Source organism: Mustela putorius, unplaced genomic scaffold, assembly GCF_011764305.1.
Source record: "Mustela putorius furo isolate JIRA1106 unplaced genomic scaffold, ASM1176430v1.1 tig00003858_pilon_pilon_pilon, whole genome shotgun sequence".
NCBI classification, from domain to species: Eukaryota; Metazoa; Chordata; class Mammalia; order Carnivora; family Mustelidae; genus Mustela; species Mustela putorius.
The window spans coordinates 41,870,071-41,931,018 of NW_025422010.1; the positions used below are offsets into that span (position 1 = coordinate 41,870,071).

The 60,948-nt window shown below is 53.5% G+C and overlaps 1 protein-coding gene across 1 annotated transcript; it reads right to left on the minus strand.

Moving 5' to 3' along the window:
- Nucleotides 1-28,470: 28,470 nt before the first annotated feature.
- SMAD7 (SMAD family member 7) lies at nucleotides 28,471-60,054 on the minus strand. The gene is made up of 4 exons (XM_004752186.2): nucleotides 57,825-60,054; nucleotides 56,466-56,519; nucleotides 50,482-50,556; nucleotides 28,471-30,560 (listed from the first exon to the last, which is right to left on the minus strand). The coding sequence occupies exons 1-4, from the start codon at nucleotides 58,435-58,437 to the stop codon at nucleotides 30,022-30,024; spliced, it is 1,281 nt and encodes a 426-aa protein (XP_004752243.2). The 5' UTR covers nucleotides 58,438-60,054; the 3' UTR covers nucleotides 28,471-30,021.
- Nucleotides 60,055-60,948: the final 894 nt, after the last annotated feature.

Here is a 60,948-nt window from a genome sequence, read left to right on the forward strand (position 1 = left end):
ACGGGAGGGAGGACCTGGGACCAGAGGAGTCGAGAACCCTCACCCCTGTCTTCCCAACCCTGTGGGAATAAGACGAGCGTCCATGAACAGCGCTCCTGGGGCAGGAGAGGCCGGAGGAGCCCTCGCCCTTGGCCCTGACCGGACGAGGAGCAGCAGGCCCAGGCTGCAGGGAGAGCATGTGCCGCAGAGAGTGCCTCGACACTCCTGAGAGCAAGACGGGGACAACGCAACGGTCCTCAGAGGACTGATGAGGAAACTGAGCCCAGCGATGTGAAATGTTTTGCCCCAAGTCGCAGCATTACAGACAGATCTCCACAAAACACTGTGACTCTGCCTTACCCCATCCCCCACAGGCTGAGAGATACCCCCAGAGAGGCAGCCCTGCCCCAACCCATCCCTGAGACCTGCTGTGTGTGACTGGTCTCAAAGTTTGTTTCCTCCCCTGCAAAGCTCTGGAGGGGCTTCCCCACCACTGCCTGTCTGGCCCCCGCAGGGTGCCTCGCTCTGTGCTAGGCCTCAGGCTGGAGGCTGGGAAGTGTAGGAGGCCTTCTGGCAACTCCAAGCTTAGGAAACCAGCTGAACACACGGAACCGCCGCTTTCAGGGACACGGCCATGGCCATGGTCCAGGATTTGCCATGTTCTGAGGAGAATCGGGTTTACACGGCCACCCCAGCCTACCCTTGGTTCCTGCTCCACTCCCAAGGACACCGGGAATCCCTCCCTGCTCGGGTGGTCCTCCTAACCAGTGAGGCTACGCCAGCTGGACTGGGAGACCTCCTGCAAGGCCTCTGAGGCAGCCCCGGGCTTCCCTGTGAAAACAGAAGTCTGTTCAGGAGGGTACCTGCCCCTGGAGCACAGCCAAGTCTCTGCTCTGCCTCTCCCAGGCTGTGTGACCTTGGGCAGGTCCTTTCCCTCTCCCGGCACAGATTCCGGTCTCTAAAGTCCCTGCCTCTGTAAGCGAGGGTAAGGGGCATTGGTTTGGGAGGCCTGGTGGAGGCTGGGAGGAGTTTCTTTCTCCTGTAGAAGGCAGATGTGAGCCTCCTCTGAGGCCCAGTGCAGGCTTTCCAGGCCCCCATGGAAGCCCAAAGGTCCTGTGCACCAGAGGTCCAGGGGCTCTGAAGGCCAGACAGGGAGGGGGATGGAAGGAAAGCCAGGACCACACCAGCCTGGGCCTGCACTGGCCTGAGAAAGAACTGGCTCCCTGCGTTCCCCCTGCGCGAGCCTGCACTCCCCAGGGAGGGCCAGCCCTCTGACCCCCTGGCTCCCTTTGGCTGGCTCAGACACCAGATGTCTCCTTGAACCTCCAGCGACTTGCTTCCCAGGCCAGCCTGGGCATAGAGCACCCCTGCTCACGCTCTCCCTCTACCCAGCAGAGGTGGTAGGCCCCCATCTACCTGCCCTCTCCCACCCCCACCAGGCTCAGCACCCTCCCTCTTACCCAACGAATGTCTTAGGCCTTAGCCCGTGTCTTGTTCCCAGACCACCAGAGCCATGCCCAGCCCAGCCCAGCCCACCCAGACCTGGCAGATTTGAGCCTCAGACAGCCACAATGGTTGCACTCGGGGACCCTCCTTGGCTCTACATGTTGTAAATAATGTCCAGAGAGAACTGTTCACTGCGAAACATCTCCCTAGCCTGGCTGGCTTCTCTGCCTTGTTCACGACCACTCCCGCAGCCTCACTGTGGGATCGATTAAACCTTAAACCGAACCGGGTGGTGTCAGGGCAGCCCCTCCCTCCTTCTTGCCTCTCTTCTCCAAATGCTTCTTATGCCTGCGTGATTCCGGGCACCCTTAGCTGCCTGGCCTCCCCCCTGCACCCCAGGATCAGCTCCTGCTCCCACAGAGCCCGCCTGGAGCCCTGCCTTCTCTTTTTCCCTGCGTCTGCGCAGTCACCGCCTGTTGAACGAATGAATGAGTCAACAAATGAACAGGCACATTTCTATCGAAACCATGTTGGCAAGCTGCCTAGGCCCCAAAAGAAAGGGGTTGCATTAAGCCTTAAGTCAAATAATGAAACAGCAGGGCTTTGGGTGGGTCAAGCCAGGCAGGGGATTGAGATGCTCAGGAGGCATGATGTGAGGAACAGTGGCCTTCTGGGGAAGGAGGAGTCCTAGCGGGGAGGGACTGTGTTTCCAGACTGAAATCCACCTTGCGGTGGGCGACTGGGTCAGGCCACAGAAATTTCGAGCCTGCATGGAATGTGGTTTACGGAGCAATCCAGGCAGCACACCTGTCCTCCCTGGATGTATAGGATCTGTCCCATCCTAGGGACGCTTCTTTGTATCCCACCAGAACCTGTGGGGCAGGCCTTACTATCGCCGTTTGGCAGATAAAGAAATTGAGGCTCAGAAAACTTACTCTACCCAAGAACACTTAGTTAGAACGTGAGGCAGCATTTGAACCCAGCTCCCATCTTACTCCGAAGCCCTTTCTCTTTCCTCTGTAATTCTTCGCCCCAAATGTAGTCCTCCTACCCATTGTTCCTTCCTACGACCCTGGAGGCTGGCAAGAGGAGGATGAATGGGGGCGCCTGCGTGGCTCCGTCGTTAAGCATCGGTCTTCTGCTCAGGTCATGGTCCCAGGGTGCTGGGATCAAGCCCCACTTCAGGCTCCTTGCTTGGGGGGTGGGAGGACAGGGAGCCTGCTTCTCCCTCTCCTTATATTCCCTGCTTATATTCCTTCTCTCACTGTGTCTCTCTCTCTGTCAAATAAATAAAATCTTAAAAAAAAAAAAAAAAGAGGTGAATGCATGTAGTCACAGGGTCTGTGGTCTCCCTCCAGATGGATATAAAACAGCCGAGTGCTCTGACCAGCCCACCAGAGTTGCCCCTACCCTGACTGGCCACAGGGCCTGGCATCCACCCTGTCTGATACAGGCGTAGAAGAGGTTAGGAACTCTGGATTCTTACCTCAGCACGGCTGCTAGCGAGCTCCGCGACCTTCTCTGCTGCCTCTAGAAATCATACCCACAAGTTTGAGGATATGTCTCTCTCTCTCTCTCTCTCTCTCTCTCTCTCTCTCTCTCACACACACACACACACACACACGCACGCACGCACACACAGCCCTTGCCCTCCAGGCCACTGGGGTTCATTTCTTCAGCTGCTCAGAGCAGGGCCCACTATGCACCAAAGAAGTGGTCTTCGGCACCAAAGGAGCCCTCCCAGACCCAGAAGCACCTGCAGGTAGAGTGTCTCTAGGAAGAGCCAAGACCTGAGTCTATAGGTCACCACAGATTCTGGAAAGTTCCTGTCTTTCAGGCCAGTCCTAAACGGCCAATACCAAACTTTTGACCTTCACCTCATTCCTTTATTCGTTGACAATCTCCTGAGCAGCTCCAATACACAAGGCCGTAGACAGCCAGGCAGAGCGGCGCCAGCCAGGGCACTCCAACCCCCAGGCCTGCCAGAGGGGTGTGAGCTGGGACGGGGGGGTCTGGCAGTCAGAGCATTTGGCTTTAAACCCCAGTTCTGCAGGACCTGGGCAGACCACCTAACTCCACTGAGCTACCCTTGCCTCATCTGTGAAGCTTATATTAATATTTACTTTAGGGTGCCTGGGTGGCTCAGTGGGTTAAGCCGCTGCCTTCGGCTCAGGTCATGATCTCAGGGTCCTGGGATCGAGTCCCGCATCGGGCTCTCTGCTCAGCAGGGAGCCTGCTTCCTCCTCTCTCTCTCTGCCTGCCTCTCTGCCTACTTGTGATCTCTCTCTGTCAAATAAATAAATAAAATCTTTAAAAAAAATATTTACTTTATTTGGAACTGATACAGTTTCAAAAAATTAAATGAGAGGGGCACCTGGGTGACTCAGTGGGTTAAGCTTCTGCCTTCGGCTTAGGTTGTGATCTCAGGGTCCTGGGATCGAGCTCTGCATTGGGCTCTCTGCTCAGCAGGGAGCCTGCTTCCTCCTCTCTATCTGCCTGCCTCTCAGCCTACTTGTGATCTCTATCAAATAAATAAATAAAAATCTTAAAAAAAAAATTAAATGAGATCACGAACGCAAATTATTTTCACCAGATTTGGTCTGTAGTAAGTGGTCAATAAAAGTTAGCCATTAAGAGCTGAATGCAGCTTAGGAGCGGGACTTTGCCCAGCCACACCTCAAGGCCCACCAGGGGCAGGAACAGGGCTGGAAGGCCAGGCCCTGGGTCTGGGCAGTGTGCTGAGGGCAGGCCCACCATGCTGAGAAAGGAAGAGCCTGGGGGATCTGGCCTGTCAGCCCGAATGCTCTGAAGCACATTCTGACGTTTGACTCCCCCTCCTGGAGCCACGGGCTGGGGCCCTGCAGCTCCTGGGGTCCCCTGAAGGCTGCTCTCCTCTCAGAAGCACACAGGGACCGCACCTCCCCTCGCCAGACACGCACGCACGCGCCGGGCACCCAGGCAGGATGTGGGCCCCAAGTCTGGCAGGTGTGTGCGTGGCCCCTTCCGTGGGACGGGGAAGATGCCAGCATGGTCGTGGCGGAGGGTAAGAGCCCATTTCCAGACGGCGCTGCCAGGCCTCACCATGTTGCAGCTTGTTGACACGGTGATGGCATAATTATAGTTTCAATCACAGATTAATAATAAGTCATTTTTGCAAACAAGGAGGCAGGTCTGCACTGGAAAGGGCCCCAAAGGGCCTGTCGCCTCTGCTATCTGAAGCTGCTGGCCGCTGTTTGATGTTTTCTGCCTAGTCGAGACTTTTCGAAGGTCGATCATAACCACCACCACCACCACCCAGGTAATAATATCCCTGCCTGCCCCATGGGCCTCCAGATGGAAGGAGATGACAATGGAATTTGCTTTGGAGAAGGTCTGTAAGAGATATGTGTGTTGATCAAGATCTAGGGGGGAATGCCCACAGGTGCTGGTTTATGTGCCTGGGATGTGTCCATGTGTGAACATGTGTGTGTATTTGGGAGTATGTGGGTTCCCGTGTGACATTAGCAGCGCCCAGAGGGAACCCACCCCAGAGAGGCCCAGGCCCTTCTCCTCTTCCTCCTCTACCCCTAGGGGCCTGTGCTGGAAGACTGGGAGCAGCTGAGGCTCTGGACCTCCAAGGAGCCCCTGAAGAGAGCTTTGGGGTCCAGCAAGGGTCCTGGCAGGGTGCAGGCAGCCTGGCACCCCCTGGGGCTCCCAGCTAGGGCTGAGACGCTGCTGGGAGGGCTCTGTTCGGAGAGGGGTTGGCCAGAAGCTAATAATAACAGCCTTGACAATAGCAACCACTTACGTGTGTGCTGAGCTTTTTTCTTTCCTATTCTCTATTATCTCCGTGATCTCATTTGATCCCACAACTGCCCTGAAGGAAAAGAGCACAAAACTTGTGACTCCCACTGGCCCCGGTGGAAATGGGGGTTCGAGGAGGCAGGGGACCTGCTCAAGGTGACCCCCCCTGGCTGGGCTCCGAGCCCCGGATGATCCTGCAGCATAGACTGGAATCCTGGCCCTCTGCTGGGGCCCCATATGGGCCTCGGCTGGACCACCCACCCTCTCCGTGACGGGTGGCCCAGGGGCCAAGGAGCAGGCAGCGCCCAGAAAGCCAGATCACATTTGCCAACTTCTCTCTGGCGCCATGGGGATGACAGCTTGAATCTGGAGACTGAGGTTCCGAGAGCTGGACAGCCTTGGCCGACCTCTCCATGCCAGGCTCCACACCGGTGGCTGAACCTGGCCTCTCAGACGGGAGTGACTTTGTGAGCTCATTCCCCCATGGCCCAGCCTGGCCCAGGTGGTTTTAACAACCCCGTGGGTGAGGCCCTGCCCAGGCACTGTCCTCCTGGTGCCCCAGGCAAGAGCGCAGAGCCCCAGCCGAGGGGAGTGGCCAAGATGGAGGTGAGGAGGAGATGCCCACACAGGCTTGGCTTCTTGCTGACTGGCCCTGCTCCAGGCCCAGGGGGTCCCCGGCTCTTCCTTGGGGAACCTAATTAACGTGCATGCCTGAAGGTCAGGCCTGGTGTTTGTTCCAAGAGCAAAGGGGCCACCATGCTGCTTCTCCTGCTCAGCTGTCTGACCGCCATGCAGTTCAAAGCAATCCAAGGCGAGTTCAATGACGCCCAAGTGGAGGAAGGGCTGTGGGAGGTGGGCGGATCATCCCATTTCTCTGCTGGGGAGACTGAGGTGGAGCATCACACAGAGGTGAGAGATGAGTCAGGCCAGGGCGTTGCCTGGGCAGCCCCATAGGGCCTCATGGGCAGAAAGAGGAGCCCAAGCATGGATCCTGCCTAAAGGGCTCACCTGGAGCCCTGACAGGGCAGGCCTGTGGAGCCCAGACAGACCCAAGCCCCTTGTCTTCCAGCGGCCAATCTGGGGCTCTCTGGACCTCTCTCAAAATGCTTCAAGAATGGAGAAGAGTGAGCTCCCAGGTCTCTAACCTGGAACTCGAAGGCTCTCCCAAGGGTCCCCAACCCACCCCTCTAACTCTCTAGCACATCCGGAAATTACCTTCTTTGGGCCTTTGCCTGATCAACCCCCCCCACCCTCGCCGCCCGCTCCCCGCTCGGGGCCAGTCCTCCTTCTCTCTCAGTCGGAAGCTCAGTCAAACCACTGCACATGCTCCTGCCTCCTTCTCCGGGTCTGTGCCCACAGCGTCTGCCGGACCACCAGACCTGCGGCTACTCGCTCTGGCCTCGGAGCCTGGAGAGTGAAGTATATGAGCTATTCGCTAAGTCCAGTCCAGGCCCCAGAAGCCAGGCAGAGCTGAGTTCCCCCTTCCCTGTGTCCCCAGGGGCTCCAGCATCCCTCCCCGTGCCCCCATGGTGGGGCTCCAGATCCATGCTCTGGTTAAAAGACCCAAGAACGGAGGCATTTCTCCAGCCAGTAAGTTTTAAAATACAGTTTCTGGGGGTGCCTGGGTGGCTCAGTGGATTAAAGCCTCTGCCTTCAGCTCAGGTCATGATCTCAGGGTCCTGGGATCGAGCCCCGCATCTGCTCTGCTGAACAGAGAGCCTGCTTCCTTCTCTCTCTCTCTCTCTCTCTCTCTCTCTCTCTCTCTCTGCCTGCCTCTCTGGCTACTTGTTATCTCTGTTTGTCAAATAAATAAATAAAATCTTTTTAAAAATAAATACATAAATGAATAAATAAAATACAGTTTCTGCTCTTCTCTACTCCAGAACTTACTCCCCAGCATAAGAATATTAGACACCTTCTTGTTTTGACTTTGTTTTTTTGTATTTTTGCCTCTGTCTCCTGCTTGCAGTGATAACATATAAGAATTCTTGAGTGCTGCTTGGGGGCTGGGCACGGTCCTCAGTACATGGACTATATTAATACCTCTGAGTCCTACCTAACCCTCTAAGCCATCACTTCTTGGTCAATTTTGTCATCAGGGGACTTCTGGCGATAACTGGAGACATTTTCAGGTGTCATGGCTTAGGGCAGGGCATGCTCCTGGGATCTGTGAGTAGAGGCCAGGATGTTGTTAAACATCCTATGGTGCAGAGGACAGCCCCTCACCAGGAAGAACTGTCCAGCCGCAATAGCCCATAGTGTTGAGCCTGAGAAACCCTGCTCTAAGACATAGCGCCTAAGGTAAGGTCTATAATTCTTATTCCATTTTACCACTGAATAAACTGAAGCCCAGAGAAGTTAAGTAACTTCCTGAAGGTCACACAGCTGATCAGCAGGTGGTTTTCACCCAAGCTGAGGCTGCAGTCCACACATTTGGCATCTCACTTCATCCCTATAGCCAGGACCCTCCTTGTGGGCAGCTCTGTCTGCCTATCCACAAAACTGAAGCCATCTCCCTCTCAGAGGGTCCCAAAGTACTTAGCCACATTCCACTAGCCCCAAGGACATGGGACATCCTGCACCAAGCCCTGCCCCCACCAGCCCTGAAACCCACATTGACCCCTTTTCTCCAATGGGGTCACAGCCCCATGCATGACATCCAGTCATCTCACATGCAGGGCCTTACATGGAAAGCAGAACAGCAATATCTTCATCCCCAGCCTACTCTAGGCCCAGGACCATTTACCCACAGTTGGGCCTCAGTCAGCCTTCTGTGGTTTGGCCTATGACATGGGGGAGTGGGTATGAAGGCTCTGGTATAGACAGATCTGTGGTGGACAGATGTTTGCCTCTGGGAACCATGGGGGCCTGAACTGGAGAGGAAAGAGCTTGACATGAGGAACCTGTTGGGGCCTTTCAGACTGCAGGCAGGAGGAAGAGGTCCTGTACAGACGGAGAGAGATGCTGGAACCAGCTCTGGCTGTCTCAGGGTGCAGGCTCCTGCCGGGCCAGGCCTCCAGCCACTCTTCCGCTTGGGAGGCAGTGGGTCAGGGAGAGGGGCCGGGCCTGAAAGCAGATGCAGAAAAAGCCAGCAGGTGCCGTGAGACATCTCCCCGCTGCTGGCTTGTTGCTTCTAGGGGGAGGCAGCAGAGAAAGAGGCACCTTTCCTTCTCTCCATCCAGTCTGATGGACAGGGTCTGGCACAATCCAAGGGTCCCCGACAGATCCTGCTAGAGAGGCATGAAGGGGTGGGAGGGAAATATGGCAGCAGGAGACATGCGTCAAAAACAAGAAGACAGGGGCGCCTGGGTGGCTCAGTGGTTTGGGCTGCTGCCTTCGGCTCGGGTCATGATCTCAGGGTCCTGGGATCGAGCCCCGCATCGGGCTCCCTGCTCCGCAGGAAGCCTGCTTCTCTCTCTCTCTCTCTCTGCTTGCCTCTCTGCCTACTTGTGATCTCTGTCTGTCAAATAGATAAATAAAATCTTTAAAAAAAAAAACAAACAAACAAACAAAAAAAAACAAGAAGACACTCCAAAGGGGTGTGAAATTGAGGAGAAGCCGCAAGACGAAAGATGAAAACCCAGGGAGGAAGAAGCCCAGCTCAAGGGTAAGATTAAGGCTGCTTCCTGCGGGAACCCTTTACAGGTAGAGCAGGCCTCCCTCGGGCTCCTCAGCTTGGCTCCTCCCAAGGATGCCCATTTCCCAGAAGCGCTCCCTCTGCTTCCCTGGAGTCCGCCCAGAGTAGGTGTGGCTGCCTCCCTTGTAAATGTTCAGCCCTCCCACGGCTTGAAGGTGCATCACCAACTCACAAGACTCCTCTTCTTGTATTAAAGAGCTCCCTCCTGTCTCTGCAGGAGGTCTTCATATGCTATGCTTAAAGAAAAGGGGAGGGGCACCTGGGTGGCTCAGTGGGTTAAGCCTCTGCCTTCGGCTCAGGTCATGATCCCAGGGTCCTGGGATCAAGCCCCGCATCAGGCTCTCTGCTCATCGGGGAGCCTGCTCCGCCCCCCCTGCCTGCCTCTCTGCCTACTTGTGATCTCTGTCTGTCAAATAAATAAATAAAATCTTAAAAAAAAAAGAAGAAAAGAAAAGGGGAGAGGCAGGAAAAGCAGTAATACAAAGTACATTATTGTGCTTTCGTGTATTGTCTCATTCATCCTCATAACACGCTTGCTGCTGTGTCCCCAGCACCTTGTGCAGTGCTGAACAGAATACACATTTGTTTGCAAATCCCTGGGCAATCCAAAAATGAAATTAAGAAAACAATTCTATTTCCTTTTTTTTTTTTTAAAGTTTTTCATTTATTTAAGTGATCTCTACACTCAACAGGGAGCTCGAACTCAGGACCCTGAGATCAAGAGTTGCATACTCTTCTGACTGAGTCAGCCGGGAGCCCTAAACAATTCTATTTCCAATAGCATTAAAAAAAAAAAAAAAGAAATACTTAGCAATCAATTTAATAAAAGAAGTGCAACACTTATACTCCAAAAACTACAAACCTTTGAAATAAATTTTAAAAGAACCAGAGAATTGGAAGAATATACCAAGTTTGGATGTGAGGGTGATCTGGCCACGACATTGTCACCCCATTGAGCGCCAGCATTGATTTGGCAGATCTGGCTGGGTAGCGGGTGTCCCCTTCCTCCCTCACGGCTCCATGTGCTTCCCTCCCAAAGCTGTGCACTCCAGTGAAGAGGACAACTGTCCCTGAGAGAGAAGAGGACTGTTCTTCGGTCAAGGGTATACGAGGAGCTGCACTCCCCAGGTAGGACCTCCAAACAAGCTCTCAAGACTATCTAAAGTTTATGGGTCAGGAGACTTAATGTTAGGATGGCAGTCCCCACTAAATGCATCTACAGGGTGCCTGGGTGGCTCAGTGGGTTAAAGTCTCTGCCTTCAGCTCAGGTCATGATCTCAGGGTCCTGGGATCGAGCCCCACATCAGGCTCTCCGCTTGGCGAGGAGCCTGATTCCCCCTCTTTCTCTGCCTACTTGTGATCTCTCTCTGTCAAGTAAATAAATAAAATCTTTAAAAAAAACTTTATAATAAACAAATAAATGCATCTACAGATTCAGGGCAATTCCTATTAGAACACCAGCTGAGCTCCTTGTAAAGATTGACAAGCTAATTCTCAAATTCAGATGGAATTACAACAGACCAAGAATAGCCAAAACAATCCTGAAAAGGACAAGGTAGGAGGACTCACACTTTCTGACTTCAAAATTTACTTCAAAACGACAGTAACCGAGACAGTGTGGTCCTGGCACAAGGCACATAGGTCAATGGGACAGAATTGAGAGTCCAGACATAAACTCACCCATCTATAGTCAACTGATTGCTGACAAGGGTGCCAAGACCATCCAATGGAGAAGGAAGAATGGTTTTTCGACAAATAGTGCCCAGACAACTGGACATCCACACACAGGAAGTTCGACCATTACCTCACACCATAGATATAAATTAACTCAAAATGGATGAAAGACCTGAATGGAAGCGTTAAAGTTATAAAATTTTTAGAAGAAACTTATAAGGTAAACCTTCATGACATTGAAATTTCAAAAGATTATTATATATGCCTAGATATCTAGGTACATATCTAGATACATTGAACTTCAACAGAAGTCCAATAGATGCATTGATCTTCAACAGAATTGAAAACTTTCATATTTCAAAAGACACCATCAATAATGTTAAAGAACAACACACAGAATCAGAGAAAGTATCTGAAAATCATATATCTAATAAGGGATTTGCATCCAGAACACATAGAGAACTCTTACAACTCAATAATAAAAGGACAAATAATTGAATTTAAAAATGGGTCAAGGATGGGGTGCCTGGGTGGCTCAGTGGGTTAAGCCTCTGCCTTCAGCTCAGGTCATGATCTCAGGGTCCTGGGATCAAGCCCCATATCGGGCTCTCTGCTCAGCAGGGAGACTGCTTCCTCCTCTCTCTCTCTCTCTGCCTGCTTCTCTGCCTACTTGTGACCACTGTCAAATAAATAAAATCTTAAAAAAAAAAAATGGGTCAAGGAGGGGGCGCCTTGATTAAACGTCCGTCTTCAGCTCAGGTCATGATCAGGTCAGGTCCTGGGATTGAGCCCGAGCCCTGCAGTGGGCTCCCTGCTTAGTAGGGAGCCTACTTCTCCCTTTGCTCCTCCCCCATGCTCATGTTCTCTCCCTCTCTCAAACAAATAAAAATCTTTTTAAAAAATAAATAAATAAAAATAGGCCAAGGAGATGAATAGATATTTTTCCAAGGAAAATGTACAAATGGCCAAAAGTACATGAAATGACGCTCAACATCATTAGTCATCAGAGAAATGCAAATCAAACCACAATGAGATACCATTTCATAGTTTCTTGGATGTCTAGATTCAAAAAGCTGGATAATGATGAGAATGTGGAGAAATCAGAGCTCTCATCCGTTGTTGTGGGAATGGAACATGGTGCAGCCACTTTGGAAACAAGTTTGGCAGCCCCTCAAAATATTAAACGTAGAGTTACCAGATGACCCTGAACTACTACTCCTGGGCATATATATATAAAGGGAAATGAAAACATATCGTCATAAAGAAACTCATACACAGATGTTTACGGCAGCATTATTCACTATATGAAGAAAATGCAAACAACCAAAATGCCCATCAACTGAGAAACAAATAAATGAAATGGGGTATATCTATACGATGACAGACTTTTAGCCAAAATCACTATACCTTAATATAAACTACGGACTTTAGTTGATAATGATGTGTCAATATTGGTTCATTGATTATAACAATCCAGTGCCACCCTGTACCGCACAGGTATGGATGTGTGGGATGGTAGGGGAGTCTGTCGGTGGGGCGGGTAGGGTGGGTGGCAGCTTTGGACCTTCCACTCAGTTTTGCTGTGAAATTAAAATTCCTCTTAAAAATATATTAATTTTTTAAAAGATTTTATGTATTTATTTGAGAGAGAGAGAGTGAGCCAAAGAACACAACCTGAAGGAGAGGCAGAGGGAGGGAGAGAAGCAGGCTCCCCACTGAGCAGGGAGCCTGATGTGGGGCTCGATCCCAGGACCCTGGGATCACAACCTGAGCTGAAGGCAGACGCTTAACCGACTGAGCCACCCAGGAGTTCCCAAAATATATTAATTTTTTTAAGAGCTAAAAAGAAAAGTTAAAGTGTTGATACAGGCTACTGCATGGATGAACCTTGAAAACATTATATTAAGTGAAAGAAATCAGTCACAAAAGACCACATACTGTATGATTCCATTTATAGGAAATAACCCAAACTGGGAAATCTGTAGAGACAGAAAGATTAGTGTTACCGAGGGCCAGTGGTGGGGAAGGGATTGGGAAAAGTGGGTAACAGCTAGAGAGTACAGAATTTCTTTGTAGGGTGATTGAAAGGTTCTAAAATTGATGGTGCTGGTTGCACACATATGAACATACTAAAAACCATTCAATTATACTTTTAAAAAAGATTTTATTTATTTATTTGACAGAGAAAAACACAGCAAGAGAGGGAACACAAGCAGGGGGAGTGGGAGAGGGAGAGGCAGGCTTTCCTCCAAGCAGGGAGCCTGGATGCGGGCCTCCATCACAGGATCCTGAGATCATGACCTGAGCTGAAGGCAGACGTTTAACGACTGAGCCACCCACGCGTCCCTAATTATACATTTTAAATGGGTGAATTCTATGGTATATGAACTATATCACTATAAAGCTGCTAAGAAAACGACATTATTGGGGCACCTGGGTGGCTCAAGCTGGTTAAGCGTCTGAGTCTTGGTTTCAGCTCAGGTCATGAACTCAGGGTCGTGGGATCAAACCCCGCATGGGGCTCTGCACTCTGCAGGGAGTCTGCTTGGAGACTCTCTCCCTTTGTCCCTCCCCTCACTGTCTCTCAAATAAATAAACAAATATAAATAAATAAAATCTTTTAAAAAAGAAACAAGTAGCTTTTAAAAAATAAAGAGTCCATGAAAATATCTAGTACAGATCCTGGCTCATCGTGGGTACTCAATAGATATTTGGAGTTTGGATGGAGGGTGGTGGGTAGGTAGACAGATGGGTGTGGATGGTTATCTGGAACGGTGGAGAGGTGGGTTCTGGACAAAGGCTGACTGGGCCTGTCTAGCCTTACCCTCCTCACCTCGCTGCCTTTCCTCTCCTACTACTCCCTCCTTCCCCTGTCCCTGGCTCCAGGCCCAACCCAGCCCGAGACCCTCCTCTCTTCCTCCATGAAGGCTATTCAAACTTTCCCCATCCTACAAGGCCCTACCAGGCCTCACTTCCCGCAAAGCCGACCTGGCCTGTGTGGTCTGTGCGGTCTGTACTCCTTCTAATGTGCAATATTTGGTGGACATCCCATACCACCAGTTACTTCCTGTAGATGATCCTGTCCTGAGATTCAGCTCTGGAGCTTGGGGAGGGCACGGGCCTTGGCTCCTTCCCCCTCTGCTATCCCAGGGGCGGCTGGTGGCAGGCACGGGGTGAAGACACTGCATTGGCCCCATGGGTAGAAAGTCATGGCTTCTCCCTTGGAGGACGCGGGAGGACTGAGGCACTGGTAGGAGGAAGGCCCTCTGTAGCACCAGTTCTTCGGGGAAGGGCTAGGCCCAACCCCAGTGGAGGCTGGGCCAAAACCTGACCCCTCAGCCAGCCTAGGGTTGGGCTGGCAGGGGGACGCAGGCATGCTGGCCGCAGCGGGGGCCAGGCGTGGGCGCCTCCCTCCCTCCCAAGCTGGGGCCGACCAGCCCCGGGCAGGCTGGAGGCCTGTTTGCCTTGGCCAAGGGCCAGGGCCGCCCCGCCAGTGAGTAATGCGTGAGGACCGTCTGGCTCCAGTTCAAGGGAAACGGGCTGGAGACGGGGCCTCCTCAGCCTGCACTGGGCTAGGTTCTGGGGGCGGCTTCCCAGAAAGTGCCTGCTTTAGCTGCCTCGGCCGCTGCCCAGCCTGCCGCGCCCCCTTCTCCTCCTTCCCCCTCTCCCCCTCCACCTTCTCTTCCTCTGTGGAGACCCAGGAGAGATAGATCTTGAGTTCCCAGAAAAAGATCCTCAGTCGTGGCCCAGTTCAGGGGTTAGGTAGGGTGGCAGGAGGGGCGGGGGAGACCTCAGAGGCTCTGGGAGCTCGTATTGGAAGCACTAGTGCTAGAAGAGGCCTCCCGCTTATCTGCCCACAGCCCAGGGTTCCAGATGAGGACACTGAGGCCCAGAGAAAAAAAAGTGACTTGCACAAGCCCCACAGTGAGGTAATTGCCGCAAGACATGAGCCCAGCCTCCTGCTCCAAAGGATGGCCTCCGTTTTAAAGCTGCATGGCTCTCTTCATGGAGGAACACCGCCTAGGACATTCCTGTCTCGAGACTGGGTCCTCTGAGAGCACTCCCAAGGGCTTTTGTAACTTTATGACCCTGCCCCTGCCGAGTGGCCTCTGGCTGCTTAGGACCCCAGTGACCACCAGGTGGGAAGGATGCCATGACCGTCCCCACCACTGACAGGGGCAGGGACTCCCGGCTCTCCTGCCTGCAGCCAGCCATGCCCCATACTTCTCCCTGCTTCCATCCACGGTCAAGCTTCAGAGCTGCAAACTGCAGCAGATTATCCTGGCCGAGTTAAACACAGAAGAAAAGTCATGCCGGGATCTGGGTAGGTCACAGAATCCACAGCAGGCAGAGAGCTTCTCCATAGCGGGGGTAGCTGCCAAAACCACACCATAAACCTGGCCTCTGGAGAACCCACTGGCCCCGCCACGGAGCGGCAGATGACTCTTCTCTCCCCACTGACATCAGCACTGGACACCCAACACTGGACCGCGCCGCTGGCCCTGCAGACACTGCTGTTCCCCCAGAAACAGGATGTGGCTACTTCCCACCCCTTGAATGACTCTGCTGCATCCTTGCTTCTCTGCTCCCAGATCCTGACGCCGGGGCCGGGGCAGGGACATCTGATTGGCTAATCCAGCTCACGTGCCTCTCCTTGGCCGCTAGGGAAGCCGGGAAAACAGGTGTTTTCGTCCTTTAGCCTCCCCCAAGCCAGGTGGAGAGCCCAGGTGACATAGAGCGAATCAACAACAGACATCCTCTTGATTGCGTTCCCTGCCCCGCAAGTCCTGGTTTCTGACGTCCCCGCCCACGCGATCAGAAGTGAACAGACACACAGAAGGCTGTTGTAGAAGGGCTTGGGGTTCGGTGCATAATTGTATTATGTAAGCAAGATTCTTAGTGTAGGACATGGCACACAACCGGTGTTGAATGCAGTCAGGTTCTTGTCCATGAAGAGTGTGTGCGGAGGGACGAGCAGAGGCTAGTTGGGGACAGGATCTGGCCTGGGTTTCGTGACTCCTCTTCCTGCCCTCCCACAGCAACAAAGAAGAAGGTTAGAAGAAAGTGTTGTATAAAGTGGTGTAGAGCGTGTTTTCACACTGGCAGGTGAGACTGGAAGGCTTCTTGGAGGACTAGATCTTCCGCTGAACTTTGAAAGAAGAAATGAATTTCATCAGATTTGTGGCGGGGGGGGGGGGGGGGGGTGCATGCCAGGTGAGGGGCCCGTGCAAAGCTGTGGAGGTGTGGAAGTGCATAGCTTTTACAAACAAAACCGCTAGGGATGCCTGGGTGGTTCAGTCGTTGAGCATCTGCCTTCTACTCAGGTCATGATCCCGGGGTCCTGAGATGGAGTCCCATGTTGGGCTTCTTATTCAGAAGAGAGCCTGCTTCTCCCTCTCCCTCTCTGCCTGCCTCTCCCTCTGCTTGTGCTGTGTGTGTGTGTGTGTGTGTGTGTGTGTGAAATAAATAAATAAATAAATAATACAAAGAAAGGGAAAAAGAGAGAGAAAGAAATTTCTAGTCCAGAATGGAAGAAAAGCACATGGCGGGCGAGAGTAGGGAACAGAGGGGAAAAAGAGGAAGATGACTCAGCTTTCCAGCAGATGGATCTGAGGTGCTGGATTCCATGTTCAAGGCCCCTTTATACGATGGGCACCAAAAATCACTGAGAAAGCAACAGGAGAGGTCATTTCTCTGCAGAGGGCTCTCGAGTGAATGGTTAGCTGTGTGCAGTAGGGGGGGACTCCCCATTAGGGAAGATCTGGTCACAAAAGGTGTCCCAGAACAAGCTTCTGGCTGGGGACAGTCTAGTTACCAACAGGGCTTTAGCACTGCTGAAGGGACTCTGCAAGTCCAGGGCCAGAGTGGAATTGCTGGAGACGGTGGAGCGGAGGCGGCTGATGGGTCCGTCCTTTCCCTTCCGCCACGCAGTCCTCAGGCAGGTTAAGGGAGGAGTGGGGAGGGGGGGGGGGAAGAAGGGCAACATGGTACATGCAGCATTTAAAGATGACTGGCACCCAAATGAGAGACTAAAACAGCATAGGTGAACTCATGAGCCCTAGGGAACAGATCCCAGAGAGGAGCAGGGGTGCCGTGCGCCAGGCCAACAAGGCAGCCTGTCCAGGTGAGAGCAGAAGGAGAGAGGCCTGGGGAGAGAATGGTGCTGTCTGACAGGATTGATCTGCAGCAAAACTGTGTAGAGAAGGGCCTGAGGAGTGTGAAAAGCAATGGCAGAAAGTGCAGTGAACTCTAAGAACATGAAAAGAAACTGGCAAGTCTCAACTCCAGGAATATCAAGGAGTTGTGCAAGAAAATAAATACAGGGGTGCCTCGGTGGCTCGGTCAGTTAAGCAGCGGGCTCTGGCTCAGGTCATGATCCTACTATCCCCATGAGGGGCTCCTGGCTCAGTGGAGAGCCTGTTTCCCCCTCTCTCTCTGCCGGCAGCACCCCCTGCTTGTGTTCTCTCTCTGTCAAATAAATACAATCTTTAGGGGTGTCTGGGTGGTTCAGTGGGTTGAGGCCTCTGCCTTCAACTCAGGTCATGATCCTAGGGTCCTGGGATCGAGCCCCACATCAGGCTCTCTGCTCAGCGGGGAGCCTGCTTCACCCCTCCCCCTCTGCTAGCCTCTCTGCCTACTTGTAATCTCTGTCTGTCAAATACATAAATAAAATCTTAAAAAAAAATAAAATAAATACAATCTTTTTTTTTTTTAAGATTTTATTTATGTATTTGACAGAGAGAGATTACAAGTAGGCAGAGGCAGGCAGAGAGAGAGGCGGGGAGCAGGCTCCCCGCTGAGCAGAGAGCCTGATGTGGGGCTTGATCCCAGGACCCTAGGATCATGACCTGACCTGAAGGCAGAGGCTCAACCAGGCGCCCCAAATACAATCTTTTAAAGGGAAGGAATGGGGGCACCTGGGTGGCTCAGTGGGTTAAGCCGCTGCCTTCGGCTCAGGTCATGATCTCAGGGTCCTGGGATCGAGCCCCGCATCGGGCTCTCTGCTCAGCAGGGAGCCTGCTTCCCCCTCTCTCTCTCTCTCTGCCTGCCTCTCCATCTACTTGTGATTTCTCTCTGTAAAATAAATAAATAAAATCTTTTAAAAAAAAAAATAAATAAATAAATAAATAAATAAAGGGAAGGAATGAGGAAGGGAAGGAAGGAAGGAAGGAAGGAAGGAAGGAAGGAAGGAAGGAAGGAAATGCAATCAGAGTCTACTCCAAGGCTCAAAAATGAAGAGTCCTGGCAGAAGTCAACTTAAGTATTGATGAGAAGGGACCCAGTGTGAAGATTCAAGAGAGCTAACCCCTAGCTAGAAACGGACTAGCAACTTAATAGATAATGTCTAAAATTGGTGCATCGAGAAATACTAGAATAAGGGAATTATTAAGAAATACAGTGATAGGGGCACCTGGCTGGCTTGGTCGGTGGAGCGTGTGACTCTTGATGTCAGGGCTATGGGTTCAAGCCCCACACTGGGCTCATAGATTACTAAAAAAAAATAAATAAGTAAACAAACTTTAAAAATTTTATTTAAGGGCGCCTGGGTGGCTCAGTGGGGTTAAGCCGCTGTCTTCGGCTCGGGTCATGATCTCAGGGTCCTGGGATCGAGTCCCGCATCGGGCTCTCTGCTCAGCAGGGAGCCTGCTTCCTCCTCTCTCTCTGCCTGCCTCTCTGCCTACTTGTGATCTCTCTCTGTCAAATAAATAAATAAAATCTTAAAAAAAAAATTTTATTTAAAAAAGAAACATTGTGATGTAATCACAGTTGTAATGTGGATTACCTCTGAAAGTGTCCTGAACACACTGAGAAGGGCTTTCACATTTTTCTCAGCACACCTCTGCACCTGTGGATGTTTGCTGATGAACATCTTTTTACATTTTAAAACAGTAAGATGGGGCGCCTGGGTGGCTCAGTGGGTTAAGCCTCTGCTTTCAGCTCAGGTCTTGATCTCAGGGTCCTGGGATCGAGCCCCACATTGAGCTCTCTGCTCAGCGGGGAGCCTGCTTCCCCCTCTTTCTCTGCCTGCCTCTCTGCCTACTTGTGATCTCTCTCTCTCTATGTCAAATAAATAAATAAAAATCTTAAAAAAAAAAAAATCAGTGGGGCACCTGGGTGGCTCAGTGGGTTAAGGCCTCTCTCTTCGGCTCATGTCATGATCTCAGGGTCCTGGGATCGAGTCCTACATCAGGCTCTCTGTTCAGCAGGGAGCCTGCTTCCTCCTCTCTCTCTGCCTTCCTCTCTGCCTACTTGTGATCTCTCTCTGTCAAATAAATAAATAAAATCTTTAAAAAAAAATCAGTAAGAAATTTTAAAATACTAAAAAAAAAAAAAAAAAAAAGAGGAAATATGGCCATAAATACCAAAAGAAACACTGGAAGAGTTGAAAGGGTTTTCTGGTAAACATAAGGGAGAGAAGGAAGGACAGTGAACTGCTGGTTCTCATTGTAAGGCTTTCGGTAGTCTTTGACTTTTTAAATTTTGTGTGTGAATTATTTTGAAAAAAATTAATTGAAAAATAAATGACCATAAAGAATAAGAAACCAAGAGGAAAAAATAGGCAAAGACATAAATAAGAAATTCATTTGGGGCGCCTGGGTGGTTCAGTGGGTTAAAGCCTCTGCCTTCGGCTCAGGTCATGATTCCAGGGTCCTGGGATTGAGCCCTGCATCAGGCTCTCTGCTCAGCGGGGAGCCTGCTTCCTCCTCTCTCTCTGCCTGCTGCTCTGCCTACTTGGGATCTCTCTGTCAAATAAATAAATAAAATCTTTTTAAATAAATAAATAAATAAATAAGAATTTCATAGAAAAAATGCAAATGTCCCTCAAACACATGAAAATAATTCACCCCTTCCCCGCTCGGTGAGGAGAGAAAATGTCAAAAGTGGCCAGGCATTCCCGGACCTGGAACATGTCCTCAGGATATCACAGAAAGGCTGGGGCTGAGGCTTCAAAACAATATGATAATGTGATTTTATAACAATTTAACAAATTTTCTTTGAGCATCTCCTACATGGTGGGCCCAATAGAATATACGTTTTAATAATCCAAAAGGGATATGCTCAGATGTTAGCAGGTGCTCTGTGACTGTGGGGCCAGAAGCAATTTTTTAAAATTATTTTTTCTTATTAATTTCGTCTCTGATCTTTAAATAGTGAACCTAGGTTGCTAAAGAGATCAAAATAACTAGCAAAAACAAATGGAACTTTACTTATACATTTACGCATTTTGAGCACCCCCAAAATAAGACCTAAAGCGAAGAGTATTGGCTTGGAAAAGCAGCGGCTTTGAACCTGCTCAGACACTGGGGATTGTAGGACACACCAGGTGTTCTGCCTCAGTGCCCAAAAGGGTCTAGAACCTATTAGGTCCTCAGAATGAACAAACTGAACAATCAAAATTAAGCAGGGTCTGGTGGGAGACTGTACGTATGTGAGCCTCCAGGATGCACACAAGATACTAAAAACTACCCACAGAGGTGTTAAAAAGAGTGTTGCATATAAAGCCCTTAGCACAGTGCCTGGCATTTTGTAAGTGCTCAAGAAATGTTAGCTCCTAGTAGTACTAACAATAGTGGAAGTCATAGATATTGTTGCCATAATAGTACCCAGGATCCCAGAAATTCCACCACTCGCGCAGCTGCCCATCCATGAGGCTCTTAGTCGGTCTGTCCCCTTCCAGTCGGGGCAACAGTTTCCTTTTCAGCGGCCTGCTGCTCTGCTCCTCCTCTCCCTCAGCTTCCTCCTCCCCAGGTGCCCACTGACCAACCCGAGAAGGGCTTCGAGGCAGGACAGCCTGAGTCTTCACCTGATACTGGCCACCAGGTCCCAGGGATGCCACCACCGGAATGTCCAACGCTCAGGCGCGGCGCTCCCGCGTGTCCGCGGACTGGGTCCTGAGAGAGAGGGAGAAAGAGACACCCCCAGGGGAGAAGGGACTGCATGCCATTGAGTCCCTCCTTAAAAAACAGACTCTAGGGATGCCTGGGCGGCTCAGTTGGTTGGAACGACTGCCTTCGGCTCAGGTCATGATCCCGGAGTCCCGGGATCAAGTCCCACATCGGGCTCCCAGCTCCACGGGGAGTCTGCTTCTCCCTCTGACCTTCTCCTCGCTCATGCTCTCTCACTGTCTCTCTCTCAAATAAATAAATAAATATCTTTAAAAAAAAAAAAAACAGACTCTAACAGCAGTACACATGCACAGAATGTGTGCCAGTCCTGGGGGTACAGCTCAGTGAACGTCACAAACTGAGCATTTCACCTAAACAGCCCCACTAGATTGAGCAGAACCTCATCCGCCGCAGGAGCTCCTCTCCTGCTCCCTTCCTGAAGTCTAACACCGAGACTCATTTTGCCTGACACTCAGCCTGATACACATGAACTTCACATTCATGAAGTCACAGATCGTGTGCTCTTGTCGGACACCTTCAGCTCCACGTTCTACCCATGAGGGTCACTCTGCTCTTATGTCTGGTTGTGGTCCTTCGTCCCCGCTGCTGCGTGATGCCCACTGTATAAATTAACCGCATTTAAAAAAAAAAAATCTGTTCTACCTTTGATGGGCATTGTCTCCATTTCGGGACTATTTGAAGAGCCCTGCTATGCCTATCCTTGGACACATCTTTTGTTGCATGTACGTGTATGCATTTCAGATACAGGTGTGGTTATCTTTAGAGGGTACTGCCAGTTTTCAAAAATCACTCAACCATTTCATACCTACACCATCTTCAGAAGGTTCGAGTCGTCCCGCTCCATCAGTCTCACCCAGCATCAAGGGGTGTATCTTTTAAATGAATACCAGCATCTTTTAAACTCAGCTCCAATACTAGACATGAAAATGAACAGTCTGCAGAAATGTCTGGGATGTATTATTAAGTGACATAAGCAGGTTGCAGGCCGATGTGTATACCACGGCTTCATTTATGAGACGTGTATATGTGTGTGTATGTAGGAGCTGAGGCCAAATTTAGAAAGGGGCTGTATTAAAGCCTCCGTAGGCTCTGGGAGTGGCTCTGGAAGGCATAATTTTAAATGATGACATGGAAGATGGTTTTTACCTTTGATTTGGGGGTTTGGGGTATTTTTAAAATTTGAAAACAAAAGTCTGTATAAATAAAAGGAAACTCTCCATCCCCCATGCCCTGTTCCCAGTACACACCATTCCATTACCAAGGCTGGCAGCCCGACCCTGTCTTTCTTGTTATTCCCAGCATCCTCTCCTGCTCTGGAATTACCCTGGGCAGGGCCTCTGGGACAAGTCTCCCGGGCACTGTAATTTCCCTGGCTGCGGTGTGTCATTAAAAGATCTGGCGCTGATGACACAAAGCCCAGACGCAGCAAAGATTCCAGGCCCTGATGGGACAGGAACACCTGGCCAGGAGAAGGCCTCCTGGCAGAGATACGCCCAGAGTCTCAAGCCGCCTCAGTGGGATGTGGGCCTCAGGAGGTCTCTGCACCTCCTCAAGGAAACAAACCGAGAAAACGGCACTTGCCAAGCGGCAGCCTCCCAGGGGTCTCGGGGCTCACATCAAGGGGTGTAGAAGGAGGCAGATCTGACTGCTGCTCTGCCACTCGCTAACTCTGAGGCCCTCCCCGGGCCTCCATCTCCTCATCTGTAAAATGGGATAATGACAGCCCTTACCTTGGAGACACCACCAAGTGCCTGGCAGACAGTGCCTGACACAGACTTAGCCTTCGGTAAATGCAGCTTGCTGTGACTGCTGGGGCCCGGGCGGGGAGCTGTCGTGGTCACGGTCACTCCACGAGGCAGAGTTTCACACTCACCTTTTGGGAGACAAATGCAAGGGTGCACTCCTTTCTTTTCGCAAATATAAAGCAAACAAGACTCACTGTTGTTGGGGGAAACTGAATTCACCTGAAACTCAAATGCATGTATTTTAGCTGAAAGATAAGTAGTTACTCCACATTGGTTCACCCAAGGAATATCTTATCTGTCGAGGGCTAGGCCCTGCTCTGGATGCTGGGGATATGGCGGCTACCAGAGCGAAGCCTGGGCCACCACAGAGCCTTGTCTCTGCTGGGAGAGTCAGCCTTTAGCAGAACCTACAAAGAGATACATCATTAAGTGTTAGACAGGTAGGGTTCCTACAAGACATATGACGTCAAACAGGGCTATGAAGACCACTAAGGTGAGATAAGAGTGATAAACCAGGAATGCCCCCTGAGGATTCAAATCAGTGTGTTCACTTGAACCGGGCCTCTGTTTCCGGAACGTTCTCTCCTTGGCTGACTAGTGAGGAAGCCCAGGAGGGCACTGGTCTTGGTGGAGACTCAGCTGGCTCTGGGCTGGGCTCGAAGGGTACAGGTGGCTTGGTCCTGAGGAGATGGGTGTGTTGAGGAGGAGAGGGGCCGCTTATAGGAGGTGAGGAGCAGGCCAGTGGGGGGGTGGGGGGTAGCATTTTCAGGAGGCCGTGGGGAGACTGTGCCCTCAGAGGGCACCCCAGCAATCCCTCAAGGGGCACCGGTGCGGGTGACCTTGCCACTCACACTCTCAACAGTGGGTACTTACTGCGCCCCTCCTACAAGCCCAGAGCCAGGTGTGTGCTCTGGAAGCTTCCAAGAAGGATGAGCGCTGGGGCCCGACCCACAGGAGCCCCAGCCAAGCTGCAGATACAAGACCCATCTTCACGAGAAGCAGAGGGCACCACGGATTCGGGGAACACGGGAGTGTAAGGAACAGGTCACGGATGCATGTGCACCAGCAAACTGCCCGATCTCAAGCCACATAACACACAGAAGGTGCATCTTCACACAAGGTCCTCTATGGGCCCTGTGGCTTCTGGGGGCCAGGATCCAGGGATCCGGGCTTGCACCTTCTAGGTCCCTGGGGTAGGGGGACGGGCTGACCAGGCTTGCAATGCTTCAGCCTAGACAGGAGCCCCCCTGCATCAGCCAGAGTGAGTCGAATGGCCCCGTACAAACTACAGGGGCGGCTGGGAAGGCAGGAGCACATGGCTTCTCCCTGAGTGACCCCTCCTTCCCGCCAGGATGTGGCAGGCTGAGCAGTAGAAGAGGAATCCCAAAGGGACGTCCTCGGACGGAGCAGACGAGTGTCGTGCTTTGGGAAGGCTAGCCCCAGGATAGACTTAAGGAGAGCTGCCCGGCCTGGCTCTGCCATCCCCAGGCTGGGTGACCCCGTTAAGCCACTGACATCCCACGTTCTCAGTTTCTTCTTCTAACATGGGGTTGGTCAGAGCCTCCCTCCAGCACCATTAGCAGAACGTGTGCGAAGGTGACATCATTATCTCCGAATTAGCCATATTTTCATTCAGGTTCAATGCAACCCTAAGAGACATATGCTCTTTCTACCTCCAAGGCCTCTGTGTCCTGCCTGCAAATCTAAGGCCCAGACTCTGTCTCCTACTCCTCTACACACTGGGCCGGGGATAGGCACCAATGTGGCCCGTCCCCACCCCACCACCGCAGCCCTCACCTAGCCTTCCTCCCCAGCCCCCTACCCCCGCCAGCCAGTAAATTGTCCCTGAATTAATCAAAGTTCTTGCACTGGTCCGAACTCACCAGGGGCCTCCTCCAGCGGCCACTTTGTGTTCAGCACATTAATCGCAGCTGGGAGTGGGGAGAGGCCCCATTTTTAGAAAATCATTACTTTCAGAAAGAGAAGGGGGAGCTCTTCTGGTTGGGGAAAACTGCTGAGCTGGTAGATCGGGGCTCCTGCCAAAGTACCAGGAAACCCGGGGCTAGTCTAGCTACTTGTGGCTCAGTGGGCACAGCTTGGGGGCTCCCCCTCCCCAGGGCCAAGGCACCCCAGCCCCCCACCTGACTCCAGCTAGCATGTACCTCCTGCTCTAGGCCTGGGCTCAGCAGTTTGCTGGCGTTCGGAGCAGGAAGAATCACCCTGGAACTGACCACCACCCCCACAGTGGATTGGCTTCCTTGTGTGGCCAGCTTCGGCTACACCACATAGAGGTCATGTTCAGCCCCTGCCTTCAGGTCCAGGACAAAAAGAAGTCTGGGGACCCCTGATCAAAGCTACTGTCTTGACTCGAGCATCTAGCAGATTAAATGATACGAAATTGCCGTCTTTGTAGGTCACGATGATCAGATCGTAGCTGTCCCACGTGGCTCAACCTAATTACCATATGGCCAGCCCTTCAGATGTATCTTCTCGCTGATCCCCCCTCGTGGCCCCCCGAGGCCATTTTGTTTCAGAAATTGAGGTTCAGAGAGGTTAAGTGGCTTGCCTGAGGAAGTACTCAGACCTGGTCTATCCGACTGCAACACCTCAGGGCCAAGTCACATCCTACTTGGGGTCAGACCCCCCATCCCACCTGCCCCCACGCTCACTCATTCAGGAGCCGGGCTTTGGCTGTTTTCTGCCAACAAGCTCACTGACAGAAAGCCCCTCGGCAGGCAGAGCGTGGGACCGAGTGACCCGCGGGCGAGGCTGCACGTGCTGGGCTCAAGGGTGATCAGATCAGTTCGGTCCTTCCAAACCAGAACTTGTTTCACAAAAAACCATGCCCAACGTAGTCACCCCATGACCCAGGCCTGCCCCTAGAGATCAGATAGCAGAGAAATGGTGAAGTCTGACACTACCACTTACCGGCAAGGGGGGGTGCAGGGGGGGGCGACTCTTTTAACCTCAGTTCCTTCATCTGTAGAATGGGGCTAGTAATGGCATTTTTTTTTTAGGGTAGTTGGAAGGATTATATGGGGTCATTCTAATGTGCTTGGAATGCTCAGGACACTGCCTAGCACATAGTCAGGACAGGAGCAGTGCTGATTGTTATTCTTACTATTCCTAGCCCAAGCTAAGTGCAGAGTTTTGCCTGCCTGCCTGCCTCATTCATACGGCAAGCCCGGTCTAGCATTGTGCCAGGAGCTGTTAGGATAGCGGGTCCTAAGTGGGGCCCCAACCAAGGCTTCCGAGTGCCAAGAGCTCATGGGTTCAGTAGAGGAAAAAGAATTCTACACTGGGGATGGCTCTTTAGGGCAGGCATTTTTAAAAGGCGGAAGGCTTTCTGGAGAAGGTATGGCCCGTGTTACATCCTGAAGGTGCAGGAAAAGACGGCCAGTGAAGAAGCTGGCAAGCATGTGCTTGGAAGCCAGGAGCAAGGTGTGTTTGAGTCTCCTGGGGCCAAGGGACTGGCGGGGGGAGGTTAAAAGGTGAGGTCTGCAGGGGCTGATGCTGAAAGGCCAGCCAGTGGGATGAGAGGAAGGCAGGCCACAGAGGCGCCCCAAGGCCCTGAACTGAATCATACGAGTGGAGCCTGAAAAAGAATGTGGGTGACAGATTTTGCATTTTTTTAAAAAATATTTTTATTTATTTGTCAGAGAGAAAGAGAGCATGAGCAGGGGAAGTGGCAGGCAGAGAGAGAAGCAGTCTCCCCGCTGAGCAGGGAGCCTGATGTGGAACTCGATCCTGGGACCCCAGGATCACGACCTGAGCTAGTGGTAGCTGCTTACCCAACTGAGCCACCCAGGAGTCCTAGACATTTGCATTTTCTAATTACAGATCAAATAAGGCAGGAAGGGCAGGATTTGGTTATTTCACATGGCAGCCAGGGCCAGGGAGATGAGAGAACCCGGGTTTCTGGTTGTGGCTGACGTAGCCACGGGTGAGGGGAGACACGGCCATCAGAGGGATGGGGCTGCCTAGGGAGAGGGCAGAACCCTGCAAGACACCCCAAAATGTGAGGCGTGAGCTGAAAGACAAAGGAGAAGAATCAGGCAGCAGGAAAGCTTTCTTCCAATGTGGGGGGCACCTTCACTGCCCTCCATTAATCCAAACCCCAGCTGCTCTGGAAGCCTGGTCTCCTCTGGGAGGCCCAGGTGGTCCAGGGTACTGACCTCACTCCCCTGTTGGGTGGGCATGTTGTCCTCCAGCATCCCCCGAGGGAAGGTGCCCCCCCACAGCAGTCCTGGTACTCCTGGCACGTGGAAGACGTTCAGGGGAGGACTGGGTGGAGGGGATGACCACGGTGGCCAGCAAACCCCCAGGCTCCCCCTAAGCATTACAGCCAGCCATGCCTCCAGGGCCCATGTGCCCCCACCCCAACTCCAGCCTCCCAGGGCTGCAAGTTGAGTCCAGATAACGCAAGAAGGCAGCTTTCTGCCTCCGGCATCAGAGGCCCTGCTGTTCAGGCAGGTGGCATAGTGGTGGCCCAGCTTCTTCTGATCTTGAGTTTCAAGGCTGTCACCACCAGCCGTCAAATAGACGTCTCCACAGGGACGAAGGACAAAGATCTCTCAACCCTGGAGTGAGATCCTGAGCTCTCCATGTGCAATCTCCCTAAGTGACCTTTGGCAAGTCTTTTAACTTCTCAACACCCACATTTTTGCAGAGGGGTCCTAGTGGGGATTAAGTAATTCCCTTAAATGCTTAGCTTAGCATCATGCCTGGCACCTGGTTACGCATCCAGTAAGTGGCAATTATTATTATTATTAAAGTGCTTCCTGCAGGCCGATGCAAGTCAAGAGTAAACGAAAATGGCTTTGCCTGCTCCCTAAAGTAACACCTCCCACCCCCACCCCTCCTCCACCACTACCACCCCAGAGTTAATTAAAACCCTCCTTGGGTGTTTTCCAGACAATGGGATTTTACACTTATTCTGGGTTGCAGAACTAGAATGGAAGCGGTTTCGCTTCCACCAATAAAAAGCAAAAAGCTGCTTTGATAGGTAGTAAGCTCCCCATCACCTCATGTGTAACAAGCTGGTCCGGACCATTTGGCAGACATGCTCAAGCATAAATGAGAATGCATTAGTATTTCTCACTACACAACTGTATAGTAATTCTATTGAATGACAGCAGTGCCTGTAGGCCGTAGGGCTTTGGGTCATTATTTGGCAAAATAAAATATTGATAATCCTACTTTGGCCCTCCAAAAAGGTTTTTTGAAATTGTACCAGTTTGCAGTATCCAATATATATATATATATAAAGATTTTGAGAGACCGAGAGAGCACAAGCAGGAGGAGGAACAGAGGGAACAGCAGACTCCCTGATGAGCAGAGCCCAATGCAGGGCTCCGTCCCAGGACCCTGAGATCATGACCTGAGCCAAAGGCAGATGCTTAACCAACTGAACCACCCAGGCACCCATGATATCCAACATCTTAACCCCCACTCCAAAGAGACCTCCCCATCCCCTCAATCTTAGGTTCAAGATCTAGACGCCTACACAACCCTGTCTGGTGCCCAGATTGGACCGACCGCTTGTGTCAGAGGCCTTGAATCCAAAACTTGGCTTAGATCCAACAGCAGAAACCCCAGGGGCAGGGGCAGAGACAGGCCCAGGGAGGTGATTCAGCAAGTGCCACTGGGAACTGTGGCGAGCCAGCAGACAGGGAACAGTCACAGGAAGAGCTCTGGCGGACAAGGGAGAGCGAAGAGGGCCTGACCAGGTTCCCTGCAGCCAACTCCCTGAGTGCCTGGTACAGAGCTTGGGAGAGACCTAGGAGGTGGCATGATCCCTCTGCCCACCACCAACACTCAACCTCCATCAACCTTCCCTCTAGGTCCTTAGCCCTCAGGGAAGCAGTCTTGAAATCCAGGGTGACAGTGACCTTCCTCTGGGAAAGGTGCAGTGGGGCTTAGGGTTTGACGTCAAGTAAGGAGTTAAGAACCAGAAACCGGAGGGAACCAGGTTCCTCCCCATCTCGTCCTCCAGCGCAACCTCCTCCCCCACCCCCGTCTTTGTAACTCAGGGATCCCTGAGGTTGACGAATTCAGGACACCAGGCCAGTAACGGCCTAGAGTCACGAAGTACTAACAAAAAGAGGGGTCTTTGCAGCTACGGAATAGATGGTGGCTGAGCAGGATGTCCTGAATGTCCCTTTTGTGGCCCACCTCCCCTTCCTCCCCAGCCAAGCACTGGGCCAAGAGGACCCCACTGTCCTGGATTCCAATGGATGGCCCCTCCTGCGTCCCTCCCACCAGAAGAAAAAGGAGCTGGAGGACATGGAATCAAGTATACGTTTTAAAAATTGTTTAATGGAACATAAACTCCTTTAGAAAAACATTCAGCCAGGTGATAACACCCATAGAAAAAAACACCAATCTCGTGTTTATCTTTTTTTAATTTGGCATTTGTTATTTGCATTTATATTAAAGCAAAGTGCATCTTTTCTTTATTTTTCTTGTTTATACACATTGCACAATACATAAATAATGATGCTTATAAAACGTCTTTATATTTACAAGTAATAATATATTTATATATAACATAAAATACATTTTTTCTTTAATAAATCTCAGGGTTTGTTTTTTTTTTTTCAAGGAGTCCTTTCTCTCTCAAAGCACTACAATGCTAAATTTCCAATGAGAATGCTTCTCTTGTTCATTTAAACCTTTGTAGTTAGAAAAATAGCTTATGTTAAAGTCTAAACATGCTCATTGAGCTAAGAGCAGTGTCAACGTTATCATACGAGTGTATGAGTTGTAGAAGAAATGAAAGAAGAGTTAGGTGTCAGCCCAGGGCGGTACCTTGGGTTATGATGGACCGAATCCTTCTTGGTGGGAAGGGGGGCTGCCGAGAAGTCTCCCTTCCAGGGCTGCTCCCCTCGCTGGTCTAACAGCAGAGCTCAACACACAGGCGGCAGAGGGGAGGAAAGTGCTGAGCTGGTTTTCTGAGTTGGGGTTGGTGGGGCGGGGTGGGGTGGGGGGGGACACGACCTGATGTGACCAGGACAAGGGAGAGGCTGAGGGGCTTGGGAGGAGCCCTGGGAGGGCAATACTGCACGGGTAGCCCTCGGGAAGCCCATCTCAGAGATATCCAGGAACAGATGACCAAAAAAGACACAAGGACAGCAGGGTGGCTGGAGGGGGAAGAAGACAAGCATGAAACAACTGGTTCTAGTTCAGCCTCTTTGAAGGGTTGCTTCTACGAAGCCTGCAGACAGGCCCGTGTCCTAGAAGGGGAGAAGCAGGGGGTGGGAGTCGGGGGGAGGCTTTTCCAGGGATGGGGGACAGAGCCTGGCTCCTGGCAGCTGTTGGAACCCCAGCTGCCAGCTTGCCCAGGCACTGCCGCTGCCCCAATGAGCATGTCCACAGGGCAGGAGACCCAGAGCTGGGAGCACAGACCGTCCCCGCAAGGACACCTGTACGACCCACAGACGCACACGCACTCGCCCACGCGTCCGGCCTGACAAGGGAATCGAGGACCCCCCCATGAGGGCCTGCTCCCCATTCTTACACTCCGTCTGGTGGTAGGAATTCTTGCCTCCCTTCTTCCTCCCGGGCTGTCCTGCCAGCCATACCCTGCCACCCCCGTCCCCCCCCAAAAAAAAAAAACCCTGACCGTTTTTTTCATAAGCTATTTCTCAAAGTTAACGAAACAAACAGAACATAAACGAGAACGACAAGCAGCAGGGTGGGGGTGGGGAGGAGGAGGAGGAGGACGACGACGACGACACGCGACGGACCAGAGTCTGCATGAAAAGCAAGCACTCGGGAGGAAAGTATTAGCAGCAACGTCGTTTGGCCTGGGCCCGCGCGGCGCCCGCTGCGTCCCCGGCCCGCGCGGCTACCGGCTGTTGAAGATGACCTCCAGCCAGCACGGGCAGCTGCTGATGAACTGGCGGGTGTAGCACTGGCCCCAGCCCTTCACAAAGCTGATCTGCACGGTGAAGCCAGTCCACGGCTGCTGCATGAACTCGTGGTCGTTGGGCCGCCGCAGGCTGTACGCCTTCTCGTAGTCGAAAGCCTTGATGGAGAAACCGGGGAACACCTTGTGTACCAGCAGCGTCCTGGAGTCCGGGTTGTCCAGTGTGGCTGACTTGATGAAGATGGGGTAACTGCTGCGGTTGTACACCCACACGCCGTCCACCTCCCGCGTGAGCTGGATGCCGCAGCCGATCTTGCTCCGCACCTTCTGCACCAGCTGACTCTTGTTGTCCGAATTAAGCTGTCCAAGGCAAAAGCCATTCCCCTGAGGTAGATCATAGAAGATATCCAGGGAGGGCTCCTGGACACAGTAGAGCCTCCCCACTCTCGTCTTCTCCTCCCAGTATGCCACCACGCACCAGTGTGACCGATCCCCAGGCTCCAGAAGAAGTTGGGAATCTGCAAAACGAGATGGCGGACATGGTTGGTGGTGATGGGGGCTGATGGTTCCCTCTTCCTCCACAACAGCCAAGACTACCTCAGCTCTCGTCAGGGATGGTGCTAGTGCTGGATACGTATGCGGCCAGCTCTGGAGTCCTTGTATGGGGGCTAGGGATGAAGAACCCGCGTTTCAACACGGGGCTCCCTGGGGCACCTTGTCCCTCTCCCTACACCCCATCCCACCCCCCACAATCAGGTCAGAGACCCAGGACACCAGCGTGTTTGCCTGTGGGGCCAAAGGAAGCCCTTTCCCTGCAGAGCTCAGAAGCCAGCGACCCAGGAACTCCATTGGTCCCAGTTTGGGGGCAAGAAAAGGCCTTCCAGATGGCCTAGAGTTACAGCCCTTTAAATTCAATGGGACCTGAAAAGCTTACAGCTCTAAGAGCCCCTGGTCCTCCTCAGGAGAAAACCAGGACCCAGAAAGCCTATTGTTCGGGCCTCACAGATGACACAGCCAGACCCAGAACCCAAGTCTCCAGACTCCAGGGTCCCCTCACTAGGCGGTGTCTGTGTTTGTCACCAACTTCTCAGATCAGCACCTTGGTCATAAAAGAGCACCATCTGATAAAATGAAAGTGCAGGTGGTTTGAGGCACAAACATCTATCTTCCTCACAGAAAGAGCGGCGTGCTCAGTGTGTCTGTCAGCAGCAGCTCTGTACACAAAGGGCGAATTCAGTCAAAATGCCAAATCACAACACACGGATTGGTGTTAACCCAGACTACCTTGACGAAGCTTCCTCCAGCCCAGACAGAAGATTATGTGTCTGGGATGGGCTGACCTTCCCTCCAGTGCCCTTCCTCTGCCTGTTGTACCCCCCTCTACCCCCCCCTCCTCAGAAGCATGGAGACACCTTGCCCTGCCCCCCTCCAGCCCCCCCCCCCCTCAGCTTCCCTAGACTTGTTCTTCCCACAGGCAGCCAGGAGACCGGGGTGATTCTGGTAAGGTGACTTTCCCAAACAGACACCCAGAGCTCTTTAGGGGGAGGGGGGGATCCTGTGGAGGGAAAGGGAGGCCCCAGCGGCTGGCATTCCAACTCCTCCTTAAGCTGGAGCCAACGGGGCAGGCCTCAGACTGGGAACCATAAATCTCCCCAGCCAGGCCAGGCTGCAGGAACGCTGTGGTCTGCGGCGGCAGGGCGGAGACCGGAAGTCTTGTATTTGTTAACAAAAATGGGGAAAGGCAGAGGCCTCCTGCTTTCCCCTGCAGCCCCGCTACTCACTCACTGGGGGTTCAGGGCCTGAAGGTGGGGGCTGGCTGTGGGATGGCCAAGGCCGACAGAGCATGGCAGCTGGGGGTGGACGAGGGCTCAGGGACCTGTGTCCTGCTGCCCCAGCAGGATGGGTAAAACCCAGGGCAGCTCTGCACACAACTGCTTCCAACCTTCACAGGCATGTTAGGACCTGGGAACCCGTCAGTTCCATTAACTTTTTTTTTTTTTTTAAAGCAGTAGCCAGTCTCGCATAGAGGTGTTCTGTGAGGAAGTCTGTACAACGTGCACTGTGACCCATGGAGGCAGCCACACACAGCCTTAACCTGAGTGACCACTGCCTCCTACACACACCTTCCCCCGCCCAAACTGGCCTTCCCAACGCCTACCCAGCCAGCCAGACAAAATGAGGACGCTGAGGGCTCCCTGCTCTCAGTACCCCCCTCCAAAAATCAACCCCAGAAAACTGGCCTGTCACCCCCGTGGTTCTATGAAGCCTCCGTGTGAGAGAGGCTGTAAGTCCGTGAGGGCGAGTGAGCATGTGAGCGTTTGCGTGCGTACACTCTGGAACATATGGAAAAACAAGAGAGGGACAAGGGCTCCAAGCAGAGGTGACTCATCAGGCATTAACTTGTTTCTGCAGAGTATCCATCAACTGCTAATAAACTCCCGAGTGCTGGCAATCTTCTTTGAACTTTCTTGTGGAGGGAGCTGGGCTCGGGGGCCTGTACCAAAGACCCGTGAGATCTGTGTAAGAGTTCTCTGGCATGCAAGCTTGCTGGGGAGGAAGGCAAGACCGCCCTGCTGTTTTAGGGAGGAAGGTGTTTTGAAATGTAAGAAACTCTTGCTTATGCTTATTATCCCCTCTTGGGGCAAGAAACCTGGTCTGGAAAGATGATGGGGAGATGGACGGGGGGGGGGGGGGGGAGTCGCTGGGAGGGAGGTTCAGAGACCCTGGGTGGAGCCTCAAGATACTTTGTTTCATGGAGCTCGGCCCTCCTGAAACCTGGCACCAGCTAGCTGGGAAGAGGAGGAGGGGTAGGAGGTGCAGGGTAGGGTTGGGTGGGGTGGGGGCCTGGATCAAGTTGCCTGTGCCAGGCCCACCAGAAAGGGGTGGGGGGGCTCCCCCGCCGGCTGCCCAGCAGCCTCTGGGGGCAGGGGAAGCTGGGGGTGAGGGGTGGGCCTGAGGTTGGAGAGGCCCAGAGCCCTGGGGGGAGGGGGAGGGGGAAAGGGAGGGGGAAGAGTTTGGGCACATTTCTCTTTTATCTTGTGTAGCCCTCCAGTCCACCCAGCAATTTGCCACCAGACATCCCTGGAAAAAACCTTTTTCTGTTGAGGTTAATGGCCAAGCCCAGATCACCAGCAGTGATAGGTGTCCCTGTGCATGAGCAAAACCCTGGGAAGCCCACTAGGTGCCCTAAGCCGCCCTAGGACCCTCGCCAGCTCCTTCCCAGCCCTGCCCCTCCAAGCTTGCTTGCCCCACGGCCACCCCCAGCCTCCCAGCGGCCAGCTACCTCCTCTCTCCTCACCGCTCCTGGGCTATCTCCACAAACACAGAAACCCATGCCTTCCAGCAAGACCATCCCACCAGCAAAGGCCTCTTTAACACATCACACTTCTGGGGGCCTGGGACAACATCCTACATTGCCAACTCAGAGATGTGCCCCAAATTCCCCACCATTAGGGCTCATTTCTGGGAAACACTAAGCATCATCTTCAGAGAAGCACAGTTCCCTGAACTGGGCCACAGCCCACAACCATCTCCCCACAAAGGTCAAAAGGTTTAGCTCCTAGAGGGGCTCCCTGGGCCTCCGGGGGAGAAGCGGGGAGGCTCTCACACAGAAAAGTGTCCCTCATTCCAAGAACTAAGGAAGAACCACAGAAGCCTGCCTTTGACTTTTCCTCATGGATGCTGATACTTCTTCTCCAAAGGCAAGATAAGGAAGAACCACAGAAGCCTGCCTTTGACTTTTCCTCATGGATGCTGATACTTCTTCTCCAAAGGCAAGACTCGCAGGCTCTTGTTAACTTCCCTCAGCTTTACAACCTTTTCCGGTATTTTCAGCAACTTCTCTGCCTCCTCCCAAAAAACTATACAGGGGCTTGTTTTAAAACTGTATTTGTGCATTTTAAAGCATCCAAAAGAAAAGCTGTGTTGTAAAAAGCCAACTAATCAGATGCCTGCTCACAATTTTTTCTTTTTATTACAGTTTAGGGAATTTCTGGAGCAACCCCAGAAAAATGCTGAATCCGCCTGAAATTCCTTTAAGGTTGTTCTCCCCCTCCCCTTCCTCATTTCCCTTAAAGCATAAAAACCTACCCTTTAAAAGGAAGGGGGGGCTGTTGAGAAAGGAAAGGATTTTGCTTGTGTTTGCACTTGCATTAGGGAAGACCACTTAACAAGAAGCTCCCTGCCTCTTTACAAAGAGTTATTTAATTACCCTGGCTCATGAATCAACAGTCCTGACCCTTCTAGAAGACCGGAGACTCCTGAATGACTCGCACGCCCAGGGTTCTCAAAGGCAGTGGGTGACCAGACCCCAGAATTTTCCATTTTTGTCTGAAGGCGTGAGGACATGAAGAGAAATGGAGAGAGAGGACAGACCAAGCTCAGTGCCTCAATGGCACCATTTCTGGTCTCTTGCTTATGAAGCTGACCGTGAGGGCCAGAGAGGCAGGACTGTTCCAAAACATCCCATGGTGCTCTGAGGACAGGGCACGGGCACGGGCACGGACAGGAGGCCATTGGTGCCCGGCTACGTCACACAGAGGAGTGCTGCTGGGGAATGTGGGGTCCCCGAGATTCAGGCCTTTCCAGACAGGAACACAGCAGGGAACCAGGCCAGTATAGATAGACTGAGCCACAGCAGTGGGGCCCACTGTTACCCGTGCCCAACTGCTGGGGCACAGCGGACAGGAGTAAGAGGTAGGCTAGGAGAGGTCTAACCCACTCTCCTCTCTGCAAGGCTCTTATAAAGAGGATGTCTCAAGGCGCCTGGATGGCTCAGTTGGTGAAGCATCTGCCTTGGGCTCAGCTCATGAGATCCCAGGGTTCTGGGATCGAGTCCTACATCAGGCTCAGCGGGTAGTCTGTCTCTTCCTCTCCCCCTCGCGCTCTCTCAAATAAAATCTTTAAAAAAATAAATAGAGACGTCTCTGCCAAAAATCCCACAGTGGGTCAAGGCCTGTATGCCCCCTCCCCAGCACCCCAGCAGAGGGAGACTGGGCAGAAAACAGCTGCTTTCACGCAGATGGCTAAGGGCAAGCAAAGGGCACACAGGGAGACACACAAGTTAAACCCAGCAACCCTGGTACGCAAACACGGCCACGCCTCGCCTGCCACAGGTCCAGGGTCCTCCCTCCGCGGGACTCAGGCGCCACCCTAGGTTGCCTCATCCTGTCCTCCCCCCACCTCAGACATCTCAAAGGTTAACAGCACCCGTCAGCCCTGTTCCCCACCCTGGTCAGGAAACCGGGCTGTCCCAAGAGCAACCAGCCCACTTCGGGGACAAGGACTGAGATAAGAGGGACCATCTGTCCCATCTACTCTCAACCCAAACACTTGCAATGAACAAGGAACCCTGCTGGGTCTACTGTCCAAGCCCCAAAGACTGAAACCTAAAGCAGCCGTGGAGAAAACCCACTGGGTCTGAGCTCCACTCAGGTTCTGGAGGGAACTCGAATCTGCCAGGTTTACGACCTCGTCCAGAACACCCAAGATTCTGCCAGGGCTCCCTTTGATTCCTACAGACAACTCTGGGGTTTGGAACGTGTTACCCACAGGGGCTGAAACAAACTCCAAACACTTCCAGTTAACCCTGAAAATGCTCAGACTCAGCCCATCACCGCTAACCCCAAGTTCCTCCACCAAAGAGATCAGGGAATGGATTCTGGTTGGTAGAAGGCAGGACTGAGAAGGTTGGGCTGTTTCCAGACTCTGGAACAAGATCTCTTCATTGAGGTGGATTGGGGTGGGGGTGGGGGCGCACAGGAGGACCACAGGGTCTGCTTCAAAAGCCAGAGAACTTGCTCTGGGGTCCCTGTGGTCCAACCAGCCGGACTCCCCAAAACCTGGCCCCCAGGGAACTCGGACTGTGCGATACCCCCACACCCAGCTAGAGTCCGACACCCCTTCAGACCTCTCTCCCTCAGCACCTTGGCAGTGACTTAAGCTCCCAGAGCTCCCAGGGCCAGCCTCCCAGGGCTGTTGTGACAATCTGATATGAAGTGGCCAGGGGCCATGACCTGGCTTGTGCTACACATGCTGGTCTCCTCTCTCAGACATCTTGCTTGGGTTCTCCAACTTCTTGAAAACGCTACCCAATGCTACCCACCCCTTCTCCCCCCCAGGGAAAAGAACAGTCTTGGGTCATGCCCATACCTAATGAGCATTTAACTATGCCCGGGCCCAGGTGGAAGGGATCACATGACAACGCTATGAGGTTGCAGCCTGTTAGTGTCTTTATGCTGTGAAAGGGGGAAAAGAGGCACCGATCACTTGCCCAACAGAGCTGGAACTCCAGGCCAGAACAGTGGCCGACGTGAGCCGCAGTGGGCAGCTACCTCTGACCTCTGAGGTTACTGGCCCTCTCCAAATACTAGAGGAAGAAAATTAAGTGTCCTTCAGAACACGCTTTGGAAACATGATGCCTACTTCACATTTTACTTCACTACTTCCCTTTCAATGAGGACCCCGAGCGTGGGGTCCAGCTCCTCTGCACCAAGCGGGGGAAGGAACCGGGTTTCTTGGCCAGCAAGCCGCTCTACGATCTTGGCCAAGTGGCTTGCCCTCCCCCAGAGGCTCAGTCTGACCCAACCCTAACTAATACGAAGGAGGCAAGGACACAACAGCCCCCCCACCACAGGCTCTCCAGTCTCTGGCTATATTCTGTGATCCACAGAAGTGCCCCATCAGTATGAACACAGGTTCCATTTATTTTTACTACCTTCCGGAGAATAAGAAAATCACGCTGGGGAGCCTGGCACATTTTTGCATTTAATTTGCAACAATAAGACAAAACAAAATCAAATCAAAAGGGAAAAGAGATTTGAGCCAGATTTTGCGGTGTCCCTCTGTAAACCGGTTTCTTTTTTTTTTTTTTTTAAGATTTTATTTATTTATTTGACAGACAGAGATCACAAGTAGGCAGAGAGGCAGGCAGAGAGAGAGAGAGAGAGAGAAGCAGGCTTCCTGCGGAGCAGGGAGCCCGATGCAGGGCTCGATCCCAGGACCCTGAGATCATGACCCGAGCTGAAGGCAGCAGCCCAAACCACTGAGCCACCCAGGCGCCCCTAAACCGGTTTCTTTTTAAACGTGGGGAGGTACAAGCTGTGTGTGCTCTTTCGTCGCTCACCGATCTCAGGTAGAGGAGGATCGCCAGGGGAGGGTCTCTGCCCATATCACCACTTTGCTTCCCAATGTCTACCCAGGCCTGGCCCCCTCAAGTTTCTCGCCATCACCTCTCTCCTCCTGCGAACTCCTGAGCTCACGGATTCAGCAGATCCTGCTTATCATCTAGGAGACTGAGAGCTGACTGTGCCTTACAACCAGTTCCTGAAACTAAAATGGATTCCTCTACCCTCCACTCCCCCAACAGGCCCCACCTGTGTCCCCCAAGGTCCCTCAAATGTCCAAGGCCAGCCCCCAGCCCAGGAGACCTCCCTAAGAGCAGTATTTGGCCGGCAGAGACTATAACTGAGGGCAGTGCCGGGCAGGGGGGGAAGCCACACAAATCAAAAGCTCCCATCTGTCTCGCCAGCCGGGCTGACACGGCTTCCTGTGGCCCAGCCTTCAGCCATGCAAATTATAGCGTGTACCCGGCTGCCTGCCTTCTGAGGAGGCCCGCTCTGCCCAGCTCCAACAGGACTCAGAGGAAGGGTGGGGACTCCCAGCCCGGCCAACTCCATTCATAATATTTACAGTAAATGGGCCTCTGGCTGTTGAGTGTGTACCCAGGCTCCTCATTTCAAGTTCGAATCTCAAGACTCTTCCCCCCTCCATGGCGCACCCTGACGTTCCCACCGTGATCCACCCTCCCCCTAGAAAGGGCATTCACACACCTGCGTACACACAGCCCCCAGACCTGCACGGCACGTATCCGCCATGGTACCAGGTAGGACCCTGGTCACACTCCAAGACGACACAAGTGGGACCATCACCCAACAGGAAAATGTCCAAATCATTATCTCCAGGCTCACCCCCCAGCCAGCCTCCCTCCTAGAGACCGACCAGAATTACCCCCCACATTCCACATGTAGATTCCCAAGTGGGAAGGCATACATGAATCCGACCCAAGAATCAGCTCTTAAACGAGTAGAAAGTTCCTCCTCTTCTTCTCTGCACTGACCCCGTCTCTAAGTATGTGGGCTGCACCTTCAAACTCCGTAAGCATCTTCATAAAAATGGATGCAGACGTCAACTGTTTTGAAGGACACGACCCCCAGAGGTACGAGGTACAGAACACTTCCCGCCTGGTTCTGCGGGTCTTAGGGCTCTGCAGGGAGCTGCTTTTGCTGTGGGGCCCTTTAATAAAAGCCCCATGCACAACGACCTCCAGTACCCCGAAAAGCAGCACAGTATTACAGGACCCAGACACGGGCCCTGTCCCCCCCCACCTCCCCAAAGCTCCTGCTGGACTCCAGCTTTTCTAAAGGGTAGGAAAACCGTCGGAGACGTGGAAAAACACAGGGAGAAACAAAAGTCCTTTTCATCCCTCCCCTCCCCCAGCTCCCCTTGTTCCACAACAATTATGAAAACTGTTGGATGGGATGGCATTTGAACATTTACTGCATTCCGGCCAATAAATTCCAATGCAGGATCTGATGGAAAAGCCTCCCTCTCCGGCCAGCTCCTGGATCCCCGCCCCCATGCTCGCTCCCAGAGCCATCATTCCTCCTCTTTCTTTACAACCCGACACTGGGGCCTGGCCAGGCCCGGCCCGCACTGTACTCACAGGGAAAAACAACAGTACGACAGACTGGAGACAGTGTGCAGACTAGAAAAGTTAATCATTACTTCTGTCTACCTCTGTAATCTAATCTCTCTGGCTTTGACACACTCGCTGTTCACCCACCCCAGCCCTTTCACCCCCAAAGCACCCAGGGCCTCCCAGGCCTGGGGTGCCCACCCCGTGAAAGAGGAATGAAGCCTCCCCCACCCTTGACTACCATGGCGAGGCTCCCAAAACCCACCAGAAATCGCCTGCCGCTCAGGGCTGTGTGCCTCACGTTTCATAGGACTCGGGCCTCCCATACATTTGGGCTCCAAACTGGCTTGTATTACTTGTGGAGAACCAGGCTGCCCATCCCCCACCACCCCGGGACAGACTCGGCACCCCCACCCCTTGCGCTGGGGCTCCCCTTCAAAGCCATCTAGTTGCATCAGGGAGCAGGAGGGCTGATCTGAGTCCCCCGCCCCATGGCATCAGTCCGCAGCAGACACACGGGCCAAGATGGCGCTGCCCTACAATGCTGCCCCAAAAACCAAACCCAGGGTTACCCCATGACCCAGAAATCCCACTTCTGAATGTGTATCCAGAAGAGTCCTGAAGAAATTAATGGCACACATGTTCACAGCAGCATTTTTCACAACAGCCAGAAAGTGGAAGCAACACAAGTGCGTCCACTGAAGGATGAATGAATGAAGATGTAGAGACACCTACACTAAGAAAGGACCGACACTGTGGCGCGGGCGAGGACACAGATGAACCTTGAGGAGGTTCTGAGGCATGACATCAGCCAACCACAGAACGTCACGTGTGGGATGACTGCACTCCTATGTGATACCGAGCACAGTCAAATGCACAGAGACGGAAGGAGAAGGGGGCTGCCCAGAGCCGGGGGTGGGAGGCCGGCGGGGGGGTTAGGGTTTTGAGGGGACAGTTTCAGTTTGGGAAAGAGAAGTGGTCCTGGAGAAGGACAGTGGGGGAGGCTGCCCACAAGGTGACAGACTCGTGCCTCTGAGCTATGCACTTCAAAACGGTCACGATGGGAAATGTGGGGTGTATTTTGCCCAAACAGTTGGAAGGGAGGGGCATCTGGGTGGCTCAGTGAGTTAAGCACCTGCCTTCAGCTCAGGCCATGATCCCAGGGTCCTGGGACTGAGCCCCCACCCCCATTGAGCCCCACATCAGGCTCCCTGCTTCTCCCTTTCACACTCCCCTTGCTTGTGTTCCCTCTCTTGCCATCTTAACAAAACAAAAAAAGAAGTTGGAAGGGAAAGGAAAGGAGAGGGGAAGGGAGAAAGAGGAAAGAAAATAGACAAAACAGAAGAGAAGGCCCGACCTCTTTTAATACTTTCCGGTGCTCTGCATTAATCTGGAGGCCTTAAGAACAGGTGATTCATTGGTGGGCTTCCACCCATCACAAGCACAAAGGCCCCCTGAAAATGCATGCAAATTTTGGTATGCATATGCATTTTTATGGGGAAGGATTCCTCAACTTTCACTCATTCTTGGGAGAATTTGCAAGCCAAGAAATGTGAAGAACCATCATGTTTTTATTCGCGCATGCAAGAGGCCGTTTTCTACCCAGCACCTCAGCAACAGGGGGTCTCATTACTTCCCCTCAAAATCCGAGAACCAAAGACCACACAGATCACAGGATGCTTTTTGCAAGTTCTGCAAGGGCACTTGGGAGAGACCAGTCCAACATCTTATTTTGCAGATGAGAAAAACTTGAGGCCCTGGAGGCCACCGGTCAGCAAAAAGCTCCACCTTCAGCCAGGAAAAGTCTGCCAGCCCCTAGGGACAGACACCTGGGGGGGAGTGCTCTCCCTCCCACTGTCATTCTCCAGGGCCCCTCCCAGGACTCCTGCATGCCCCCCACCACAGGCCTCCTCCCCCAGGCAACACCACCCAGCAGGGGTCTTCACTCTGACCCCACTGAGCTGGAGATGGGGCCCATCTATTTTTAAGAGCTGTACTGTGCACCCAAGCTCGCAGAAGACTCAAATGGCTCTTTCGCTCTGGGTTACTGATTAATGAGGGGGAGGGGTCCGTGCTGGCTGAGAGGCTGCCCAGGGGCTGGCCAAGGTTCCCTAGCACCTCCTGGAGACCCTTCCTGGCCTCCACGTTTCACTCTGCCTACTGCACAAGGAAGACGCTTTCAACTTATTAGGGGCCGGTGGAAGCTGGGGCAGGGGTGAACGGGACAGGGTGACAAGAGCAGCTTGTGACCTCTGAGAGGCAGACGCAGAAAGGTGCGTCCAGAGAGCACAGTCACTGCCCGGTGTCATATTGTTTCTGTTCCTGTTGAGCAGCCATCCCAAGTTCAAACTAAAAAGGCAATTCTGAAATGAACAAACCCGAGAGCCACTAAACAGTCCCTGGCCAGCGAACTGGGCCTGTCTGCTGACAGGAACTCCCAGCCTGACAAGATGAAACCGGAGTGGAGATCAGTACTTTCCTTTCCTGCCCTGGATCAAACCTCACACCAAACCAGCTCTCAGACTGTTCGGGCCAGTGGGGTTCCACAGCAGAGCGAGAAGATCAATAGAGCGAGTAACCTCCACGAACGGAGCCCTCCGGCAGCCGGGGGCGGGGAGAGCGTGGAAACAAACACGCTCTGGTCACTGCCTGTTAGATCACCTCACACAACACCACCGCCGTGGGCCCAGACCCCCCCCCCCCCGCATGCTGCTGGCATCTCAGAATCGGCCTTGACCGGCAGATTTAAAATTAAAAAGCGCGAGATGCATCCCTAAATGGGTGCATTCAGAACCAGAGTTCTAAAAGGAAAGTCAAGCTCTAGGGCTTTCAGATTGCCCCTGCACTGTGACTGTCCAGACATTAATACTATCTTCAGAGACATCAGTGTCTCTGTGGCCCTTCTCCCCCGCCCAGCCCCGCCCCGGGGCTATGGTCCCACAACCCAGCCAGGGCGTGGCTGGCCACCTCCCCCCACCACACCACACACCCAAGTACTATCAGAGTCTGGATTATAACTGTACCTCCTAATGCCACTGCTGTTATCTTAACCATCAAGGGGAGGATGGGGGAGGGGGCTGGAGCGGGAGGAGACAGGCCTCTGTCTTTGTTTTATCTCAACTCTCAGCAGACCACACAACCAAAGCAGAGGCAAAAGCCATTGAGAGCAAAGCTCTGCCTACCCTGCGTGCTCAGACAATCCCTCCAGGGGCCCATCCCTGCACCTCTGCCTCGTCTTCCAACACCTCACCCCACCGCCCGCCTCCAGAGCCCAAGGGTCCTGGCTCATTCGTCCCTTGGAAACCCGTGGAAACCGCCTGAGAAGCTGCCCTCTATCTGTAGTCCGGACACAGCCGAATCCCGTTCCTGAGCCCTCTACCTCACTGACCCAAAAACACCTCCAGGAAAAATTTCTACCAGGGGCCCCCAAACTGCATCCTCCACACCTCACAGGGCCTAGCACATAGTAGGTACTCAATAAATCATCACTGAATGAACGAACCAGAGACCTGCTGGCTTCCTGAAGCGGCTGGAAACCCCCCACCCCACCCCAGCTTTACACCAGCCAGAGGGAGGTACAAGTGAACCTAGCTGGGAGGAGGAGCACCCCTTCCAGCCAGGGGTCAGCCAAAATGTCCAGGCCCCACTCCCAGTGCCTGGTGGGAAAAGAGAAGCCCCTGTCCTCAGCTACTTCCCAGCTAGCTGTGGCCGATCCACAGAGAGGGGTTTCCAAGCCAGGCGCGGGCCCGGCAACCTCTGTGGGCACACCACCTGCCCACAGCATTCTGCCTTGGCGTCCTGCTCTGTTTGGACAAGTTCCGCTCACCGAGTGTTCTCAACAATACTCTTACACACCCCACGGCTCTTGTTGTGTTATGAAAACAAAACAATGCACGCTAAGGGAAAAAAGCTGGGGTGCGGGGCAAGTGAGTGGGGAACCAGAGCGTGGCACACACGAATCTCCTTCGGGTCTCTATCCTAAAGGGGGCCCCTTTGCAGCACACGCTGGGGCAATGGCCTGTGTCACCCGAACAATGACATCATAAGGGGGAGGAGGGGGGCTCAGAAACCCAGAGATGAGTAAATGGAAACTTGTGTTTTTATACCCAAGGGACAATATCCCACCTACTTCATACCGCCTGGGGCTGTGGCAAGCCCTCTTGCTGGGGGAAGCTTCTGGGTGACTGGTGGGCCCCATCACCCCCCTCCCCCACCACTCCTCAGGAGCACCCCAGAAACGTAGTCTCAGAAGGTAAGGAATTCCTGGGGGTTGTGGGGTGGACGCGGGGCTGGGCTCTATGGCTGGAAAAAAATCAAGGCAGCCTGGACTCCCCACCTACCCCATGCCAGGTACCCATGTTAGGGGAAGGTAAGGCTGGGGTGGAGAGCTGCAGGCACGAGCAAATTCTTACCTACCACCCCCGACCAAAAAAATAAGTTGTTTTTTTTTTTTTTTGTCTTTTGCAAGTTAAAACTGAGCTAATGACACTGGGTGGGGCTCCGTGTTGAGGACCTCAAGCAGCCAAACCAAAATTCACTTCCAGCCAAGAGCTGCTTGGCCCCACCATTTGGGGAAGGAAACTGAAAAAGTCATGAAAAGATTCTTTAGTGAACCAGGAAATAAGGCTGCAGTTAACATTTCAACTGAAGGTGACCCTTCTGGTCAAATATTTTTTTTAATAATAAAAATAACAAAGTTCTCAAACAGCCCCTTTCTTCAAGAAAATGGCCTAACAGTCCTCGTGGGAGTGGAAGGGGGGGGTTGAAAACCCGAAGAAACAACACAACCACAACAACAAAAATTCAGGGCTGGCCTCCTCTTAGACACTACCTTTTGCGAACAACTTTTTTTTTTTTTCTGGAGTTCTTCTTATAAAAGGAATGATGCAATTTCCTGTCTTATCCCAATATTTCCTGTTCACTTACAAGGTGAAAGTTATCACTGTTTTAAACTGTCCTGAACTCCACAAAAAGCTCCTTTTTCCATCCAGGGCCCCCATTCCCAGCACAAAATCTCCCCACCTTAGAAGGCAAACACCTTTTTTAGAGTTGGCTTCATTAAAATGTCTCCCAGCTCCGTGTGGCAGACAAAATCTCCCGGATCACAGCTTCCCTAACCCAGATCCCCAAGGACACCCCACAGGCAGACGTGGAAAGGGGCCGGGGGCAGCCCTAGCGTGTTTGGGTACAGCCGTCGCTGACCAAGTCAATGTTGCTTTCTTGGTATGTTAGCCACTAAATTGAGAACTGGACCTCAGCTGTTAATAATATCTTCCCGCTGAAAATAGCCCCAAGAGGAAGCCTCTCTGTGACAGTAGGCACCCGGCCAGACTCTGGGCTAGCCATTCAATCCCGCGCAAGGAAGATGGTAGGACCAGGAGTGACCTCCCAGTGGCCGTGAGGTACAGTAACCTTTCACGAGGCTCCTGCAAAGGGAGGGCCCCCGGGGAAGTCACCCGCCTCCCTCTGCAGCCCTATAAACCTCAGTGGGGATGTCACACAGACCCGGGGTCCCAAGCTTTGGGGGATGGGGACAGCCCCAGCATCGTTACTCAGTTTCCAATCCCCAGGCTGGCCAGACCTGGGGGGAAAATACTATCTGAGGCAGAGAGGACACCACCAGGGCACTCACTTCCCTTGCAAAAAGGTCAGGCTCGGAAAGAACCACAGGGAACTTTCCTGCCTCTCATTTCTGCAACCCACATGGAAAAGGGAAGGTCAAAAAAAGAAAAGAAAAAAAGAAAAAACAACACTGAGAAGTGCCCGCTTCTCCCCACTTCTTCAGGGAGTTAAGAGTTAGAGAAGACAGGCCCATCCACGGGAGCCCCTCAACCTAGGAGACCTCAGAGGTATTATGGGAACAAGCGCTTGTCAACAGTAGCTCCCAGGTACCGAACACAAGCGTCTCCATTTTTATTCTCTGGAATCACCGTTCTTGATTATCCAAGTATCAGCATGCATTTAAAAGTGACCATAGGGGGATGCCTGGGTGGCTCAGTCACTGCCTTCAGCTCAGGTCATGGTCCCAGGGTCCTAGGATAGAGTCCCACATCGGGCTCCTTGCTTGGTGGGGAGCCTGCTTCTCTCTCTGCCTCTGCCTACAACTCTGCCTGCTTCTGCACGCGCTCTCTCTCTGACAAGTAAATAAATAAAAGCTTTAAAAAAAAATGCTTTATAAAAAAAAAAAGTGACCATAGGTCACTACTTTTAAAAATTGGGGTAAAATACATGTAACATAAAATGTACCGTTAGTGACAGAGTGTATTCCCAGAGTTATGTAAGCATCAGCAATACGTACATGGTTCCAGAACATTCTTTTCGCCCCAAAAAGGGAACTCTGTCCCACGGGCCACTTTTACAATCTCATTAAAGGGCAGAATCAGCTGGAGGAAGGTGCCAAGTTAACACACCTTGTGAAGCTACTCATCAAGCAAAAATCCTATTTGAGAAGAGGTTCATTCAGTGAGATACTCAAATTCTTCGCTAGAGAGAATGACACCTGTGTGGCCACCAAGAGAAGGCACAAGAATCCACCCCCCCACCACCGCAGGAACACAGATCTCTCTGCCCCTCCTCCCAGGGCTTCCTCAACCTGTCAGCACCTGGGGAGCTCCACATCCTAGAAGCTCACCTGCACACCATGATGCAGAAGATCCCAGGGTGTCTAACACGCAGCAAAGTCTGGGACCACCACCCTAGGCCTCGTGTCCCCCCCACCTGCTTTACAATTGCCACTGTGGGTTCCAAGCCCAGACTGAAGCGAACGGCTCAGGCTGGCTGTCACGCCACACTGGCAAGAGCTGGATTTCAGGACAGCGACAGCAATAAATGCAAAAGCAGCCAAACTTGAGCAGGACTTTAGCATTTCTTCCCTTTCCGTTGTCCTACTGGCTTGGAGCTTGCCACAGAGCCTCCTCCCCCGCAACAGGTCTAGAAGTCCACCCTGCTACAGCCAGGCTCTGCTAAGGAAAGCTCGAAGGAGGGTGGTGAGATTTCATGTGCTAGACTACAGCCGGACGTGACCCTGGAAACTGGCCCTCACCTGGCCCTCTCCCCCTTTGTTGGGAGGCCCTGTTCTGCCTTGGTGACAGAATGCAGGAGGCTGCATTCTGGCCAGTTCTGGCCAGGAGAGCAGCCCAGATTTGCTCCAGAGAACTTCGTCTCCCTGCACTTAACCCCTGCCTGCCTACCTCATTCTTTCTGGGACAAAGGGGAGTTCATGAATGAACCCACATCCAGGGCTGAGAGCATGGCCCCAAGCGTTGCAGACGCCTGAGCTGCTGTCCAGGACTGGTCTTCACGGGGGAGTGGGTGTGCACCAGGTGAGCTGGTCCAGGCCCGACTCATTACCCTGGCCTTTAGGGAGCTGTGGGCTGGGTCCCTAGAGATCCAGACTGTCTGGAGTGAGTAGGCAAGGAGTTCACTCACAGTCCCATGTGCTGGTACAGCTGACTCTCCCCAGCGCCTGCTCGGATGAGCTCAGCCCTCCTTCTCCACCACCACCACCACCACCACCCCTGGCATTAGAGACCTCAGTGAAACCACAAGCTGCTTGTTCCCAGGCAGAGGAAGGAGACATGAAAAACAGACAGGCACCCAGGTCCAGATCCCCAGCGTGCCATCACCATTCCAAGCTGGACAGTAATAACTGTTCCCACGGAGCTGATGAACTTTGTTTAGAAACAAGATGGAATCATCTTTCCTAAGCTACTTGGTTTGAACCGAAGTTGACCATGGACTGAGCCAGAGCACATTTCCAGATTATATACAGCTAATTTTGACGACTTCCTTCTCTGTAGCGATCACAGATGCCAGCAGGGATCAGAGACAAGGAAGGGACAAGCTCCAGGAGCGCCCACGGACCTAAGCACACTCCCATCACCCGTAAGTGGGAACGAGAAGCCATACATGGTCTTTGTTGGTTTTGGGTTTTTTTAAATACATGGCTCTTAAGGCCCTCCCCTGGGCTGTTGGGACCATGTCTCTCCGATAAGCAGGACTCTGAACAGCCAAGAGTTGGGGCTCCCTCAACCGCACTCCCAACCCCTCAAGACACATCAGTACCACATCAGCATTGCCCTCCACTTCCTTCCTTGAATTCCACGGTGGCATCTCTCTGGGAGTTTAAATAACTACGAACTGCTAGCCTCCAATCCCAGCCCCAACTAAGGCCAGCTCCAGACAGGAGTACGCACAGGGAGGAGGACGGAGGACGGGTCAACCGCCCAGAACCTGCAGGGGAGAGAGACGGTGCTCCTCTAACCCACCCAGGACAGGACAGATGAGCTAAAGGAAAACCCCACAGCGAACTCCAGACAGAGACTGCAAAGATGGCAGCTTCTAGCACATGCTTTTGTATCACTGTACCACCAGGGATACAGGCAAAACTCTGGGAGCAAAATCCTCCCGCTTCCACCACCGGGCCAAACCCTAGAAGCTTCCCCTCTGCATCAGACCTCTCCCAGGCGGGTCCTCCCCAGGCCAGGACCTGGTCCAGCGTCAAGGGCCCACTCAGAAGCTCCATGCCTTTCAAAAGGCACCACACAAACAACTGAACTCGCGGCTGCCGAATCAGGGCCCAGAACCAATCCACAAAGCACCCCCCGCACTCCCAAAGCCCATCTCCTCGTGGAAAAGCTGCTCTGCCATCCACCTACCCCAGGTGAGAGGAAGGAACCCACGCCTCTCCCACAGCCTGCCTGGGGACCCCTGCCTGCTTATGCGCTGGTGCACAGTCGTCGATCTGTACGTCTGCAGCACGCACAAGCACACACACACACACACACACACACACACACACACACACAAAACCATACACCAAGCAATCCATCTGTCTCAGAGAGCCGGCTGTCAGAAATGAAAGTACAATCTCCTGGAACCGAGTCCCAGCCTTCTAAAAATGTGCCGTTTTCCCAGACTGAGGAAACTTGCAGGGGTGGGGCGTGTTTCACTGCGAAGTCCCGAAGGCCTGGGCCCATCGCCTCCCCGGCCAGACCCAAGCTGCAAGGCTGGATTCCAAACGCAGGCAGCGGGCCTGCGCCCAGGACTCCCAGCCACCCACTCCCCTTCCCCGCAGGAGAGGGAAGGGCCAGCCTCGGAGTCACCCCGGCAGTTCAGGAGGGGAATGCCTTTGAGCACACCCCCACCCCAACCTCCGAGGCACCACATTTTCACATGTGGCTGTTTTTTCTTTCCCTTCTTCCCTTGCCAAGAGAATCAAGCTCTGGCTCCCGCTCCCGACCTTCCCTCCCACCCTAAACTGAGCCCCATTCATGAAGCCTGCTCTCAGCCAGGGCAGGACAGGAAGGAAAACAGCACACAGGGCCTGTGAAAGACACACTCACAGAGGTTATTTCAAGGGGGAGGAAGGGGCAGGTCCTGGCGGCCGCTTTCACCGCTCCCCACCTTGACTGCCCGCTTGCCGCCCCCTTCCCGAAGCAGGCTCCCACCCTCTAGCCTCTGCTGACCCCTTGGGCAGCCTCGTCCCACTTGGCCATGGGCCCTGCCCCATTCAGCCACGCCACCACCACAGCCCCCACCAGCCTCATCCTCCAAGGTGGACACACCCAGGCCACCCCCCTCCCCTGATGGAAACATCAACTTGGGAAGGAGGAGGTTTGGGCTCCCTCCATCTCCCTCATCCTGGACCCGGGCCATTAAATCATCTTTTAGGAGGCACTCTCGCTCCGAAGGGCATAGCTCCGGGCTTTCTCCATGCCCATCACCTCCCCTCTTGACACCCCCAAACCACTGGGCACCAACCCAAAAAATCAAGTTTCTTCAATTTCCCCACACAACACATTATTAATAAACTGCTCCAACCCTGAACGGAAAGAAGAAAGAGCTCAAACTTTGAAGCCTTGGGAATTAGTAAATTAAGAGCTAAAATTCAAAACAAATGCTCTTTCATGTGGGGGGCCCCCTGGTCTTTTTCCTTTTGCAGTTTGGTTAAACCATTGGATCCCTTCAGAGACAACCGCTCCTCCCTAGCAGCTCCTTAGTGATCTAAATGGTTGCAATTACCTTAGGGGGCAGCAGTTAAGTCACTGTTTTACCCACACACCCCTTCCCCCGTTTGGGGAGGGCTTTGGGAACGTGAAGTCAAGCGCCCACCCATCTCCGACGGGGCTGCCTGGGGCATGCTGTGCTGTTGTTTGGCTCTTGGGCCAAGGGAGGAGAAGCTCGGGCTGGTGTCGTCACTTCCCCCAGCAGAGGAGACAGACAAGATGTTATCAATGAGACAACCCTTCCGAAAAGCCCCCCCCTTTCAAAAGCTACCACTTCCCTTGCTTATTTCATGTGGTTCGAAGGGGCTGGGGCTCCTCCCTACACATTCAAGATCTAAAAAATAATCCCATCTAATAACATCCTGAGTGTGTTCTTTTGCCCAGACCCTCTCCTCTTCCTGGCCTTCTTTCTTTCAGGAACTTTCTCCGTCTTAGAAAGCAGAGAAGACGCAGTTCACACGTTCCTGCAAATTGCCAAGTGTTCCCCGCTTCATCGCTCTGGTCCAGCCCCGTCCTCAGGCCCGAAGCCCCGCCCCCTCTCCGAGTCCCCCTCTCCTTCCTGCTCACTCCTCATTAGGAGCTTTGTGTAAACAAAACCCTCCTGTCCCAGACAACAGTCAGAGTATATTCTGCGCTGAAATAAAAACAAACAAGGGTCTTCCTAAAGGCGTCTTCCAAGCTCAGTTCCCGGGGAGAGCCTAGGAGGGTCTGGCCAGGATGAGCTGAGCATGACCGTGGCATGGAAGCAGCGCCTGACTCCCAGAAGTCACCCCACAGAAGGGGGTACACCACAGTACCCCCCCCCGAGATAAATTCTACTGCTTCCATCCAAGCCGTCATGATCCTATACCAAATGTCCCAAAGCAAGAAACGACAAATGCATGGAACTCTGTGGAATTTCTCCCCCACCCCCCCAACCCCCAGTCTACTTTGCCTCTTTGCTCTAGCGAGCTCTCAGAAAACCCAGTGATGCCATACTGGGGTGCAAAAATCAGGTGTAAATCGGATGTCTTCAGAAAAAGAGGAAAATGCTTCCCACTTACACTGCTCATGAGTTTCTCCAAGTTTATGACTCTCTTCTCCTGCCTCTCAAGGACAAGGATGCTCGGCTGCCCAATGCCCCTCCCTCAATTCCGTGACCCTTCAGCACTGGCATTCCAGGCCCTCCAGCACACCCATGGACCCTGAGGAAAAGCTTCCCTCCCGGGTAAGCCCTCTGAGATCTACAGTCTGCAGGGCCTCCATCCTGTGACTCCCAGGCACAGATATGCCCTAAGCTAGACCGGGAATGGCAACTTTCACAAAGGCATGGAGGACATCTATGCAGAATTCCCACCCGTTATCTCTCCAAGTTCCAGAAAGCTAGATCCATCCCTTTCAAGCTGCTCAATCATTAAGGACAAGTCGGTAAAAGATTTAAACCAATCAACTAATGAGACCCAAGTCAGCCAAGTACAACCCCCCTGAGCCAGTAGCTTCTTTCACAATAATCAGGAAACAGCACCCCGCCAGCCTGCAGCTGGCCCCCACTTCCTCATCCACAGAGCAGGCACAGGGGACTACAGAATGACCAGCTCAGGGGCCTAAGTCAACACGGATGCATCCAGTTTAAGCACATACAAGTGAGAATTAATCCCAAACCCGTGGGGACAGCAGCAGGCCACCCCCATTCCTCCAGCGTCCAGTCATTTCAAGAGGTCTTGAAACTGCCAGGAAAAATAAGGGGAAATGTCTCACCTGAAAGCCCCCCAGGGGCTAGATAATTCGTTCCCCCTGTTTCAGCGGAGGAAGGCACAGCATCTGGACAGTCCGCTGTGGATTTGAGAATGAAAGAGAAATAAATAAATACACAAATAAATAAAAACACCAAGATCAATTTTTAAGCACATTCTAAACAGCTTTAAAGAGAAACCACACATTCCAAGCAGCTGACTCCTGCTGCGACGCTGATTATTAACGGACTGCTCAGGCTTCGCTGCCCAGGGCAAGACAGACCACAGCACCTTGTCACCCGTCTGGGCTCCGGGCAGCCAGTTAATCATTGGTCAAGTCAGGCTCCATCACAGACTGGCTGGAAATTTCTCTTTTATTGCAAATCCCCCATTGAGAAAACCAGGTAGTTCCCAAGGTCAAAGAACGCCTGGGTTCTGTTCTCAACCCCCACTGCGGTCTGCCTACCAGCTATCGCTCGATCAAGGGTGAAGACTCTGCTCAGATCCTGGGGCCTCTCTGCCACTCCCACAGACCAGTCTCTCCCTCATCTTGTGAAAGATAAACTTCCCAGTTCTTTAGGACTTTTTCAAGACTGCCCTTGGGCTAAAAAAGTCCTTTTTTTTGTTTTTGAATCTTATTTATTCCAGGCTCCCTGTCCACGCCTCGCTGAGCAGGGAGTCCAATGTGGGGCTCGATCCCAGGACCCTGGGATCACGACCTGAGCCAAAGGCAGACACTTAACCAACTGATCCACCTAGACCCCAGCTTTTCCCTTTATAAATGACGCGTAAGTAGTATGGGAAAGCGTACACATCTCAGAACCACTCCGTGAATCCTACTCCTGTACATGCCTGCATAAAGCCACCACCACCAGATCAGGACAGAGAACATCTCAAGGCTCACAGCTGGAGGGGAAATACCTCCTTCCAGGACTGGTCCAAACTCCTTGTCTCTAAAAACCTTCGCGGGCAGCCCCAGACCTGTAAGCCTCCCCCACCCCCCCACATCCGCCTTCCCTGTCCTCGGCTCCCATAAAATCTTTCTGGCACCCAGCACTTGGGAGTTCCCTTCTGCCGTCTTTGCTGATCGTTTCCCTTCAGATCCCACCTGTCCTAGCCAGACTAGAAGCTTCTCTTCAACATCTGTCACCCTCGGGTGCTCAGCACAGTGACCTGAATGTTCACGAGGATCATTAATGACAATTCTACCTGAGAAATAGACTTGACAGTCTCCCTCCAAGCAACTAAACAAACAAACAAAAAAAGTCTCCAAACCACAACTAATTACGCCATGAAACAAAGATACACAAGACCCTGTAAGCTGTGTCACGCACCACTAACAATGCCAAACTTCCAGAGAGCCCTAGAAAAAAGCTAGCTCAGGAAAGAGGCTTCCTGGTGTCACCCAAGCACACAATTCCAGCCCCCCAACCACCCCAGGTGACCAGCAGCATGTCCCCAGGGTAGTGTCCTAACCAGCTTCCCACTGGATCCACTTGGCCAGATGGGCCAATAGAAGCCAAAGTCAAGAGCAGCCCGGAGGCAAGGAGCCCATCAACAGTCTCTATTCCCCTCCTCAAAGAAGAGGTGAGGGGCTGAGCAGGGCTTAACACAGGACCCCAAAACCACCACCTCTGGGTTTCTCCCACCTGCCCCTGCATTTCTCTTTGTGGCTGGAAGAACAACTTTTCAAAAATTCTCACCAGGGGAAGGGGGAGCGCAGGCGCCGCAGCAGTGGGCAGGGGAGAGAGAAAAAGATGGCGTGTAATCTCGTTTTATCAGGGTGAAGTGTAATTCCTAACAGGAATATACAGTTTTACAGGATACACTTAATCAAATGCAAAACAATAGGGGGAGCAGGAAATGGAGCTGCTTGTTAACTGGTGGAGACCCTACGCTGTCTAAACTACTTTGATGGCCTTCACCATGTTCTAGAGATAGGCCCTAGCTACCCACAAGCGGAAGACACACCTCCCCCACCCCCGTTAAAGATGACAACTGATCCACAGCCACGGCCCCCTGCTCTCCTTCAGTTTTGGCTGGCTCGGTCCCAGGGGCCAAGTGTGTTTCAAAGGAAGAGCCCAGCATCTCGTGGGGCAGAGCTGGGACCACATTCAGGGTGTCAGCCCCGCTCAGATCAAAGGTAAGCCAGGTCGGCACCGACAACCATAAGCGTTTTTATGAAATGGTGCTCTGCCCTTCTACAGAGCCTTTGATCTCAGGAGGGATTTACAAACATTAATTAAGCCTCCCTACCACCCCTGTGAAGTAGCAAAGTATACCTGTTCGACCCGCACCCGGGTAAACTGAGGCGTCCCTGACAGTCCAAGGGGCCACCCAGTGAGAGCTGGGCCATGCCCGAGAGCTCATCTCGCCCCTCCCAGAGCTCTCCCTCCCCCGGCATCCCCGGCCCCCGAAGGTAGTCAGGCCAAAAGTCCCAGCATCCAGCCTGACCTCGAGCTACACAGCCAGGGGCTCGCAGCTTGTAAAGGTCCAAGAGGCCACACACCTCCATCCCTCACCCACTAAAAATTCCAGCAAGACAGACCTCCAAAGTTAGTGTCTCGGTCTCTGCCCTGTGTCACCGCTCTCCCAGGCTGCACACACACACACACACACACACACACACACACATGTTCTAGGCCATTCCTGGCTCTCACCCATCGTTAAACATTACCAAGCACCCAGTTAAAGTGCTGGGTTCTCTGGGAGGAAGACAGTCCTTAAAAGACGCTAACCTGGGGACCAGCCAAGGAACAAGCTGTTCAGAGGGTACAAGGTGAGGGAGCTGGAGATCCAACTTCTCTCACCAAGAGAATGATTCCTGGAGAGCCTGGATGCTCTGTCAACTTAGTTCTGAGCTTCGTTAAGGGGCACCAGAGCCAGAGGAGCTCCAACCCCACTCCCTGCCAACCACAGCTGTACCCTCAATGCACCAGCTCTGCCCCCTATCACAAGCCCCATGAACCCTGGGGACAGCACAATCCATGGCATCAGAATCATTCACATTTTTAGACAGGCACATCACCAGGCCTGTAGAATGAATGAATGAACCAGTTAATGAGCCAATGAATGAATCATTTAACTCTTCACTCTTTGATCTAGATTTAAAGAGGTTCGGAAAAGTTAAAAGGCATGCGTTAAGAAGTAAAAACAGGGCTAGATCCCAGACTTCCCAACTACGCTTTGGAGGACTGATCCACCTAGTGGGTACCGATCACCTGGGTCCCCAGCCTACTCAAGTAGTTGTCTCCAGCAAGGACCCCCTCCCACCGCCCACCAGTCAAGCCCTCTCTGCACCATCAGATACAATCCGGAGGACACAGGGAGCGGAGCCCACAGAGCACTCCCCTCAGCAGCCCCAGACCATAAATCAACTGCTACTCTGAAACAGCACGTCCTTATCCCTTGTGGGAAGGGAGGGAGTCTTCTTGACTTCAAATAGCCCCAAGTCCCAGCCATCTTGCCCCTAGGTTCAGTTAATGTCTCTTTCCCGGAAAATCCTGTTGGTTTGGGACCACCCGGCACCCAGTCTAGAAGCTACCCCAGGACGGCCTGAACCACAGCAAAATAGGAGCTCCCAGCTTTAAGCCCTGGAGTTCCTCCAAAGGCTGCAGAGGTACCAGGCCCCAAAGGCCTCTCTTCCCAAGCTGGAGACTTCCCAGAAGGGATTCTCTTAGCTGTGCGACTGGCTAAGATTTTAACAGTTGTCCATTGTAAAACCTTGTAACTGGTTCTCACCTAATCACCCAAGACCAAAAATCCAGCCTAGAGCTCAGACGCTTAAGAATGCAATGAGCTGATCTCAATTCCCCAGCCAAGTGTTCTCCTCCCCCGTGCAAAGTGTAGACAAAAACCTGGGGCAGCATCCCATCTGTGTGTGTGACTTCAAGGCCCGGGTCCCTGCCCTATCTCCAGCCCCACCATTCCCAGACCTGGCTACCCGCCAGGGTATGAAGACAATTCTTGGTTGGGGGGGTGGTTTTGCCCCTTTAACCACCTCCTGCCCCTACATAACAGCTCCTTTTTTCATTCTTTTGTTTTTGTTTTGTTTTGTTTTGTTTTAAACAAAACGTTTTTGGGTGAGTAACCAGCTGTTTGAGTTTCCGATTGGCAGGCTAATCACTTCCTATTGGCTGATCTTGAAAACTTTTCTCCCCCTTGGAAATGGCACACTCCTGTCTTTGTGGCTTCTCTGTTTACACACATTTTGCTACCTAATGTCAACACTTGCTAATGAATAAATCTATCACTCCACTCACAGAAAATGAAGTCCTGGCCTGACAAGAGGACTGCCTGCATCCATCCTATGAACGGATTTATCCTCATGTCCCTGCAGGAGACCCAAGACGACACCCTCCCTTTCTATGCTTTCAGGTTTCCACAAGCATTTATCGACCCCTAGTAATCTTTACTCCTGGGACCAAGGTGAATGGTCTTTCTCTCCTTTATGGATCCCCTCCAGATGGGAAAGATGAAGTTAAAACCAGAACAGGGCAGAGATTGGCCCCTTGTAGGACGAACCTCACAAACACTGGGTCTCGATATCGAAGCCCAGCCAGAAGCCCAGCCAAGCTCCGTTCGTGGTGATGTTTGTTACAAATACACAAAGCCGGTTATCTCCTCATTAATGACCATTTATCTGGTGTTTTGTAAATCGAAAGCAAAATATCTCGGGCTTTGCAGGCAGTGGTTAGCCCAGCACCAGGCAGGCAGCAACGCCTCCCGACTTCAGGGAGCGGAGGAGTCCCGGGAGGGCTGGCTGCAGAGCACAGGCTTCGGTTACACCGTTCATTAAAGTATTTAATTTATGACAACGCCCCAGCAAAACTTTTAATTAGTGGGGGGAAAGGCCCAACGGCCAAAACTCATGAGGCGGAAGGACTTGTGGAATTCCAAGAGAGAACTGGGGCCCAACCCTTCACGTCTCCTGCGCCCAGAACCTTGGCCAAACAAAAACGTCACAAGGGTTGCAGTTTTCAGGTACCAGGACATGGGCCTGAAGGCCCAGGTTACACACAGTCCCTGCTTTTCAGGGGGTGAATCCCTTCTCCCCTCACCGTGCAAGAAGGGGCTCGAGGACACTGGAGCCCATCCCTGCTGGCACTCCCGGGTCCCAGTTTTCGCTGCCCCGCTGCCCCCTGGCACTGTGTGCCCCAAGGGTGAGCCCCTGCCCAGCCAGCCAGCAGCTGAAAGCAGACGACCGCAATGGGGCTGTGCCAGTCTCAAATGGGCTTCCGCTCTGGCCCCGCGCCACCCAGTGACAAAGCAACAGGCAGGCAGAGCTATGCTAAAAACTCGTGTAGTCCCAAGAATTCTGAGAAAACCCAGGGACGAAGTGACTTCCAGGTGTCCTCTGCTTCTGTCGCCTTCACTTGTTTTTGTTTTGTTTTATTTTAGAGCGGAAAAGTGTCCCAACCTACGGGCACAGAGGCACAGTAACAGAAAAATCATTTCCCTGATAAAACATGTCTACTGGCCAGGTAGAAAGGCTTGTTTACAGATTTTCTAACCTCTTACTTTCAACCAAAGCCTTCCCTGCCCCTTTGAAACAGTCTTCCCTCTCCTCAAATTATCCATTCTTCTCACTGACTCTTCTGGCACTCACAAGGTCTGCATTTTCCCAGCAACCTGTCCTATTTGGCGCTGGAAGACACTCTGCGTGGATCAAATTCCACGTGTTAAAGCTGAGCCAACACTGGTGAGAGTGAAAATACGTTAAAAAAAAAAAGTAACAAAACGTTAAGGAACACCTTTGCAAAAAAGAAAATCGAGATAGACATTCATTCACGCGCGCGCGCGCACACACACACACACACACACACACACCCAACCCAGCCACAACAAAAACAGAAAAATCCACCAAACTTCCAACAGAGGAAGCCCAGAATCACCTCGGGGCAAGCCCAGCGCCTCCCCAGAGCCGCTGCCTCGACAGAACGATCCGCGGTCTAGAGGCTCCACGTCTAACTTAAGATAGGAAGGATATTTTTAAAATCATCCACTCACCAGTTGGTTTGAGAAAATCCATCGGGTATCTGGAGTAAGGAGGAGGGGGAGACTCTGGAATTAAAAAAGTAAGAGAAAATAAAGGCCGAGCCATGAGAGAGAGAGATAGAAACTTACGATAACAGAGGCATTCTTTCAGCCCAACTGTTTGTCTTAGCTGTGGGGGTTGGAGGCAGGGCCGCGAGGCGGTGATTGCCTTGATATTTAGCTGTCAGATAAACAAAAGAGGCCGCCTGGCGCCAGCCTCGGCGCTCCGCTCCTCCACGTCTGCAGCAGCCCCGCCGCCGCGCTCCGCCGGCCCGGCTGGAAAGCACCGGCTCGGCCGGGGCCGCGCACTTCACAGTTCACGGGGCGGGGGAGGGACAAAGCCCCCTCCCCTTCCCCAACCCCGACTCCGTCCTCCTGTCCGCCTGCCCGCCGGGGGCGCCAATTCACCCCCCGCGACCCCCCGCCCCCGCCGCACACGCGCGCAGAAAACTCGGGGATCCCCTTTCCCAGCCCACCCGGGAGACGCGCCCCAAGTGCGCGGGCGAACTTGGGAGGATCTGCGGGAGCCCGAGGCACATCCCCCGCGGCGCACAGAGACGTGGAGAAACGGGAAGCGGTGGAAAAGGCTGAAGGAGGCTGGGGTCTCCGAAGGGAGGCCGAGGCTTGGAGGAGCAGGGGACAGACCACCTTACAGTCGATTCTCTGCTTTACTGTACTGGAAGGGAAAATGCTGAGGATACCCAACTTCTGACCACTGGCTCTTTTCCATTCTGACTGGCGGACTTGAGCGTGAGAAACCCAGCTGGGCCTCCCATCCTAACCCCCTCTGCCCCAAGACCCCAGGGCTGCGCGGCCAGGGAGGATCCCGACTTGACGCTCCTTGTTTACTAAACGCACAGAGACTCCCAGCCTCTACAACTCGCTTCTCCCAACCTTCCTTGGCGGGCTTGGACAGAATCCAACTCGGCCACACACCTCAACGCTTTTCCGGGTGCATGGGAGGCGTGACCCCCACTTCTCTGTGCACACCCAGCTGATGTGGAAATAAAAGCAACTCATTTTTAACCGCGTGCCTGGGAAAAATGTGCCTAGACAATGCCCTCAACCCACCTAGGGGCAGCAGAGCAAAAGAACCTGGAAGGGAACCCCCAGGAAATGCCCTTGCAGTTTCCCCGTGTTCTGTTCTCCACTTTTGTCCCCAAAATCTTCCCAGGAGAGAATGTACACCCTTCCCAACCAGCGCGCGCGCGCGCGCAAACACACACACACACACACACACACACACACACACGCCCCGGGGGGTTAGGGGGTTCTTCCACTTGTGCGCCAGCGGAAGGGAAGGGAGGGGGTGCGCGCAGATCAACTTCTTACCTAGTTCGCAGAGTCGGCTAAGGTGATGGGGGTTGCAGCACACCAGCTCGGGGTTGATCTTCCCGTAAGATTCACAGCAACACAGCCTCTTGACTTCCGAGGAATGCCTGAGATCCGGCCACCTGAACACTTTGCACAGCAGGAGGGGGAGCGAGTAGGACGAGGGCGGCTGCGCGGGCTGCGAGCCGGCGGGCGCCCCCAGGCCCAGCCTGCAGTCCAGGCGGCCGGGCAGCAGGAGGCACGCGGTGCGCGTACCGCCGCGGGACTCCACGGCCTGGAGCAGCAGCTCCAACTGCCGTTCCTTCAGTTTCTTGAGCACCGAGTGCGTGAGCGCCTTCAGATCCGCCTCGGCGCCCCCGGCCGCGCCGGCGCCCGTGGCTGGGGGGTGGGGATGGTGGTGACCTTTGGCACCTCGGACCGCCTTGCCCAGGCAGCAGCCAGCCCTGCCAGCGCCGCCGCCACCGGCCCCATGTGCCCGGCCGTCCGTCGCCCCTTCTCCCCGCAGCTCGCCGCCTCCTCCGCCTCCCCCCGCGCCCTCCTCCTCGTCCTCGCCGCCGGGCGCACGGCTCCTCCAGAGACGCCGGACGAGCGTAGATCGTTTGGTCCTGAACATGCGGGGCGAGGAGGCGAGGAGAAAAGTCGTTTGCCGGCTAAGGAGCGAACATGACCTCCGCACACCATGAAGAAGTCGGGCGCCGAGTTGGGGCAGCAGGCGCAGGCGATAGCAGCAGCAGCAGGGGCCCGGGCAGGAGCGGCGGCGGCCCGAGGGGCGCTCCGTGGCATGCGCCAGTCTCCCGGAGACCGGGGCGCGCGCGGGGGCCCGGGGGCGCCCGCCGGGGCTCGGGGGCCTGCGCTCTGGCTGCCCCACCCCGCGCGGCCCGCGCCGTGCGCGGCTCTCGGGCCCCGGAGCACCCCGGAGGAACGCGGCCGCCGCTTCCCTGGGGGCGGCGAAGCCTACCCCAGTCGGCGCCTCCCAAAAAAGAGGCCCCCCCGCAGCGGCTCCCGAGAGTCGGGCTCGCCAGCCTCGGCTTCCTACATGGAAGATCCGCGGGGGCAAAAAACGAAAGACGTTCGGCTGGGCTGCTGGAGGGAAGAAAAAGCCTCTTTCCCCCTTGCTAAGCAACTTAATTTGGGGGTGGGGAGAACAAGCAATTAAAAAAAAAAAAAGCAGGCACGCGATTTATTTTTTTCCTCTATATCCTTAGTAACCGGATCTCCTCGAATTCCGTGCACACGAAGACTCGGGGGAGGGGGCCGAGTGGACTTCACCCCGCATGAGATGTCTGGCGAAATAGGAAGGCTCTCAAAAATCTAAGAACCAAATATGCAAAGCCCAAAATGAAAAACACCACCTCCTCGCACCCCCGGAGGTCTGGGGGCGTCCGGCTGGAGCTAAGGTTTAAAAAAAGAAATGTTTACAAAGTAGAACAAGACGTTTGAGGGGTGGAAAAAAACGTATCCACGAGTTACATCCCCCTTTTTTCCTTACAGAGCCCCGCTGGTCTTCCTCTCCTTTTCTTCTGCCAAGAAAAAAAAAAAATCGTATATTTTTTTAATCCACAGAAAGCTCTGGCTAGGCTGCTTCAATCCGCGGCATCTGGGTGTTTCAGGGGAGTCTGGTCTTTCCTCCTGCGCTCCCGGGGGCCCCGGTCCTCGGCGGGGACTTCCTCGGGGCTGGCGGGGGCGCAGGGGCAGAAGATGCTGCTGCTGCGGCGGCGGCGGCGGCGGCTGCGCCCGGCGGGGCTGACAGCGCGGGGGAGGGCGGCGCGGCGGCGGCGGCGGGCCCCTGGCGGGTCGCGCGCTCTCGCCCTCCTGGGCGCAAGCTGTTCACTGACGCGGGGGCCGCCGGCGCCCCCTCCCCTAGCCGCGCCTGGCCGCCGGGACTCCCCGCAGGAGCTGCTCGCCCCGACCCGGCTGCGGCGGCAAGGAGGCCCGGGTGTCCTCACGCCGCCTCCTCCACCAAGACTCTCCTCGTCGCGCCCGGGAGCCTCCTTGTCCCCCGTCCGCCCTCTCCTGGCGCTCGGGTCCTTCTGCCGCCGCCGGGGGCTCGCCGCGCCCCACTCAGGGTCTCCGGGGCCGGACGCTCGGCAGCTCGGCGCCGGCGGGCTGGCTCTGTCTCGGGCAGCTCTCTCCCGCGCGGCGAGCGGACCGAGCACGGCGCCCGGCTGGCTCGGCTGGCGCGGCTTGGGGACAGGGTGCTCCGTGCGCCGAGCGAGTGAGCGAGTGTGCCCGCGGCTCGCTGCCTCCCGCAAGGCCTCCCGCCCCCGCCCCCTTCCCTCCCCCTTCCTCCCCCTTCGCTCCCCCGCCCCCAGCCGCCGCCACCGCCGCCGCCGCCTCCTCCCCGCCCCCCGCTCCCCCCCCCTCGGGCCCTCTGCTCTGCTGGTTCCACTGCGCAGTGGCGCGCCCGGCTCCGGCCTCGTCACGTGGCCGTCTAGACACCCTGTCGCTTTAAAAAAAAAAAAAAAAAGCGATTGTGTTTCGCAAACAACAGATCGGGTTTCTAAAAGCTATTTCTCCCCCCGCCCCCCCCGTCACCGCCACCCCCTCCCCAGCCTGCAGAAGGGGGACCACGGTGAGGGGGGTGGGTAAAGGTGGGGAGCCTTGCAGCTCCCAGAATCGATTAGCCCTGGCAGGATCAGAGAAGAAACGGGAAGACCCGACAGCACCGAGCGGGCTTCGCCGGCAGGTTTTGGAGCGGAACGAACCGGTCGGTGGCCCGATTTAGACCCAGCCCGGGAAGCTCAGCGGTGGCTGTCCCGCGCGCGCTCGCCCTAGCGCTTCATTCATTCGTTTTGTTTTAAAGGCCCTGGCGGCGGATCCCCTGGCCGCGCGGGAGGGAAGGGGGAGGAGAGCGCTGTCTCCGTTCAGAAGACATTTACACCGGACTGGACCCAGGCCCTGGGAAGTGTGCGCTGGAGGGAACAGCCGGGCAGCCGAGGGCGGGGAGGCGGCGCGAATGTGACCTCAGCGGCGGCCGCGCGCTCCCTCCCGCCCTCTCCCGCTCCGGGCTCGGGTTTCTAGGACTGCCTGGAGAAGTGTGTCTTGTGCACAGCTCTGGAATGCATTTGGCAGGCTGACGGGCTGCGAGGGGCAGCATCCAGGCTGGAGAAGGGGCGGGGGCGGG

Coding starts and splice junctions, on each gene's coding strand:
- SMAD7 (XM_004752186.2), bottom strand. CDS start 58,437: ATGTTCAGGACCAAACGATCTACGCTCGTCCGGCGTCTCTGGAGGAGC. Junction 50,557..56,465: donor GGATTTTCTCAAACCAACTG/GTGAGTGGATGA, acceptor TCAAATCCACAG/CGGACTGTCCAGATGCTGTG. Junction 30,561..50,481: donor AGCCCCTGGGGGGCTTTCAG/GTGAGACATTTC, acceptor CTCGTTTTGCAG/ATTCCCAACTTCTTCTGGAG.